This window comes from Chenopodium quinoa, unplaced genomic scaffold (assembly GCF_001683475.1).
Source record: "Chenopodium quinoa cultivar QQ74 unplaced genomic scaffold, ASM168347v1, whole genome shotgun sequence".
NCBI classification, from domain to species: Eukaryota; Viridiplantae; Streptophyta; class Magnoliopsida; order Caryophyllales; family Amaranthaceae; genus Chenopodium; species Chenopodium quinoa.
The window spans coordinates 1,272,762-1,344,850 of NW_018745080.1; the positions used below are offsets into that span (position 1 = coordinate 1,272,762).

Consider the following 72,089-nt stretch of genomic DNA (forward strand, 5'->3'; position numbering starts at 1 on the left):
TGGCCTGCGCTGTCATACTCCAGGACCATTGGACCGATGGGTTTCTTGAAACTTGTCGTCGGACCCCTCAACTTTTTCTTCGCTAGTGCCTTCACCCCCCCTCCACTTTGTTCCTGGCTTTGACTGTGGGAAACATGATTTTTACCAAACGTCTTACACATTACATTTTCGATAGGAGGCGCTTGTTCAACTGAAATTTCAAACTCATCTAGCATTCGATCCAAAACATCTTGAGCCTGATCTTCTGCCTCACCCAAATCAAGCTCCTTGTTCACATCATACAGCTCGTCCCCATCCTCAGATAAATCATCATCATCATCCTCTACATCCTTGACTCCAAAACGGTATTGATCGTCCGCCATGAGATGTAAAAACCTGTCATTACAAACATAACACGATATTAGTTGTAATATAAATTTGTAAAGTAAAGTTATAATCAAATATAAATTGCTGAATTATAATACAAATCAACATTGAAATGGGCAAGTAAGTTACTTTATTCATTTAAAAGAAAATAAGAAAAAGGGCACGTAAGGTAACAATTTCATTCATTTTCACCTAAAATGTGATTTAATAATACTTTCTACGCCTACAATTTCAAACTAACAAAAAATAGTTCCTCAATCTAATATTCCTTCGTTGTGGTCTGATCGCATGTAATTGGCTTGGTCGTCTATCTCATTTGGTACAACAGGTCTAGGAATAGTGAAAGGTGTCGAGTCATCAAACGCATCATATTCTTCCTCATCCTCGACATCTCCAACGCCAAGGATTCTTCTTTTTCCGGCTAGCACAATAGACCATTTAGAGTAGGCTGGGTCACTTACATAAAACACTTGCTTAGCTTGAGATGCAAGGATGAATGGTTCCGCACTATCATTCAGGTTGCCAAGATCTACAAGAGTAAAGTCATCATATTTGACGTTACGCCTGATATTATCAACCCACTTACACCGGAAAAGAGCAATCGTGAAGTCACAATAATCAAGCTCCCATATTTCTTGAATTTGACCGTAGTATGACAACTCTGCATCAACGGGTGATTTATCCTTAGCACTTGCAAACTCCCTTGACGATGCCACAAGCGTTACACCACTGTTTTGGTTCGAGGATGATTTCAAATCCTGACGCTCAGTCTAAAATGTGTACCCATTTATGTCATATCCCTCAAATGAGCGAACATCATCCCTAGGACCATAAGCAAGCCACCTTACTGTATCTGTGACACTCTCATCCATTCCACCCATCACTCGATCACAACTCACAAACTTCTTATTATGCAACTGCATCAATGCCCTTTCACCTTTCGATGGAAATTCATCACGCAAACTAGCCATGTGCTCGTCTAAATATGGGTGAACATCTGCAACATGATGCAACACATATGGGTGTGCTTGTAAGAACTTATATCGATCAGCTGACATCCATTTCGACCCGATTGTGCCATGACCATCAAGTCTCCCTTCATGTCGAGAAGTCGGAATACCAATAGGTTCAGCAACGGCTATATAGTCGGCCACAAAATAACCAATCTCCTCAGCCACAGTCCCTTGAATCATACTTCCTTCCGGGTGAGCCCAATTCCTTACCTTATTTTGCAATGTTCCCATGTGTCTTTCAAAAGGATAGCACCACCTCATGAACACTGGACCGCACAATTTAATCTCACGCACCAAATGAAGAATCAAATGTACCATTATGTCAAAAAATGAGGGTGGGAAGTACATCTCAAATTTGCACAAAGTCACAACCACATCCGCCTGTAAAGCATCAAGTGTACAAGGATCAAGAACTTTGCTGCTTATTGTATTGAAAAACGAACAGAGGCTTGTACTAGCTTCCCTCACGTGCTTTGGTAAAATACAACGTATTGCAATTGGTAGGAACACTTGCATCAGAACATGACAATCATGGGATTTCATACTTGTCAGCTTCAATTCTCCATTCAAGGATACAAATCTTTTCATGTTAGATCGTTGCGTACCCTGATGGAACCTTATCATGCACAAAACATCCGTTTTTCTACCCTTGACAATGTGTAGCAAGCCGGAGGTAAATAAGCCTTGTCATCCGTGGCCTTTCCCTTTCTCTTGCTCTTCCCCTTTCCTTTTTTCGAACTCATTTCATTTCCCGTGTCCTGTTCCTTTCCCTTTCTAACCTTTTTCTGAGCCCACAATTCTAGACGAACCCCCATCTTTTCCAATTCTAACTGTGCACCCTTTCCGTCCTTTGTTTTGCCTTGAATATTCATCAGCGTTCCCACGAGAGCATCACACACATTATTCTCTATATGCATCACATCAAGACAGTGCCTAACGTCATGTTCTTTCCAGTACGGAAGCTTCCAAAAGATTGATTCTTTTTTGAAGAGAGCAGTTGAGTCCGCAGCTTTTTCTGTTTTCCCAAATACGGTTTGTATACCCTTAACTCGAGCATAAACCTCCTCACCAGTCAATGGCCTAGGCGCAGTCCCCTCTTCCGTTTTCCCATCGAAAGCCTTTTTCTGCCTACGATACGGGTGATCACGCCTGAGCAACCTTCGAGTACACACGTACACCTCTTTGTGACAATTATCAAGGTGTATGCTTGGGGTGTCATCAATACAAATGGGGCATGCTTTTTTTCCTTTGTTCTTGTAACAAGACAAGTTGCCATATGCAGGAAAATCATTAACGGTCTACATAAGAGCTGCACGCAATGTGAACTTCTCATTCTTATGAGCATCAAAAACAAAAACCCCTTCGTCCCACATCTTTCTCAAATCGTCAACAAGTGGCGCAAGATAAACATATATGTCGTTTCCAGGTTGCCTTGGCCCCGTTATCAAAAGTGAAAGCATTACGTATTTACATTTCATGCACAACCAAGGAGGCAAATTGTAGATCACTAAAAGTACCGACCATGTGCTGTGTTGGGTACTAAGAGTGCCAAATGGATTCATCCCGTCCGTGCACAAACCAAGCCTTAAATTTCTGACTTCCTCACCAAAATCCCAAAGTTCATATCAATGTTCTTTCATTGCGGGGAGTCGGCTGGATGCTTCAGCATTCTGTTTTTCTTTCTTCCCTCTGCATGCCACCTCAAGTTTTTAGCGTCTTTTGGTGTTGAGAATAGACGCTTAAACCTTGGAATAATGGGAAGATACCACAACACCTTAGCAGGAGGTCCCTTCGTACCAACATTGCAACTCATGCGCTTGTAGAGCGACTTCTTGCATCGTGGACATTCCTCCAATTGTTCATATTCATTTCGATAAAGAATACAAACATTACGACATGCATGTATCTTCTTATACTCCGAACCAAATGGACACATGAGCTTCTTTGCGTAATAGTAAGACTTAGGAATTTCATTCCCGTCGGGCAACATCTCATTTAACGCGGTCAACAAAGAAGTAAAACTACTGTCCGTCCACCCATGCTTCGACTTAAGGTTAAAAATTGTTAGCACGGCTGATAGTTTGGAGTATTTTTTGCACCCAGGATACAAAGGCTTTTTAGAAGCCTCCGATAATGACTCAAACACGTCACCTTCAACACCACGCATCATCTCATCCACCCCTTCATCCTCGACCTCATCCACCTGATCATCCTCAAATCCATCCTCATCACCATTATCAATAATATGTTCATATTTCCTGTATTCCTCGTCCACACGAATGTCATTGCTTCTATCATCATGCAAATCATTACCATCAACATCCCCACTGTACTCTCCTTTTTCACCGTGCCAAATCCACACATGGTATTTAAGCCTAAACCCACGACAAACTACATGATCTCTAATGATATCAACACTACTGACCACATTCACATTATTACAATCAACACAAGGACAATAGAGCCAATCGACACCCATTCTGCACTGATAAGATGAAGCCCTCTCGTAAAACTCTTGAACCCCATCAAAGAATTCCAATGTATCACGTCTACCATACATCCAGCCACGATTTTTCTCCATTAAGTAAATTGTCTCTAAACATGGAAACATATTACGAATAATGTATAATTGCTACATCTATTATATATGTAAATCAAATTCAAACACACACCATGCATATAACATTCATATAGATACAAAAATGCATATATGCTTCCAAAGGGTTCTTATCACTCCAACCTAACACATCCTTGAACGTTCAATCTCACTAGTGAATGTATGTCGACTTTCCAATTTTAAGGAAAATCCGGCAGCATTTCCCCCAGTTCTCTAAGTACACAATGTAGGTAATAACTTACCCACATATGTACCCAGAGAACATGGTGAGGAAATGGTAAGCCAAGATGTTCCTTAAAATCGAAAAAATAGACATACATTCACCACCTAAGTGAGAGTAAACGTTCAAGAACAGTCCCAACCGGGGACTATTCAAGACTTTCTCCTAATGACAAAAGCCTTGAACGGGTATCTAGGCATATGATGATGCAAGCATTTCATATATTGTTGTATTTATTTGTCATTAAATAATACACAAGTCGTAATAGCATGAAAAAACTTTTATTAAAACAATAAAGAGAAAGAAATATATATAGTTTAGAGAAATTTATAATTCATACCAATACAATGGATGTATTCTTTCTAACGTCCCACTTGAGCTAAATATGTAGTTTTCAAGCTAAACTTGAACTTCAATTCACATATGAATCTATAAAAACACAAAAAGAAAAAACAAAACAAAAATCATAAGTTAGTAAGTATGAGAAATGGATAATAAGAAAAAATAGGGTCATATGATTAAGGAATGAGAGAGAAAATAGGGATAGATTATGCAAAAGCTAGCAATTGAAGCAACCACGCACTGGCATTTGGCAAGTTTGGTCTAGATGAACAAATTTTCACCCATTTAATAACAAGTAGCTAGGATCTTTTAATTTCGAAAGATCAATCCAACAACACCAAAGAATAACAGTTATAACTTACAAAATTAGCTAAATTGTAACCCCCAAACAACCTCAAACTGTTTAAAGGCCACCTTCTAGGACGGGTTCATAAAACAAGAAGGAGCAAAACCTAACTTGGACTCAAGTAAAAATGCACCTTCTAGGGTGGGTACTCTTTACATGGACTAGGGCAACAAACCACAACAACCACAAAAGGGAAAACACAAAAAGAACAACTATAACAAACAACATATCTAAGCAGGCTTATAGTTTCCTTGACATATCACAGCAACACAGCATCACAGTATCACAATATCACATCATCACAAAAACAATGCAGCTGGTAGCAATAGTTGCCCGCAGAACAGGCGAGCAGGTAGGAACAGGCCAATCATCTGACAACTACAACAGCTAACAAAACCACCCAGCACAGGAAATCAGCATCAAAACAGCAGCCAAGCAGCAACCCCAACTAGCAGAAAAATAACAAAAACATCACCATCAACTTCTAGACATAGTCAGTATAATTTTCTCCATACATATAACACTAAGGACTTACATTTCATAACCATATACAAGTATGGGGAGGATCGTTGTGGAGGGGGAGCCGTGCACGTTTAATTGACAAACCCTAGATTACAAGAAACTTATAATTATTAAGTTGAAAAGCAAATCCTCAAAAAAACCCAAGAATGGTAAGAAATTCAATGGAGTAAGTGAAACCTAGGTACGTTACTTACCTCGAAGCTGCTTCAATGGAGGATTGATGGATATGGAGTGAAGAGAAGGTGGTGTGTGCGGCGGCAACTACTTCAATGAAAGTGAGAAAGCTCGAACACCACTTCAATGGAGTAAGTGAAACCTATCTAGCTTAGGGGTGGAAGCAAAGAGAAGAGGGAAAAACGTGGGAATGAATTGAAAATCGAATGAAGGAGCGAAGAAGAAGAGAGACATAAACCGGGTTTTTTTTTTTTTTTATAAATGGCACCGGTTTAAACCGGTGCTAATTACAATAGTGGGCACCGGTTTAAGGCGAACCGGTGCCAACTCTATTGCATTCTTTTGTTTTTATTTATTTATTTTTTTTTAAAGTTGGCACCGGTTTGAACCGGTGCTAATTAAATGATTTGGCACCGGTTTTGGTTGGAACTGGTGCCAACTCTTTTCCAATCCCGCCCATTTCTTTTGGCACCGGTGCAAAACATCCTGGTGCAATATAATTAAATGTTTGTACTTGAACTGGTGCAATATAATTCTCGATCTATTTTTGCATCTACATTTTTCATTGACTTTTATATGATTAAATTTTAAAGGTGTGGAGTTAATCAAAAGGATTCCTTTCTTCGTTTATTGATGATAGAGTACGTATTGAAATGATATAGCTAAAGATGCATGTAAGTTTTGGCTTAACCGTTTGTGTTGTTCTATTGTTCTTCAATGCACAAATGTAAACTTAAGATAAAATTTATGAAAAAAGGAAACACAATTTACAAGCCATAAACAGTCCCATCACTTATATATTAGAGAAGTACTACGAACTACGTACTGCAGTATGTCAATGATTCTTTCTTAATTAAATTTATGTTACGTACACTTGAGTATTACACAACCACATAGACAAGAAGCAACGCTTCGCGTAAGCTTTATAAATGGTACTTATATAACTAGTACAAAACATCAAATAACATTAAATCGGATTAAAAATAACAATATACGAAGTAGATTTTATGATGCTGGTTTGTTATTATTACTTGTATTATTTTCTTCAATTGACTGGCTTGCTTTTGTTTGTTCTGACTTTGCATACGAATCCATTTGGTCTTCTAATTCTTGAATCTGCATGAGTAATTAATGAATAATTGAATATATTTATAATATGAACAAGCATTAAATAAAAAGTATATTATAGAAAAACTTTGAAATGTTAGGTTTTAAAAAAATGAAAAGAAAAGCTTTGAATGCCATACATATTGAAAATTCTATAGTAGTCATCCTTAAAATGACTATCATAATATTAATATTTTATTGAATGATTTTTATATCAAAATTAATTATAATGTTTTTTCTTATTTTTGAAATTTATTTTTATTTGTTATTCTTTTATTTTTTAATAACTAAATTGTGAATTATTTTTTAATTATAGTGATAATAAAACTATATTTTGTTTGAGATTTTTGTGTCCTACGGGAGAGTTATGTCACCAAGACTGGATTCCCTGCCGGATGTACCTGCAAAACAACGGAAGCTCTTGTTGGTAGGAGTTCCGCCTCTTACGATCAAGTTAGAACCGGTCGAAGTAGGGTAAAAAGTGCGAAAAGTAAAAGTAGATGATGATCAGGTGTTTTTATTTCTCTGATGTAAGAGAATTATTTGTGTTTTAATAATGAACGTGTCCCCAAAATGGGGTAAATCTCCCTATTTATAGGGTCATTGGTAAATGTGCCTTAGGTCATTTTGACCTAGATTGGTGGGTTGCGCCGCTTTGCGGCTTTCTCGGTAATTGGGCCTTGAAGGCCGCCTTTTTCCCTTCTAATTAGGAAGGACACGCGTCAGCTGGTGGTTGGTCCTGTTTGGACCTCTCCTAGACCGCCATGTGTCAACCTCTTATTGTCCATGTGTCAGCTTCTTATTGGGCCACGTGGCGTGGGGTTTTTACCCAAATCATGTGACACGTGTCGAGCTTTCATTGGCGAACAGTAAAAAACTATTTACCTTTTGGGGAAATTACGGGAATGCCCCTGGAATTAACCCCCCTCTATAAATAATGTTTACCCCCTCCCTTCATTTTTGACGTTCCCCACAAAAGTCTAGAGAAAGAGAGTCAAAACTTCTTAGAGAGAGAAAGTCTGATAACCGCCTGTGTATCTCCTAGACAGTTGCGTGATTTTCTGCCCGCCTGCTACAGCCGATCAGCGCTTGACACCCTTCACTCCAGAAAGACATTTTTGAGGTACCGTCTCTCCCCTTATCAGCTCTTAAATACTTTTTTACCGTTTGTGTGTATTGCATTCAATAAATGGATTCACCATCAGCACGTACGCACGACACGGCCTAGGACAGTAGTCAGCCGTTCTCCTGGTACGTCTTAGTTTAGGATTGGGGGTGCCATCTCTGGGTGTTTGGACCACCCTCGTTCTTCCCTGAATCCAATCGTCTCTGTGTATGTGTAGGACACTATGGCTCGGACAATGTGGACGACACCTGATCCGGACTATAGAGAGAAAAGCACAGGCGGTGTGCCGCCTAATGAGGTAGAAACGGCTGAGGAAGTAGAGTCTCCCCCGGGTGCTCCTAGCACTCCCAGTGATGGAATCTTGGAGGAGTCAGAATAGGGAGACGGCAAAGAGGGAGACGACAAAGAAGCCGGCTCCGTGTCTGGCTCTGAGAGAGATGAGGGAGACGACGAAGAAGTCGGCTCTATGTCTGGCTCTGAGAGAGGTAGTGGAGAGTCTGGGTTAGACTCTGAAGAGAGTAGCAGTGGCTCACTATCACCGCTTGAGGATAGTGAGGAAGAAGAGCGTAAAAAGTGGTCTGATAAGAATGACCCGTTTCAGATCCATGTGTCTTCCAGAGATAGGGCAAACATGAAGAAAGGGTTGGAGGATTTTAAAATGAAACGTCCTCTTGGTGAGGGCTATGACATTCGGGTGCCGCCTGAACTAGGCATCATTGCATGGGAGGATAATCAGCCAAATGCCAATGAATACTTTGGCTGTTATGAGGCGGCATTCTTAGCCGGTCTCCGCTTCCCCCTCCATGACGCAATTAAGGCCATCCTTAGAGGGTATGGCTTAAGCGTATGACAGTTGACCCTAAACTCCCGGGTCAACATTTGGGCTATATCACCGCCTGCGAGATGCAGAACCTCCATCCCGGCTGGGAGGCTTTTGCTAAGATGCATTACTTGAGTCGCAACCCAGGCGGCTGGCGGGGGTGGTACACATTGACCACCTACCCCGAATATCTCATGACCCTAGACAAACCGTCTAAGTGGTCCGATTGGAAGAACAAACTTTATCTTGTCTCTTCTCCCAAACGGCGAGAAAACTTCGAGTATCGTCATTATAATAAGAAACCGGATTTGCTGGGTCAGAAGTGTGCCTTGCCCCGGATCCCGGATGTGGAATATGATGCAATAATAGCATCGAATTTCTTTGGTCTAACTACCACGACCTTGTCAACCGGTGAACTAATAAGTGTACACAAGTACTGGGTACCGAAGCATGTGTGGCTGAGAGACGAGGCGTTCTTGTCCGCCTGCGGTCTAAGCACCATGTTTGATAGACGTATGTAGACATCCGACATTCTCATGCCGCCTTTATTGTTTCTATGCCTTTGCAATTTTCTTAATTTGCTTGGTAATCTAACAGACGGTTCTTTTTTCAGAAACCGGCAGAAGCATGATTCTAAAGGAAAAAACGCTTGCCCGCTCTGTAGCTCAAATCAGAAAAGATAATGCAGAGAAAAAGAAGGCCCAGCTGGTGACCAAGGCTCAGGTATGTTCCGTCTGCCATAGCCTTTCTTCACTTTGCCTCTTTTAATATAGAGACGGTTTTGACCGACTGTGCCTTTAACACGAATTTCTTTGTCCAGGATGGAGACAAGGGGCCTCCCAGATCTCTTTCAAAGCTATTCAAGTAGAAGCTTGAGGATGAGGTCAAGAGCTTAGCCAAGTCCAGAAAGGTGTCTTCCACTTAGTCGGTTCCTGATCTCCCGCTTGGAAAGGACCATTTGACCGTTGCTGGGAAGAGTATTAAAAATTATGGTCTTGGGTTTGACCTTGTAAACAAGCCGGGTGCCTCTAAGGTGCCAAAGGGTGGCGAGCCACCCAAAGCTGCAACGGTTCTGCAGCGGCTGTAGGCGATCTGAGCTTTTAGCCAACATCCCAAGGTATGGATGACCCCTTCAACACTGCTTTTGCCCTTCCTTGGCCCATACGATTCAAGTCACACTCTCAATATCAGTCAGAAGGTTCTTCAAGCAGCCGGCAATCTATTGGTGGCGCCTATGCTGCTTTCTCACCAAATCTATCTTATGCTGCAGATTTATCCCCCAGATGGCCGGATGTGCTGTATATGCTTTGATTTTGCCTAATTAGTTAATTGCATGCGACAACTAACAAACCGGATGGCCTCATGCCTCTCGGCGGCTGTGTGGTTGGTTTCAAAAGGTGGATTGATTGACTTAGGAGCTTTTGATACTTTAAAGAGTATGTTAAGTTCCTTGGTTAATCAATCACTGCTGTGATTGCCCCAAACCAAGTATCGTCAACTTTTGATACTATAAAGAGTATGTTAAGTTCAGGAAATATAAATTTGGATACCCAGACGGTTCTTGGAATTGCCTAGTCCATTGAACAAGGAAAACCTCCTTCACCGTTTGGGTCATCTGTCTAGTTGGAATAATATACTCAAGCGTCCTTTTTCCCCATTGGGAGGACTGGTAATTTGTACAATTATTGTAAAATTTGAATCTAAGCTGAAATGACGTTCGGATACCGGCTAGTGTCTATAAGGCATGCGGGTAATTACGTCATTTAGGTTTTATTTAGATTATTTAGGTCAAACGGCTATGAGCTAACCCTTATTGAGATAGTCAATTGGGCCGTTTGTGTTTAAGTTTATAGAGCAATGTACCACCCAAATGAGAGATGCTCTCTGCGACGAATTCACCCGAATGGGCGTCGTCGGATTTCGTACTCTTGTAGGAGCAGACGATTGATTTAGATTTCGCCTGCACATTGCACAGGCGGTGTTCCCATTGGGAGACAGATCTAATATAGTAAAAATAATCAAATTTGAAAATAAAAAGCAATTTTTTATTAATAGGCTTTTCATTTACACAAAAAAAAATAATAATTACAAGTCTCAGAAGTAGTACTTTTTGAAGTTGTCTACATTCTAAGTTCTGGCTAGTTTCCTAATGTCTGGAGTTTCCAAGCGGTAGGTGCCTCCTTATACTTCTTCATAGATCCGGTAGGGACCTTCCCAATTGGGTGTCAACTTGCCTTGCTCATTGGCCCTACCGATTGCCTTCATTTTTCGTAACACAAAGTCCCCAACTTTCAGGGGCCGTTTGTGTACTCTCTTGTTGTAGTCTCTTGTCATTCTCAGACGATTAATCTCATGACGTAAGACAGCGTTGCCCCTGTGTTCTAGGAGTGAGTCCAATGCTAGCCTCATGCCCTCCCAGTTTGCCTCTTCATCATACAACATGACTCGAAGAGTCGGCTCATAATGTTCGATGGTTAAGACGGCTTCAACACCGTATACCATGAGGAATGGGGTTTCGCCGGTTGCCCTTTTTGCTGTTATTTTGATGGCCCATAAGACATGAGTTAACTCTTTTTCCCATAGACCCCCATCCCTTTCAATTTTCTTTTTTATACCATAAGAGATTAGCTTGTTGAAAGCTTCAACCTGGTCGTTTGCTTGGGGCCAGCCGACTGAGGCAAATCAGTGAGATATCCCTTGGTCTCCCAGCCAGTTCTTAGGGGCAGGCGTCTCAAATTGGGGGCCATTGTCAAAGACCATAGACATAGGTACCCCGAATCGGGTGATGATGTTTTTCCAGATGAAAGAAATGACATCCTTTGTCTTGATGCTTTGACCGCCTCCGCCTCTACCAACTTGGTGAAGTAGTCAACAACAACCAGAATATACCGCCGTCCGCCTGGCGCAGGAGTATACGGTACCAGAATGTCCATGCCCCATTTGGCGAATGGTATTGGGCTATGAATGACCGTCAGATCAGTGCCCGGACGGTGGATGAGCTTGTCAAATCTTTGACACTTGCACACTTCTTCACTAGTTCCAGGGCGTCTGCCTCAAGAGTGGGCCAAAAGTAGCCTTGCCGCCTAGCCCTTTCTGCTAGAGCTCTGCCGCCTATGTGTGAGGCGCAATAGCCCGAGCGTAGATCTTCCAGAATTTCCTGCCCCTTCTCTGGGGTGATACATTTCAAGAGATGCTGCAGAAAGCCCTTCTTGAAAAGTTCTCCTTTACGGAACTCAAAGTTGGCCACACGCTTTTTCATTGCAGCCATTTCTGGATATGTATCCGGCAGAGTGCCGTCTAGCAGATAGGCCCGGATGCCGTCCATCCAGATTGAGCTTCGGTCCAAAACTCCAAGGGGATCTTCTTCAATACTTCGTTTTTCCATCCTCTACTAGAAAACAGGTGATTTTCAACGGAAATATTCCATCGGAAACCCCCTGAAATCCGTCGGAAAAGGCCGTTTCCGACGGAATTCCGTCGGAACCGGTTGTCGGAAAACCCTTTGTTGGAAAAACGGCCTTTTCCCTCGGAATTCTGTCGGAAAACACTGTTCTGACGGAATTTCCGACGGAATTGTGTCATCGGAAGAGGAATTCCGGTCACCGAAGTCCGTCGGAAATTTCCGACGAAATTCAAATCCGCCGGAAATTTCCGTCGGAATATGCAAAAAAAAAAAAAAAACCCAGCCACCCCTGCACCACCACCCACACCCACACCCACACCCAGACCCCCCTCCCCCCGCCACCCCAGACCACCACTGTTACCTAGAACCCCCCCACCACCCAGACACCCCCTCCCCCACCACCACCCCACCACCACCCCAACCCTACCCAGACTAGACCCCCCACCACCCCAAACCACCACCGTTACCCAGAACCCCCCACCACCCAGACCCCTCCCCACCACCACCCCAACCCAACCCTACACCACCCACCCCACTGACCACCCTACACCACCCATCCCCCCACACACTGATCCACGTAGATCCCCCATACCCAAACCCCCACCCACCCACACCACCCACCCCACAGACCACCACCCACCCACACCACCGACACACAGCACCGCCACCCACCCACTCCATCGTTCACCCAAAAAATAAAAAAAAAGAAAACATCACGAAATTAAGCAAAAAAAATCGAAAAATTCAACACAAACACATCCAACCAGTAGATCTACATAGTTAATTAGAATCTCATAAAAAAAAATAAAAAAATACCGACAATTATACATTAAAAATTAAAGAAAATACAATTATATAATCTAATTTATATCAAAATTACAATTACATAAACAACTAAGTTAATCTACACCGTTGTTGTTGATGTTGGTTGGCCGTAGTTTTTGATGATCGAAGATCGAAACCCTTTTTTGATGAATTTCGCCCAAAAAAAACGAGATCAAAACAATTGATTTTTTCGTGATTTTAATTTCGAATAAAATTTTGTGATATTTGTAAATTTCGTTGATGGAAAAAGAAGGGGAAAGAGAAGAGGAAAGAGAGGAGAGAGAAAGAGAAATGAGGGAGGAGAGATAGGCGCCGCACAGGAGAGAGAAAGAGAAATGAGGGAGGAGAGGAGAGATAAAGGGAAATCAGGGAGGAGAGGAGAGAAAGGGGCGCATTAGGGTTTTTTTAGGGTTTTTTTGGGTTTTTTTTCTTTTTTATTTTTTATTATTAGTGTTTGTTAGGTTTATTTTTTTTTATTATTATGTTAATATATTCCGACGGAATATTCCGTCGGAAATTTCCGACGGATTTAATTTCCGTCGGAAAATAATTGTTTCGACGTAATATTCCGTCGGAAATTTCCGACAGATTTTATTTACGTCGAAACATTACGGTTCCGACGGATGATTCCGTCGGAAATCCCATAAATTTCAACGGATTTTTATTCCGTAGAAAATCCGTCGTAAATTCCCGACGGAATAAAAATCCGTCGGAATTTTACGACGGAAAACGTGTCCGTCAGAAATGGTCCGTCGGAAATAGGCCTGTTTCTAGTAGTGCATCATTTCCCAGAAGACTGACCGAGTGACCGGAGTGTATCACAGGAGGCGGATGATGCTAGCTTAGAAAGAGCATTCGCCTGATTGTTCTCTGATCTGGGCACTAGACTTAAACGGAATTCGTCAAGTGTCCCATCTTCTGTCCTGACTGCCTGCAAGTACTTGATCATAGCCGGATGGGTGGCCTCATAGTCACCATGGTATTGGCTAACAACCAATTGAGAATCAGAGCAGGCGTCAATTTTTCTTGCCTCTGCCGCCTTACACATGCGTATTCCGGTTAGCAGGGCTTCATACTCAGCCTCATTATTCGAGGCCTGAAACTTGAACCTTAGTGCATACTCATATTTGTCCCCCTCAAGAGACTGACATATTATCCCTGCACCACAACCGTTCATAGTAGAGCTCCCGTCAACATACATCTTCCAAACCAGATCAAGATTCTCCGGTTTAACTGGCCTTGTCATTTCAACAATTAAGTCGGCAAACGCCTGACCCTTCACTGCCTTCCTTGGTTCGAAAGAGATTTCAAGAATTTGCATTTCAATAGCCCATTTGAGCATTTGGCCGGATGACTCTAAAGTTGTCATTGGCTGCTTGAGGGGTTGGCCTGTATAGACCACCACCGGATGTGCCAAGAAGTATAGTTTCAACTTCTTGACTGCCATGAACAAGGCGAGACCAAGTTTTTCAATCATAGAGTACCGAAGTTCTGCATTTCGAAGCATATGGCTAATGAAATAGACCAGGAGCTGATTGCCGTCTCTCTCAACAAGGAGAACAGCACTGAGAGAATGATTTGAGACGGCTAAGTACATGTAAAGTGTCTCCTTGGGCAGAGGGTTAACAAGCCTTAACAAAGAGTGTAAATGCTCTTTCAATTTTTGAAAGGTCGCCTCAGCATCACCCCCCCATTCAAACGTGGTCTTTTTTTTGATTGATTGGAAAAAGTAGAGGCACTTGTCACCTGACCGGCTGAGGAATCTCCACAATGCCACTAGACAACCGGTTAATTTCTGAACCTCCTTGACAGTGTGGGGAGACTTCATGTCAATGACCGCCTGTATCTTCTCTAGGTTGGCCTATATCCCCATTGATCAATAAAAAATCTAAGAAACTTCCCAGACTCAACACCAAAGACACATTTCTTGAAATTGAGCATGACCTTGTGTCGTCTGAGTGTGGTGAAGGTTTCTCGGAGGTCAGCAATGCAAGGTGATCCGTCTGTAGCTTGGATTTGACTATCATGTCATCAATGTATGCCTCTACATTTCTCCCGATTTGATTAATGAAAATCGTATTAATCATTCGTTGGAAAGTAGCAGGCGCATTTTTCAAGCCAAACGGCATCACAGTATAACAGAATAACCCATGATCAGTGACGAATGTTGTCTTCTCTTGATTTTTCTTCCCCAGGGGAATCTGATGAAAAGCTAGAATAAGCGTCCATAAAACTCATCAAAGCATGTCCAGCTGTAGAGTCGACCAGACTGTCGATCTTTGGAAGTGGATAACTATCATTCGGTCATGCCTTGTTCAGATCTGTGTAATCAACACACATGCGCCAGGTACCATTCGGCTTCTTCACAAGAACAACATTCGCAATCTAGTCTGGGAAGTGACATTGTCGAATGAACCTGGCGTTCTACAACTTCTTTTCTTTTTTGACAGTGACCAGCTGGTCGACCTTTCTTTTCTTGCCGACTGCTGGTGGGGAAAGCTTTAGTTCCTTGACATTGTCAAGGTCTATTGGCTCCTTATCCCGGCCGACTGTTGCCTTCGTGGGCTTGACGTCTAAGAGATAACACTCTCGGGCCGTCTTCTGATCTCCATTCAGGGAGCTAACAAAACCGTCATCACTTTCAAACTTCAGCAGCATGAGGGATGGGATAATGACAGCCATGGATTTGTTCAGAGTCGGACGACCCAAAATGAGATTATAGGCGGTCAACTCTTCAACGACCAAGAACCGGACGACCATGTGGCGCCCCTCACTCTTCTCTCCTAGCCGGATGGGTAAATCTATTTAGCCGACTGGGTGTACAACTATTCCCCCAAAACCAACCAGGGGGTGAGTGACCTTGTGCATGTTGCCTGTCTTATACTTCAGCTTGGACAGACACTTCCAGCTGATGATGTCAGACGAGCTAACGGTATCAATGAGGATCCGGCCAACCCTTTGGTTGGCTACCTTGCATTCGATGACAATAGGGTCATCATGCGGTCGACGGACTTCGCCCCGGTCCTTCTCAGAGATGATGACCTTAGGAAAAGTGTCGGCAGACGCTTGGTCCTCATTGACCGAGCTGACATCCAACCGACTGATATGTTCCTTGGTGCCTCTAATAGTTTGGCCCTCACCAGGAAAGCCGCCTGTTATGGTGTAGATCGGCTCTTTATCTGTGTCCGAACTACTGGTAGGCTTTGCTGGCTTTTTTGACGGCTGTCTGGGGTCCGTCTTGAGGGTCACCTTGGAGTTGAGGATGTAAGACGTTAACACCCCCTTATCAGCCAATCAGTCTAATAACCGCTTGAGGCTGTAGCAGTCATTGGTGTTATGGCCAATATCCTCATGGAAATGGCAGTACTTGTCTTTGATCCGATTTTTGACGGAACCCTTCATGGCTGCGGGCTTCTTAATAGTCACCCGGTCTTTTATCTCCATGAGAATGGAGTAGCAGTCCTTGTTAAACTCGTACCTTGGAACGTACGGTTTAAACTTTTTTTTTTCTTCTAAGACGACTGAATCGTTAACCGCCCAGATCTCTTTTCTCTTCTTGCTCTCTTCAGTTTTCTGAGCCGGCTGTTCTTGCTAGGGGTGTTAAAAAAAACCCGACCCGGTTGTCCCGTCTCGATTACCCGATGACCCGCAAAAAACCCGATGGGAAATTGACAATTTTTTTTGTTTTTTCGGGTCGGGTACCCGTCCCGCTAAAATAGCAGTTTCGTGGGTCAGGACATGGGACAGGCTTTGCTAACCTCGGGTACCCGGATACCCGTTAAAAAAAAAAGCAAATCAAGCAATTGAAGATGCAAGAAAATATGTTGAAAATGCTAGAACAGAAGCAGAATAAGCTAAATTAGAAGCTGAACAAGCCAAAAAAGAGGCGGAAGCTGTTAAGAATGACGTGGACAGAAAAATTGCAAAGAACAATGCAGTTTGGGAGAAGAAGCTTAGTCAACTTCTGGATTTTCTTGGAGCAGGAAGTACATCGGATACTGATATACCAAAGCTAACAACGACAAGTTAGCATGCTTATAGAGAACTTGCTTTACCAAAATACATAACTTGAAAATAAAATAAAAAATAAACAAATAGAAAGCACTGGACGTAACAAGCAATTAAGCTATCCTAAGTCCTAATTGATTCTCACAAATCTTAGCATTGTGGTAAATGGAAGATTTATAACTTGAAATAAGATATAAACTAGGTTTCAGGTACAAACTTATTTTAAAAAATAAATAAATAAAATTCGGGTATTCGGGTACCCGAATTATCCGGGACGGGACACGGGCCGACTTATCAACTACCCGAAATTCTGGGTACCCGGATTTTCGAGTACCCGAATATCCGGGGTAGCTGGATCTGAACACCCCTAGTTCTTGCTGACTCCCTTTTTGTTTATCAGACTTCTTTGAGTCCGACTGCTTGCTGGTGGAGCAGAGCTCGGTCGCCTGTATATAGGCTTTTGCCTCCATCAGCGCTTCTTGAAGAGTTGAGATTCTTTTCCGGACGAAGTCAAACTTGAAAGCTGACCCGTCTTTCAGACCCTTGAAGAAGTCTGTGTAAGCAACATCGTCAGACAGTCCTTGGATCTGGATTCTCACCAGATTGAACTACCTGACGTATGAACGAAGCCCCTCCCTGTCTCCCTGTTGTACCGCGCCCAAGTCAAAGGTTGTCTTTTTGGCGGGTATGTTCATGGAGAAGTTTGAGGCAAACAAGAACGCAAGCGTCATAAAATTGTTGATGCACCCAGCCGGTAAATTGCCGAACCACTGCTAGGCAATGCCCTTCAGCGTGGCTGGGAAACACCTACACCATGCGGCATCATCCAACCCCTATTATAAGTACATGAGGTGGGTGTATGCCAACAGGTGGTCTTTTGGGTTGGTGGTACCATCATAAGTACCCACCATGACATTCTTAACCTTGGCCGACTGTGCCGCCTCGGTTATCTCCTTGGAGAACGTAGAAGGTTGTTCTCCAAGTTTTAGCAGACGGAGTTGCCAGTCCAGTGGCTGGACGTTATATGCCACGTGACCCCCGAAGAGAGCAGGCTACAGGTAAGGCTGGGAAAACGGCCTGTATGGCTGTTGGGGCACATACGGGACTGGCCCTATCATATGAGGACCTGTATGGACAAACGAGCCACCTGACAGGCTCTCCTATGCAGATTAAAAATACCTCATCGAGGTATTCTTGAAGCTGTCTGGGAAAGTCGACGTTGAAGCCGAGTCAGACAGTTGCTGGTTTCTCCTTTCCTCAATAATAAGTCAAGCATCAGAGATAGTCCTCTTGCTGCCATCCGGTAGTGTATGCCGGATGGCCTTCCTCTTCCCCGGCTCGGGGAAGTTGAACTTGGTCCAATCAATCAAAGGCCGGGTCCCCTTCTTTGCTTTTGGGTGTGGAGTGGGCTCCTTATCCTTGATCGACTTAGCCTTCTCAGAGCGAGAAGGCTTCTTGGCCGACTTACCCTTGCTGGGACTAGCCGTCCTCTTGGAGATTAGGTCCTTCATCTTTCCCTTGAAACTTGTCATAAATTTCATGAACTCACTTGAGTGATGTGAGCAGACTGTCCTGCCGCCTAGGGTTGGCCGGAGGACTTACTCGGACCTGCCTGACCATCGCCCCAATCCTTGTTGTCTTTGGAATTCAAGTCAGGTTTTTTTGTTATTAGGAGGATCCGCCTGGTAATGAGGGATCCATTTGCGGCCGTATATGTTTCGACCTCTAGATCTTCATCCGTATCATGGTCTGAAAAGACCTCAGTCGTAGGCTGCTTTTCTATAGGAGGTAGTACAGTCTCTTGAGAAACCATCTTAGAGGTACCCTCCCCACAGACGGCGCCAAATGTTTCGGGGTTTTTTGTGTCCTATGGGAGAGTTACGTCACCAAGACTGGATTCCCTGCCGGCTGTACCTACAAAACAACGGAAGCTCCTGTTGGTAGGAATTCTGCCTTCGACGATCAAGTTAGAACCGGTCGAAGTAAGGTAAAATGTGCGGAAAGTAAAAGTAGATCTTCTCGGATCCCGAGATCAGGTGTTTTATCTAATGTGAGAGAATTAATTGTGTTGTAATAAATGAACATGTCCCCAAAATGGGGTAAATCTCCCTATTTATAGGGTCATTGTTAAATGTGCCCTTAGGTCATTTTGACCTAAATTGGTGGGCTGCGCCGCTATGCAATTTTCTCGGGAATTGGACCCTGAAGGCCGCCTTTTTCCCCTCTAATTAGGAAGGGCACGTGTCAGCTGGTGGTTGGTCATGTTTGGACCTCTCCTAGACTGCCACGTGTCAACCTCTTATTGGGCCACATGTCAGCTTTTTATTGGGCCACGTGGCTGGGGAGGGGGTTTACCCAAATCATATTTCATAACTTAATTAGGAAAATTATAAAAAAAATTCAAAAATTATCTCAAAATTAATAAATGAACTTTGACGTTAAAAAAAAAATCAAAATCAGCCAATAAAAATTAGTATAATGATAGTCATTTTAAGGATGATTACCATAGAAATGCAGAGCTTTTAAAATGTTGATAAGCTCTAATAATTAATACTCCATGAAGTACTTAAGTCTCATTCAGTTCACTTTTGAATTAGAAAGATCAGTTCAAATTAGAGTTAAAAATAAGTACATTTAAGTTCAATTTACAATTGAAATGTGTTCAAATAACTCCGGTTAAATCAAAATAATCTCAAAATTGAGATACACTAAGCAAGTTGATAAGTTAACACCTCTAGTGTGATGGAATTAAGTGTACCCTTAATTTAGGTGTAGTTGACATCATACTTGAAGTGGTTAGTCGACTTAGTCCACCACCACAATCAATTACTTGTATGTCATTGCTTATTAAATAATTGACTTATTATAATATTATTATGAGCTATGAAGTATATGTTACTCCATATTTTCTGTCACATTCATCACAAGTTGTGTTATTGTTATTGTTATTTAACCTTAAGTAAATATAAATGTATAACATATTACACAAGAAAAGACAAATAAATCATAGAAATAAATAAGGATGGACAGTTTAGAAATAAACACCTTGTCAATGGCTGTATCAGTTAGATGAGCAGCTAATTCCACCTTTTCAGAAGCATCCTCAATTAAAGTGGCTACCCTTTTAAGTGATGATCCTTCTGGAAGTTTCTCGCCAATGTCCTCAGCCATGTGCTCCACCTTATCTGCCAACTTTTCCAATCCCTCCGCCACATCTTCTACCGTCTGTAATTTCTGGTCAACTTCCTCTGCAATCGCGTTTTTATTTTTACATTCAGTCCTCACGTTATCAATATTATAATTAATTCCGGACATAACGAGTATTTTATATAGCAATTAACAAAATAATAGTTACTTCTTAATAAGAACAAAGGCCCCCATTTGCCCTTCAAGACTGATAGCAAAAATGCTAGGACTGCTCCTGCTATCCATCCTTTCCTGCTGTGGATTAATTGTCACGCACCCGTAAAACATGTCAAGTAAACAAGTGTAATCATATAAAAATCCCTCCGTCCCAAAAATAACTGATATGTTAAACTTTTTTTTCACTATTTATACAAGTATGTTAACTTTGATTATAGTTTTTTTTTATTAATAACGTAATAAAAATATATTTAGTCGTGAAATATATTGTTAGTTAGGTATTAATATAATAAGGTTTCACAATATAATTTATGTTAACAATTTTTTTTTTTAATACTTAACTATATAAAAATAAGGTCAAACTAGTGCATCTATATGTGTGAAAACTTAAACTGTTTCTTAATATAATTTTTTTTTTCTTTTTTTTAAACAATTTTAGCCGATAGTTTTCCTTAAGACTTGTAAGATCAAGTAATATATTATATATATACCCTAATGATTGAGTTATTGGGGATGATACATTCATCTCGACGATCCATTCTAATACGATAGAATAGATTACTCTAAGAGCACCTTATCTTTGAGACGGGGTTATCATGAAATTAAATTGAGTAAGATAAAAAGTCGTACCCAGGAAATCCAGCAGGCGTGGGACTTGAAGGGGTTGGTGGCGGAACTGGTCGATGCTGCTTCTAACAGTTAACGAACGCTGCCTTCGTGCATAAAAATCATAATCAAACACAAACCAAATAATTAGAAATATATTCTATCAATCAAGACTATAATTAAGCTCAATAATCATGAATTAACTATTAAACACATACCTTTGACTTGGTCTCAAGGAGCTAAGATTATGATGAAATCTTGATTTTGAACCCAAAGAAGATTGCCTGCTGTTTGAGTTTAAACTAATATTATGAAAATTAATGCAAGTTGATGGCTTTGTTGAAACGAATAAGCTCATATTCATGGATATTTTTGTATTTTGTGCGTGCTTTGTATTATATGATTAATTTGAAATTAGGAGTAGTTTGAGATGAGCTTTTAAATATAAATAACCTTTATTTTGAGCAGATAAAATCTAGATTAAGGAAATGCAGGTGATCAGGTTTAAGACTATTTTAGTAAGGAGTAACGTGCAAAGAATTAATGGTCAATTATTTATTCATGCAAAGACTTTGCATATTACGTACAGTAGACAGTGAAACAATACTATATTACGAAATGTATACTTCTTAAAAAAAGGGGAGATAGGTAGAACATGATGATGTAAAATTGTATATTGATCTGAAGCCTGGCCTATTATTGGAAGAATTTTAAAACGTATATGTACGATATATACACACACTTTGACAAATACGCATGCTTATTAGATACGAGTCTGGTCGCACCCGCAATAAGAGAGAGAGTCCACTTCACAAGTCCAAGGAGATTTCATCTCAAAATCATATGCTAATAAAAGGAGTAGTCCGTTAGTCTTATAAAATGTTTACACTACTAAAATCCGGGCAAATAACGACATATTTTCTACGACAGCTAGCAAAATTGTCGTAATTTTTTTTAATTTTACGACAGTTTTAGTAGCTGTCGTAATATTACGACGGTTTTTTTAAACTGTCGTTGATTTACGATGGTTTTTGGCCAATAAAACTGTCGCAATAGATAGTAAAAATAATTAAAAAAAATTAATATTTACGACAGTTATAAACTATCGTAAATTACGACCGTTTTGAAAACCATCGTAATTTGCGACAGTTTATGGCCGTCGTAGAGTTGATTTTTTTTTTTTAAAAATTACGGGTATTTAAATACCCAACAAGCCCACACCAAACCCTGATATTTCCATCGTTTCATTTCTCCTCTCTCTTTCTCGTTTCATCTCCTCTCTCAGTTTCTCTCTCCTCTCTCTTTCTTGGATTATCTCCCCTCTTCTCCTCCTCTCTTTTTCTGTCTCCTCTCTGTTTCTCATCCTCCTTTCCTCTCTTTCTCATCCTCAGTCCTTTCTGCTCTTTCTTGTGTTAAAATAATGGCGAAGGTGGCGAAGCGAAATTTGTGTATTTGAGGTTCAATTTCTTGACGTTGAGGTTTTTTTTTTTTTGTCAAATTCGACCATTAAAATTCCAGATCTGGAGTTTTTATGGTCGAATTTGACAATCAACACCCAAAGAAGTGGAAATTTTCGAAGGTATGTTAAATTTTTTGTATTTTTCGTTTTTGTTATTGTGTTTTTTGTTTACATTCTGATATTTTTGGTCTAAATTCATTATTTTTTTGCTTGTATTGCCTTTTTTTTCGTTTGTGTTTTTTTTTTTTCGTCTATTTTCGTGTTGATTTTCGTTTATTTTCGTTATATTTCGTTTATTTTCTTTTGATTTATTGTGGCCTTATTGTTCGAATTTTGTATTGTTTCGATAATCTTTGTTTTTTCTTTCATTTTTTGTTCGCTTTTTTTGTGAATTTTTTTTATTATTTGATGTATATTTGTATTTCTTGTTAAGACAGGTCCTGCATCCCCTACTTAATGCAATTGACCGACCTTGTTTGATGATTTGTTGTTTTTATTTATCTTTGTTTGTTATATGTTGGGTTTTTTTTGTTTGAGGTCTGTTTGTTAGGGTTTAATCTATAGATCTTAATGTATTTTTGTGCAAGGTGGTGGTGGGAAGGGAGAGCTGTCGGTGGTGGGTGGTGGTAGGAAGGGGTAGTTGTTGGTAGTGCGAAAGGTTGCTGTGGGGGTAGGGGGCTGGGTAAGGGCGTTTATTATTTATTTTTATTTTTCGCGACGGCTATTTGCGACTGACAGCCGTCGGTAAAACTATCTTTTATGACAGTTTTTTATTTTTTGCGACGGCTATTTGCGACTGACAGCCGTCGGTAAAACTATCTTATACGACAGTTTTTTATTTCTGTCGTAACTTACGACGGTTTAAAACTGTCGTAAAATAGTTACAGCGAAAAAATAAAAAACAGTCGTTGAAATTAGTAAAACCGTCGTAATAATTCTTTACAGCAGCCAAACTGTCGCAAAAATGAAATTTTACGACGATTCTGACTACGACAAACTTATTACAACAGTTGACTATCGCAACTATTTTTTGCGACAGTTTTTGCTATTTTTTGCGACAAATTTTGGTTGTCACGAAATAGCTTATTTCTTGTAGTGTTACTCTCTCTTCTTTTCTCAATGTGCAACACTTACATATGTTGTTTGGGAAGTTTACACTTCAACATTGGTTGTTAGAGCACAAATGTCCCAAACTCTTAATGCTAGCACCACCTTGCGCGCTTTTTAGATTAACCAAGGCTCACCCGAGCAAAGGCCCTAATTCCTTGCCAATTGCCAAAGCAACTCGCCCATGCATCACTGCCTAGACCTAGCCAAGGCAATTTCAAATATTGGATATTCAATTTGTAAGTGATTTTGTATCGGATATACAATTTGTGCTCAACCCTTGTTAAATATATATTGAATATGCGATTTGTGTATATACGGAGTATAAACAATGTACGTTAGAAATATATAGTGTACGGTAAATCAGTAATTATCGACTTATTGCTTGTTCTTATTAGTTTTAAAATATTAGGAATGCTTGTCTTTTTGTCAAGGATCTCTTTGAGATATTATTTATTTTTGGTTTGTAGTCATATACAGAATATTGAGTTTCCTCTTTAGGCAGAACTCAACTCTCATGGTTTATGGAGTATACATTATTAAATAATAAACTGTGGATATATGGTCGATTAGAAGGTATAAAGTGAGTTATTATTTTTATCATAAAAGTTATAAAGCAAAAGTAAGAAAATAAAAATAAACATATCAAAATGGAATGTAGGAAGATAAAAATAAAACGGAGGGGTATATGTTTATTAGTTAAAATCTATAAATTTACTCTTTAAAATTTGAAAAAAAGGAGATACAGGGCAAGAAAAAAATGTTTCCCAACACTTTGCATTATTTTTGTTTTCTTCAATTTTTTGCTTGCTTCATCTTCTATATCTTTAATCTGCATGAATATATAGCAAAATTATTACATCTTTTTTTTTTTTTTTTTTTTTTTTTTTGAAATAAGAATGTAATCCATATAATATAATAAGGGAAATTTTAAAATATGAAAATTGTTAAAAGGAATAGTGAACTTTTCCAAATTAATAATGGCTAACATGTAATAGTATAATATAATTAGTGATCAAGTTCATATCATTTTTTTATTTATTTTTTTGCCAAGAAGTTCATATCAATTTAATTATATAAACAAGTACAGAGTATATTTCAATGGTTTTAATTGGAACATAGTTTAAATATGTCAATGAGTGAAACTTTTTGGTTTTTTTTTTTTTTTTTTTTTTTTTTAAAAGCCGAAAATTAATCCCTAAAAGTTACAATCAATATTTTGTAACAGAATTTTAAAATATTATGTGTATAAATCATGTACTCCATAATTATTTTTTACTCTGTAGTAGATAAATATAAGTATATGCAAATTTAGTTAGTAACAAAAAAAAAAAACAAAAAAAAAACTTTCTATCATCCTTCCCATTTTAAAAATCAATATATATATTACATTCATAGTCCTAAATTCTAATTGTAAAAGCAAACAATATATGTATAGTACTTGATTTGTGTTTGAAGTAATTAGCACGTTGTCCAAATACATATGCAATTATTAATTTCGGATGAAGAGATTATACATGTATTTTTTTTTTTTTTTCAAATGATACCCCTCAACCTTTTGAGTTGAAATTTAATTTATACTTGTAGAAAGTTGATATCCTTGTATTTTTTTTCTCTTATCGAATCTAAACATCAAATTATAAAAAAAAAAAAAAAAAAAAAAAATTAAAAAAAAATTAATTCAAACAGAAATTATAGCATAATAAAAGGAACATTTTTTTTCTTTTTTTTTTGGTGAACATAATAAAAAAGGAACATGAGGAGTAAATAGTACTAAAAACTAGATCATAAATTTGGTTTCATAGTCTAGTTGTGTTTTAAATGAGGGCGCCCCCATTACTCACTGTGAGAAACGTTTTTGTTTCTCACAGTGGCAGTTTCGTAAATAAAATGTACCACTTTAGTCACGATGGTACATTTTATTTACGAAATGGATGATAAAATTGTACCACTTTAGTCACGGTGGTACATTTTATTTACGAAACTGCCACTGTGAGAAACAAAAACGTTTCTCACAGTGAGTAACAGAGATTTACTGGTTTTAAATACTACTCATTTGTAAGGCATAAAAAGATTCATAACATGCAGTTGTTTGGAAGCGTGTTACTATCTATATAAATAATAAAACTATAAATGGAAGAAATCCTTGTCAATGGCTACCTTCTCAGCTGCATTTTCTATGAAATTAGCAGCCCCTTTAAATGATCTTCCTGTAAAATTCTTGACAACATCCTCAGCCTTGTGTTCCACCTTATCTGCCATCTTTTCTAATCCCTCCGCCTCGACGACAATATCTTCAGCCATGTGTTCCACCCCATCTGTTATCGTTTTCAACCCTTTCCCCGTGACAACATCCTCGGCCATGTGTTCCACCCCGTCTACCGTCTTTTTAAATTCCTTCCCCGTGACAATGTCTTCGGCCATGTGTTCCACCCTGTCAGTCATCTTTTCTAATCCCTCGGACACATTTTCTACCATCTGTAACTCTTGATCTCTTTTAACTGCACTCACCCACATAAAATATTAACACATTAGATTCATTAATTAATACACACATATAAATAGTTGTCTATTTCAAATTCATATGTCCGTTAAAATAATTACGTACACTAATGAACATGACAATATAAATATATAATTAAAAAAAAAAAAAAAGACTTACTTTTCAGCAATATGTTTATGAGCATTGGCCCCCACTTGTTCCATACGAACCTCAATAGTGATTGCAAAAATGCTTTGGTAGCGTCTGCTATTTGGCCTTTAACTTTTCTGTTGTGGATTAATTGTTACATACCCAAAAATATGTAAGAAACAAGGTATGTACTTATGGTTTTAGTAAAAAAAAATACTAGATTCTTAGACTTATCCTTGTTTATAAGCATTAATTGCCGTTAAAAAACACACAGATCAGAATGGATGAATTTGCTCATCTTTGAAATGGAGTTATCAATTATTATTATTAGGAAACAAACGAAAGATGATGAAAAACATACTTAACAAAACCCCCAAGAGAATTTATAATTACACTTTTGAGGAGATAAATCCAGTTTACAAACTTTACTTAGGAATTGTTTGAAATAATCAAGATTTTGGGTTGAATTTATAATTACACTTTTGAGGAGATAAATCCAGTTTAAGGAAGTCTTATGCGTGAGGCTATATTATTCATAATTAAAAACGTGTAATTAAAGTATTAATGATCAATTAAATATGTATCATACATTCATTATCTGATAAGAGCTGTATAATCAAAACGGCCGTCCCCCACTGTACTCTCCAGCCAACTAGCTTTTCATCGGTTTGTTATTAAATCAGTGACTTCGATTGGTTTTTGGAACATTAAAACATTATATCATCCTAGTCTGATGTTATTTTTTTTTTTTTTTATTTTTTTTTTAAAAAAGGTAAAAAAGGTAGACGATATCAACTAATCAAACAAAGTCTAAATCGATTTTATAATTCCTTATTTTTTACTACCTACCAAAACTCTACCCAATTCTACTTAATATGCATGTCTAAACCTGATCATAAAATTATTTGTGGACAGATGAATCGGAGTACAATGAAACTTATCTTGTAAAACAAAAACTTTAGTTAGAATGTAGTGTACTTGTTTTATTCAAGTACTCCATAATAAGAACTGTCCTACTAGGTCAAAATCCCGCACGAACTTGACCGGTCCATATTAGTAGACTAGAAACTTTGAGAGTGATATATATGGAAGGGTAAGGAACCACCACCTTTATTTAAAGCACTACTACTAGAGTAACGTAATAGATATTGAAAACCCATAAACTCTTCAAGATTAAATAGTGTAATACTTACTATTGGATCAAACTTAGCTTGGTAGCTATAGTGCAAAATATTAAAACCCATTATCATAAGATGAGGCTTTTTAATGTTGCACCTTGTGAGTATCCATGTAATGACGTAATTGACTTTTGTGCCATTGATAAACAAAAATTTTCAAACATAATAAAGATTGTAGAAAGGAACCAAAATGTATGTGTACGATTATACGAATGAGTTTAGTAATGCTTAAAAGTCCCTCTTTAATTGTACTTCATGTATATATGCCACTCATCTTATATTAATGTTCAATTATTTAATTAAATATCAAATAGGTGGTTGGAGCTTAATAAAATGAATAAATAAGAATGGCTGGCACATATATTGAAACATAAAAAGTACGGAGTAGAACAAAAGATTTTTATACCTATCCATTCTCATTAAATATTGCATATTGTACATTTGCGCTAGCTTGGTGGGAAACTAAAATTTATACTTGTTCATAAATTATTTCGTTAATCATAGAGTAACTATACATAGGGTTTTGTGAAAATGGTACCCATTAGTATATAGTGAAAGCTCTAAAACCATGTAGGTAGGAGTAAATTGTGATCAAAATCTCTAAGAGAGATAGATAGGAAAATGATTTTGGCACACCAAAATTGATTTTGGCACACCTCTATGTGAGAACACAGTTTTCTATGCTCTTCTCACATAAGGGTGTGCCAAAATCAATTAAGGGTATGCCAAAATCAATTTTCAGATAGATATTCCACCTAATATACCATGATTTTACAAAAATGCCCTTTTGGCTTTTAAATCACTGTATTTGATCCTTCAATTCATCTTTTCTCCGTCACTCGATTTAAGTGATTACAATATATTTTAGAATTTAAATATAACTAGGTTAAACCTTGTGCAATGCACGATTGTTGAATACTTATAATAAAAATATAATTATATATAAAATAATGAATCGATTAACCAGGTATTAAAACGAATGGCAAAATATACTTCGTATTAAAACAATAAATACATTTGAGAGAGAAAATATTTAAATATGTATTAGTTATATAATGTACAAGTTGATATTTTAGGGAGTTTACTTTAGATTTTATATAAAATAAAAGTCATAATCTAGAAGCAAACCTTTTTTTTTTTTTTTTTTTTGAGGGATCTAGATGCAAACCTTATTTTTATGTAACAATTATTTTTTTTAGAAAGTAATTTTGACGGGAAATTTTTTAATAATAAATTGCCAAGTGTCACTTAGATTCGCTTCTAGTAATATGTCATAGATGGTTCATTTTTATTTAAGAATTTTGATGATTCTAATATCCCATATTAGTACATATGGGCATATGGCTAGTGATTCCAAACCAAATCCAACTCTAGCTTATTAAAAAAAAGAGGGAGTAAAAATTAAAATATATGTTTAAGGTCATCTTATTATCATCATCTAAACCACTATTGTGAGCTATTGTAAGCAAGTGATCTTATACCAATTTCTCATACCGACTGACCAACCTAAATTTATATAAACTTCAAAGATATTGTGACCCATTGTTACGACTTAAGAGTCTTACGAGTAAATAATTATACTTCGTATTTAATAATTTAGTAAGTAAAGAAATCATTTATGCAAAATAACCCTACCAAGATAAACCCGCCCAATATGACTCAACCCATCAATCAACCACATCATGTAAAGAATCCAAGTGAGAGTGAAAAATTGCTATGTTAGTTAGAATTTTCCTTTCAGGTTCTGCGGATTTTTAAATTAATTTTTATCACCTGTTTTTGTGCCTCTTTAAACACCAAATAAAAACCATAAAAAAATCCAAGTGATGGGTAGAAAACTTGAAATTTGTAATGATGTGCTGGACAGGAAAGATCTTCATTGGGGTTTTGTTTGCACTTTGCTGGCTCGTTTTTAGGCCATTTGTAAAGATATTCAGGTTGGGTCGTAGAATTGGGCAGGGTATTTTCGTAATAGGATGTGGGCCTATTGCATTACAGGGTAATTGTTTTCCGTGGTGTTGCAGCAAATATCTAAAATTCTAAACTACCCAAAATCCAAAAAAGATAGCCCACTTTTATCTGCCCAAACCAATCAAAAATCTATCCCCAAATCTTTATGACTACGTGATTTTATTTTTTTTTTATTTTTATTTTTTTTTGAGAAAATTATGACTATGTAATATTGACTGGCAATCCATTTTAAATAATCATTTAATAGAAGTGAATATCACCTCGATTGAATTAACTTGAAAATTTAAAAAAATAATCGAATAATTAGTCATTCGTTTTGAATAATTAGTCACTTGTTTTGAATAAATCACTGAATTGAATTGACTCAAACCACTCAAACCAAATACGATATTGAATGATTAAATTTTCACAAAAAATAAACCATAGACGGGGTAAGTAAGATGAACTCACAAAAATACATACAATTCACAATAAAGAAATATATTGTTAAAATTAATCAAGCATATTCCATTTTCATGTTCGTTCTAAGTTTTTTTTTTGAAGTATATGCTCTTTCACTATGTGATATTCTACTATGACATGTACATTCCTTTAGGTTATTATGAATTGTTTGTTCTTTTGTGATCATCATGCTTTAAAGTGTACGAATTAGATTATGACATTATTAATATGAAACACAAGTTTCTACCCAGCTAAATACTTTGGTCGATTTGGGTTACTGCTATTTTCAATTGATTTGAAATACATATTGTTGGTAGGCTTATCTTTCCTCCTTATTAGCTCATTTTGTTTTTCATATATACCACTTTAAACATGTCCATTTCTCTTTAATATGAAGTATCTAGTTTGTCATAGGCTCATAGCTAAATTTCTTTTATGGTGTATTTTATTTACCCGATTTTCACTTATCTGAACTTACCTGAACTTAACTTAACTTATTTGAACTTATTAAAATTTATTTTAGTAGTAATTTGAACTTGAGTAACCCTTATCAGGATTTATTTTACTTGAACTGAACTTATCTTAACCTATTATTCTTGAACTTAACTTATTTGTACTATATTAATTTAAGTGAATTTATTAGACCTGAAATAAGTGAAAATAAGGTGAACAGAACGGGCCCTTAGTCTCATCTTATAATATATTTTTCTCTTTTTTTTTTTGTGATCCTCAATTCCTCACACTATGTATCAGTTTACTGTTGATTATTATTTATCATTAGATCATTGAAATCCAATAATTTATTAACTTAAAAAAACACTATCTTCAAAAAAAAAAAAAAAAAAAAACACTATAATTAATAAAATAAAATATTTGAAAAAATAAATGAGATGTCATATCTAAGTTATCTTGTCTGCGCATATATATATATATATATATATATATATATATATATATATATATATATATATATGTAGATTCACCAAGAGATATGAACAATTAGGTGCTGGAATTGTGATTAAGCTACGCCAAGATTATAGGCAAGTGTGGTAATCGCTTGGTAATTACTTCTCTTAATAATGAACATGACGGGCAACCTCATTTCTACAATCTAATTAGGCACCATACTAACATATTTCTCAACAACCATAACACTTTTGGAAATTAAAAATTATCTTTTGTGAGATCAAGAATATGACAAGGACATATAACCAAATTTCATTGTTAATTTCTTACAAGCATGCAGAAATCAGAGTTCCCTTAAGATTAGTCATATATAGGCTAAGAAACAAAAAAAATCAGCTGTTAAAATAAGCATCAATCAGTATTCAGTATGTAACGTAGTAGGGTCGACTATGGTGCATTGGTGAAATGGAGGTGGGATGTTATCATTAATTTAATTGCCGAACTAATGCTCATCTTGTAAATTTGTCGATCTTAAGTTAGAATTTTGTCAGATAACTTGGTATAGATTTAGTGATAATAAAATGGTACACAGACTATTCCTTACAAATAATAATAATAATAATAATAATAATAATAATAATAATAATAATAATAATAAGTAAAAAAAAAAAACATACTATAACTTAGGTTTAGCATGGTGGTACTATTTATACGAAATATATGATATAGTGATGTTGAGATTGCTAACTAGATTACTAGAAACTATTGGCCATAGTGTCTTGTGTCAACTTGATCAGTAGTCGTTTCAAAAAAACCAAAAATTCTAGTAAGGGCACCACGCAAAATTAATTCTTCATGTGTTGTTGATTGTTTTCTTAAAACCACCCAAGCGATCTTTTGTATTTGCTCTACCTAAAATCAGATTCATTCTAAACAACCAATTAATTGAATTTGCCTCCCCTATTTCCAATCTTTGCCCACAAATTTATATAGCCAAAATTATTCTTGAATCTATGAGTGAGTAGACAAGCTATAAGATAATGTTATATAATGTATATATGTATCTATAACCTAGAAAGTCATAGGTAATGAGTTGAACTAATATTAATAAACCATAAAAAAGTGGCATATACACTTGCACGTCAAAGTTATAGTAGTGTCTTACCACACCTAATATTTGAAAATGAAATTGTTTCCAATCACATCTACCTTCTAAAACGTGTTAAACAAACCCTTCTTTTCCTCTCCCTTTCCCTTAGGAGAAGCCTTAAACTATACTCAGCCTTTTATCTATCCTTCCTATTCCTAATCTTAGTTTTTTCTTCCCTCTTTTTTCTCATCAATGGTCTCCTAATTATGGCCATTCGATTTCGAAAACTCTTACATTATCTAACTTATACTACAAATGTCACAACTACTATTCCTTGCACTGATTTATGTGATCCTACATGTGGTGATTTTGATGAATGTTACTCCTTCCCAACCGGACCCGACTCGTTCCCTCCTCTTCCACCACCACTACCCTCTACGACTACGATTGTGGCAACCCCATCGTCGAACACCCATGATGATTTCCACTTATCACCCCTTGTGATTATAATCATTATTATTTTAGCCGGTGCCTTTCTATTGGTTTCTTACTATGCTATTGTTATAAAATATTGTACCTTCTGGACTCGCTTAGTGTCCAGAAGGGGTAACAATAGACATGTACCAAATGAGTCTAATCAATTCCGTGACCCTCATCATGTACCCGAGGATCGAGCCATCGACGTCACAACCGGTCAATTTAACCCAATGGTAGATCACCCTATATGGTTAATCTCAACTGTTGGATTGCACCAATCAGTGATCAACTCGATAACCGTGATTCGGTACAAGAAAGAGGATGGCTTAATCGATGGTACAGATTGTTCAGTTTGTCTAAGTGAGTTTCAAGAAGGTGAAACTCTTAGACTTTTACCAAAATGTGAACATGCATTTCATATTGATTGTATTGATACTTGGCTTAGGTCACATACCAACTGTCCTATGTGCCGGGCAAGTATAGTAGCCAACCCCGATAGGCCGGGTTCGGCTTCAAACGAGCCTGGTTTCGGGACCTCGAGGCGTATCGAGATCCCACAAATGGCTGATACAGAATCTAGTGATGGAGAGTTAGTGATCACCCAAAATGGGAACAATGAAGTTAGTTTGGTGGTAGAAAACAGAGGAGAAACAGGGGATTTTGAAGTTGAGATTGAAATTGATCAAAGTAAAGCTGAAAGTGATATTCATCCTATAGCATTAGTTGTAAGGAGATCATACTCTATGGATTATAGACATGTGAGTACTCCATATACGCAACAAAACTCGAACTCGAACTCGAACTCGTATGCATTGGTGGGTGGTTCTTCATCAAGGCCACTTCCTTCAAGGGTTAATAGAGTAATGAAGAGATCATATTCATGGAGTGAAAGATTTTTTTGGCCAGCACGTAATCAGAATCATTGCAATTCAAATATTTCACCGTAAGAGTTTAATTTTCTTGTTAGAATGATCAATTTTTTATGGCTTAGTAAATGTTTTATTTCCCTTTTTTCCCCCGAAAAAATTTTAAAGGTGGGAAATTGGTAAATGTACATGAAATGTACATATTTGTATAGAAACCATGTTCAATTGAGAATATATACACTAATATTCGGCTTTTAATGTATTTTCATCTTTTTATTTATTTATTTTTTTCCTTTTTTCTTGTGGACCATAACATGCTGGTCTTTTTTAAAAGCTGAAATTTATTCCGTATTTTGTTATAATCCTAGGAAAATCGGTAATCAAATTTGATTATATTCCCTCGGCTTTTTAAATATTTGGTCCATTTTTACTTTTTGCACTATTTATTTATTCTAATTTGACAAATGTTTGTAATTTATACATAAGAAAAAATATAATCTTGTGGGTATTTGTTGGAATCGTCTCAATAAATAAATTATTAATTTTTGATTAATTATGATTTATACTTATTAGTAATTAAAGATATAATTGATCAAAGATTTACATCGATATATGTGCCCAGGAGAAAAAGAGCAAAGTATTTAAAAACGGAGAGAGTCAGAACATGAATCAATTTTAGCAATTATTAAATTTCATGATTTGTACGGGTGTATCTAAATCCAACATTGTAGAAATTAAGTGTTTTTGTGGAAGATTAATAATTGAAGTCGAATATAGATAATCATAAAATTTGTGTAAGACTTTTTTTCAACGAAGTGTTAAATTATCAACTAAGAAAGTTTAACAAATAACAGAAAATTTTCCAAGCTAAATTATACTAATGGAGCACAAGAAAAGAAGAGAATGAGGCTAAATGGGTTTTTTTTTTTCTTTTTTTGGTGCACACGAGGGGCTAGGCCCCGGGAAAGACAAAAAATAATTAAAAAAAAAACTAACTAAGGGGTACAAACCATGTCATCGCTACACCTACTATAGCATTATGTAAAATACGCCCTAAAGCTAAGGAGGGGACTGGAATCAACTCAAATTTGTTGTTCTATGTTGCTCATTGATTGGCTAGCCAATCTGCCGCTTGGTTCGCTTCTCGATATAAGTGCTTCACTTCCACTTCCCAATCCAGCTTCTTGATTAGATTCTTGCAGTGAAGGATATCATGCACGCATTCACCATTATAGCTATCCTCGCTGTTAAAAATGTGAGCAACAAATTTGTTATCAGGCTAAATGGTTAATTATTAGACATTTAACATTTACAAGTAATAAAATTGTACATGTAAAAAAAAAAATAGTCAAAATTAACTCGTGACCCTTCATTAGAGATTGTATTATACTCCGTACTTTATACACCCAGTGCAAGGTGCACTAACTTAATTAGATTTTTTTTTGGCTCATTTTGATAATTATTGTTAATTTAATCATCAAATTAATAAAAAGAAATAACCTTGGGTGCAAGGTGTACCAGGTGTATATAATAATTTTCACCCTTTTATAGCTAATAAGATAACACTTTTTTATTTTGCCGATAATTTAGTTATTTTAAAATTCGCTTGAATACTTAACTTATTAGGATTTTTTTCCGACAAAAAGAAAGGTTGATTTAAGTCTTGGATGTGAAGTCTCAAGAGTCAAGACTCAATCTACCCGACTATTCTAAACGTGATAAACTAAATAAGTTTACATTTCTTTAAGGATTATCATACACAAATAGTTTAGTGAGCCGAAATGCATTCACATATAGGCAGGGGCGAAGGCAGGAATTAAAACTTAAAGAGGCCAAGGCTTATATGAATTAAAATATGTAGTACACTGTATACGTATATATATATTACCAGTTTATAAAAATAAATGTCATTAAGCAACCTCGGTTCGTTTTTCGTTGCCACGTTGTTAACATCTTTTATAAAAAGTGCTGTTAATATGTTTAATTATACATTAATAAAAATTATTAAAAAAAAAACTGACATAAAGGTTATTGTAGTCAGTACTTGGCAAATCCATGACCCAATATCGCAACCTATTCAGTTCAAATGCTACCATAATGCTCAAATTTCTACTGTTAATTATCCAATAGAGAACACCATCATGTACAACAGCAGGTCGGGTATGGCAAGAAGATGGAATATTTATTGGCATTTTAACGTTGATTATTGTAGGGTTGGGCCGATTTATAACTTCGAGTCTGAGACGTCTCCATTGAAATACAGGTGATTGATGATGATGATGATTGGAAGAGAGAGTTCGAACCTCCATTGTAGATATAGAAATTATAAGGCCGATTACAACAGTGAAGTGAGCACATGCTAATGGTTCGACGACTACCGGGCAGTAAAAGCCAACCAAACTACGATTGTAATTGTTCGAAAACAGACCTGGTTGTGGTGATATTAACACGGGCAAGTGGAGTGTTTGTTGAGTGATAGGATTTGTGAGGAAGTAATAGTTAGGTTTATGGTGGCCTAAGAGATAGCCGTTGGACGAGGCGTCGATTGTTAAGGTACGGACGTCTATTGGAAGAACAGGAAGAGGATTACTAGGATTATTAACTAAGGGTAGCCAATTGCAAGTAGAAGAAGCCAAGAAAGGTTAAGGTTGGGGAAGACTTAAGCCTTAAAGAGTAGCAACTATTGGGACGTCTAGGGTTCGAGATCATATCAAACCACTGTCTAGAGACAGTGCACAACCTTATTAGGGTTTTATGGGGGAGTTTTTTCAGGATTTCTAGCATCATATCTTCACACAATAACATTATTGGTGTACTTGTATTTGTTTGAGTGGTCATCAATGAAAGAGATGGTGGCGGCCTCTTCCCCATCTGATGTTATGTAAGATTCCCCTTGTTTAATTTGTTTGCTTCTCTCCTTAATTGGCAGTAGAGCACTTTTCGTATTTTGTATGCCTAGCTACATAGAAACCGTCTTATATAACAGTTTAACATGCATATTTGGACCAACTAATTATAAATTTTTTTAAGCAAAAATTAGGAAACAAATTTGGACACATACTTTGATCGCATTCCTAAAATCAAGTATTGAGAATAATGTACAGATTTGATTGTGTAAAAATAATCCAATGTAATTATTTTTGGAATTTTTTATAAAAAAAGAAAAAAAATAAATTAGAATCTTCTTCACTTTCCTAAATCAAGCATTTATTGTGTGAACCGTTCGTATAGGTAATTATTCTTTGGCATTTACAAAATAATAAATATAATCTATAAAGTTCATTACATATAGCCATATAGGGGCTGGCTTTCATTTGCTCAAAGGAGTATGGCATATAAAGCACTATGTAAATTGTAAAGCACTTTAGTTGGTCAAAATTGTTGGGCATCGTATTTGAAATTTAATAAGGAATCATCTACCTCTATAAATAGGGTTTTGTCGATGTTGTCAAGTGAAAATAATTGTTTGTCAACGCGTAACCAAAAGACAGTGTATCTAAGATTCTAGGCCACATCTCGCCCCATGGTCTTACAATATTACTCGTAGTACTCCCTTTGTCCCTTAATTTTTGCCCCATTGCAAAAATATGGGTTAAATTTTTAAAATTTTGACCATGAATTTTTGTTAATCTATAAGTGATAATATATTCATGTGGGATCTTGCTAGAATCGTCTCATTGTATAGTTTATTAATATCAAATTTTTATAATATTTACAAGTATAGAAATGAAGATATATACATTTAAAGCTGCGTCTTGAAGACTGTGAAAAATCAAATAGGGCAAAAAATAAAGAAAATAGGGAGTAAATTACTCCATAACAATGTAACATGTTGTGCATGAAAAATTGAAATTACCTCGTACAGTCGTACGAGTATATGTTTGTGGAATTGTGGCCTGGATTTGAATGGGAAAAATAAAATGGGCTTCTAACATAATTTAGGTTCGGAAGACTTTGGAAGAGTTCGAAGAGGCTTCACGATCAGGCCTTGCATAAAAATTGGTAATGATCCACGTCTTAAGGCTTTTGTTACATTTGCTTAATTAACTTCTAAAAATTTTGTAACGGTCCACTTCTGAAAATCAGTTTAAACAGTGAAACAATAGTAGTTGGATAGAAATTAGGTTAAGGAAACAAGGCCTTGATTAGCAAAAATTAGTATCATCATATAACAAAAGACATTAGAGAACTAGTAAAAATAAATGATTTTAAGCAAATATAAGTTCCAGTTAGTGGACGTGTGTGTTAATCAATAATTATAGGCTTTATGCGCTATTAAAAATTTGGTTTAATTAGTAAAAAATCAAAAAATAATTTCACGTCAATAAAAATCAGGTGAACTGAATAATGCAATACCTCCTTTTATAAATAAAAAAAAAAATTGTACCGAGTTCTTTTTATTAGTATCGTATTGGCTTGTCACATTTTATTAAAGCTAAAGTTGATCATTAATATCTTTAAAAGCTTCAAATTTTAATTAATCCACTTATCATTATTCTTCCTATTTTTCTTTCAACAAAGTACCTTATACCGAGTGTGTATTTTTATTGGAGCAACTTACATTAGATAGAATAGATACTCTCTTGGTGATATAATTTTTTTTTTTTTTTTTTTTACCCAGTTCACCCTTTGGGTAATTCGAATTCGGGGCTTAATTCTGGGTAGGGGTGAAAGAAATTCGGTTTAAAACCAAACCGAACCGAATAAGAAATATGGTTCGGTTTTTTCGAAAGTGGTTCGGTTTGGTTTTTTAAAAAAACAATTTCGGTTTTCGATTTGGTTTCGGTTTGAGGAAATGAAAAATCGAAAAAAAACCGAAAAACCGAAACTTAGGCCCAAAGTTCCCCTAGCCCAGTAGCCAGATTTACCCTAAGTATATAAAGAAAAAGAAAAAAAAAAACGCTCTTCTATTGTGATTTGCGATTCATCCTTCTCAGTGTTCTCACTCTTCTCAGTTCTCAGATCCACATCTCACTTTCTCACCCCTACTCACAGTCTCACACTCTCACTCTCCACCGTTCACCAGCGTCACTCCACCGTCCACCCACTCCACCGTCCAAAGGTATGCATATCAATTGCGATTATGGATTTATGCATTTATGCTTGATGTTCATATTTTTTAGGGTTTTAATTATGATTAGTGTTAAATTGTTAATTACGAAAATTACTATTAAAGATGTGAGTTTGAATCATGATAAAATTACAAATTACATGTACAAATTAGTTAAACATTCAGATTTGTTCGTTCCCTTGAATTTTTTGGTATTTATTTTTCTAAATTTTCCGTGAAATTTTGAATTATATAGTCAATTGACGAATTAATGAAACAAATCACGAATTATGAGTTTGCATGTATTCTTACAGTACTGGAAATTGCTATTCAACCACGAATTATTTTAGGGTTTTAATTATGATTAGTGTGAAACTGTTAATTACGAAAATTACTATTAAAGATGAGTTTGAATCATGATAAAATTACAAATTACATGTACAAATTAGTTAAACATTCAGATCTGTTCGTTCCCTTGAATTTTCTGGTATTTTTTTTTTCTGAATTTTCCGTGAAATTTTGAATTATATAGTCAATTGACGAATTAATGGAACAAATCACGAATTATGAGTTTGCATGTATTCTTACAGTACTTGAAATTGCTATTCAACCACGAATTACTGAATGGCAACCAATGTTGGTGGTATTCTTGACCAGCCTCAATCCCAACATGAGACTGACCTAGTCTCTCAAAATCAGAAAAAAGAACAGGGAGAAAAAAGGAAGAGGATGAAAGAGCGCTCTGAAGTTTGGGAGCACTTTGTTAAAGAAGACTTACCTTCTGGAAGGCAGGCAATTTGCAAGTATTGTGGGATGAGCTACAAGTGTGGGGCAAAGAAAAACGGCACTAGTGTGTTATGGGCTCATATTTCGTGATGTCGTAAGTATCCCTTTAACACCCCTAAAGATTCAAAACAAAGTATGCTTTCATTCAAAAGTGCTAAAGTACCAAGTGGTGGTACTAGTGGGTTGACATACCACAAATTTGACGCTGGTAGTATTAGAAAAGCTTTGTCATTTATGGTGATTGTTGATGAACTTCCATTTAAGTTTGTTGAAGGTATAGGTTTTAGACACTTTTGTGGTGTAATGGAACCTAGATTTAATGTTCCTTTCGATTCTCGAATTACAGTAGCCAAAGATTGTTTTGAAACATATTTAACTGAAAAACGAAAGCTGAAAAATGTGTTAAAAAGGTGTAATTCAAGAGTTTCTTTAACCACTGATACATGGACCTCTATACAACAAATCAATTACATGTGCTTGACTGGCCACTTTATTGATAATAATTGGAAATTACACAAAAGAATTCTGAATTTTTGTCCTAATTCTAGTCATAAGGGTGATGATATTGGCAAAGAAATTGAAAAGTGTTTGCTTGATTGGGGGCTTGAAAATGTCATGTGCATAACGGTTGATAATGCTAGCTAAAATGATACTGCAATTGGGTATATGAGAAGTAAGGAAAATAAATGGGTGGAAAACTGGGGTTCTTAAGGGTCGTTTCCTTCACATGTGTTGTGTTACACACATTATCAATTTGGTTGTTTCTGATGGGTTGAAAATTGTTAATGAGTCGGTTCAACGTGTTAGGCATGCTGTTAGGTTTATCAAACAATCTCCTGCTAGGTTGCAAAGGTTTAAAAAATGTGTCTTAGATGAAAAGATCAACACAAAAAAGGGATTGTGCCTTGATGTGCCTACTAGGTGGAACTCCACCTATTTGATGTTGAATGCTGCTATTGAGCTTGAGGATGCTTTTGAGAGGTATTATGTGGAAGACCCTCACTATGTAGTTGATTTGAATGAGAGGGATGGTAAGGGTAGCCCTGATTCTGATGATTGGAATAATGTGAGAAGACTTTCTGAATTTCTACAAGCCTCTCATGATCTGACCTTGCATGTCTCTAGCTCTTTATATGTCACTTCGAATTTGTTGTTTTATGAATTGGTGAGTGTTGCTGTACTTATGAAAGATTTGGTTTCAAGTGATGATATGGATATGTGTCTTATGGCTTGTAGAATGAAAGAAAAATATGAAAAGTATTGGGGTGATCCAGAAAAAATAAACCTCCTGATTTTTATTGTCATTGTCCTTGATCCTCGTTATAAGCTTGATTATGTTGAGTGGATGATAATTGAAATTTATGATCCTATTGTTGCATCAAAGTTGGTTGATAATGTGAAGGAAGCTTTGAATGCTTTGTATGAGGAGTATCATGTTTCTTCTGCTAATGATGTGAATAGGGAGGAAGTGTCTTCAAGTAAGGATGACAAAACTCCATTGAGTCCCAAACATAAGAAGATTGAAGTCTTAAAGAGTAAGTATAAGAAACACAAGTGTGTGAGAGATGGAGATGCAAAAATAGAGTTAGACAAATATTTGGACGAGGATACGGCGGAGGATATTGATGAATTTGACATTTTGAGCTGGTGGAAGTTCAATTGTTCAAGGTTTCCTACTGTGGGGAGAATTGCCCGTGATGTTCTTGCTGTCCCTGTTTCGACAGTAGCGTCTGAGAGTGCATTCAGCACTGGGGGCAGGGTTCTAGATCAGTTTAGGAGCTCATTAACTCCCCGAGTTGTAGAAGGTCTTGTTTGTGCTCAAAATTGGTTACGTGCTTCACCATTTCCAAGTATTGAAGAATGTTTAGAGGAAGTTGAGCTTCTTGAAGAGGGTAATATATAAGAACATCTAATCAAAAGTTACTTATTTTCATTATGTATATATAAATTAACTTGGTTATTTTTGTTATGAATTATGATAGACTTGAAGAATATGGCAATTGGTGATGCTGATATTGATGAAGTGCTTGAAATAATAGACTGATGTGGCTCTTTGCTCATTGCTGACTTGCTGTTGCTAGACTTGCTACTTCCTTGTTCTATGCTGCTGCTGACCTGCTTGGGTTGCTTCTGTATTACTGCTACTGCCTTGCTCTATGCTGCTGACTTGCTTCTGCTGCTAACCTGTTGTTATGATGTTGCTGCTGGCCTGCTGCTTGTTGTTATGCTACTGGTTTCAATTGTTAAAGTTGTAATGTTGAACAATTTTTTTTTTTTTTTTTTTGGATGAAGTGTTGAATTTTTAGAACTTTGAAGTTTTAGAACTTGTTAATGTTGTTTAAATCTCATTATGCTACTGCAGTACAGCTACGTTGATGAATATGATATTTATATGATTAAAGCCCACAAAAATTGCAGATTAAAGCCCACAAAAATTGCAGATTAAAGCCCAAATAAACAAGGCCCAAAAAATTCGGTTTGGTTCGGTTTTTTCTTTTGAAACCGAAATTTATATGGTTTGGTTTCAAAAGTAAAGTGGTGCGGTTTGATTTCTAAAATCCAGAAACCGAATTAGAGTGGTTCGGTTTCGGTTTGGCCTATAAACCAAACCGAAAACCGAACTTTCACCCCTAATTCTGGGTGGTTAGGTTCCAGTCCTTTACCAATTGTTGTTATGGGGGATCGAACACGCGATTCTCCCTATCAAGTGCAGCGTCAATCACCACTACACTAATAGTTAATTGGTGATATCAAAAATTCATGATTGATAGATATTATTATAAGATAATATTTGTCGCAGAGCTAGATATATATTTTGTATATATTTTGATATAGTTTGTATTCTTATCATATTAGGATTCCTAACAAGATTAGGACTAGTATTGTAACACTATATATATTGATCAATGGTACACACTCTAACTTGAGGAGTTTTCCCGAAATCTAACATGGTATCAATGATAAATGGTCATCTGGTTAAATTAAGACAATAGTTGAGGATAAAATGACTACGTAAATAATTAACTAGACATGTTTTCCTCGCAAAATCATTATAATATAATTTTTTTTTTTTAAATAAAGGAAGCTCGGACTATCTCAAAATCAATTAATTAATAATAGATGGAGTTAAAAAGGTGCAAACTAGAACTTTTTCTCATTTTCTCTATTAGCTCTAGAATTATGAAAGGTTGAACCTAACCTAATAAACATAATATGTTAAGATTGGGATCAATTTTCAGTTTATTGTAAAAATGGGTTGACTAGATTAACCCATTTGATTAAATGAGTTATGTTATGGTTGATATTTTCATCTTGAAATCAACCTGATTTATTTTACCAATACTCATTTAATCTACATATAATATCTTAAAAATTAATATTGAAAAATGTGAAAATTAAAAGAACTGAGGGCATAGTTACGTTAAAAAAAAAAAAAAAACCAAATTATGAATAATAATTTTTGTAATTAGCTATTAAAAAATGATTACTTTTAATATAAGTTAAGTAATCATTTGTAAAAATTAGATAAATAAGTTTAGTTAGAAGGGTAAAATAATTAAGGAAAATTTGAAAAATACCACGAACAATTATACCCATTTTTTACAAAACCACCAACAATTTTATTTTATTTTATTTTATTTTTTAATTTACCATCAACAACTGTTCAAAACCTTAAAAATTACCACCTACTTTCCTAACCCCTCTATGGTGACGTCATAGTGGGCTCTACTCTTTAATTTCCCTCATTTTCCCCTTCTCTTCTCTCGATTCTCACCTTAGTTCTTCCATCTTCTTCCCTTTCTCCACTTAATTTGCGAAAAATTGCAATTAGTGCAGTAATTAGGTTTTGAATTCACCATTCTCACTCATGCCAAACAATCATGCAACATCAATTCCATGATTATGTTATTAAAAAGGTGATAATAGAGGTGAGAATCGAAAAAAAAAAGGGAAAAGGAGGGAGATTGAAGAGCGAGGGCCCACTATAACGTCATTGGGCAATCAGGTGGTAATATTTAAGGTTTTGAAAAATAGTTGGCAGTAAATTTAAAAAAATAAAAATTGTTGGTGGTTTTGTAAAAAATGGGTATAATTGTTGGTGGTATTTTTCATTTTATCTTATAATTAATGAAAAAATAGGTTGGATTAGAATGTGTTTTCAATTTATTTAATCAATAATTTTCAACTCGAACACGAACACAAATTCGACTCAACCTGATGTGTTAGCTAGCCCTATCTATGTCGTTACTGGTCTGAGTGGGCTGCACTACCAAAACAATATATACATGTGATCATCTTCGTACCATTGTACCAAATAAATGTATGAACAGTTAGTGACAAACCATGTATAACCAACCATGTGAACCATATATCTTCAGTATATATCTGGGTGAATGTTTTCTAATATGGATCATATATATGTTCTTGTACGTCCTTTTCAATTTCAAAATTATTTACAGACATTATAATTGTCGGGCGGAAGTACTTACATTAATGACACCAACAAAAATCATATATAGAATCTCCTCACCTCGGCTATTTATTGGCTTTTTGTCAATTCACCAATTGATGATATGAATCAAATCAATTTGCATGCTGGCGTGTTAAATGTTAGTATTTCAAACAGATTGCATGTTACTATATTTGGAAGTGGTCTTCCCTACTAATTTTGCTAACTTTTGTAACAAAAAATTAATTAATTAAAGAGTATTAATAGAATTTTTTTTTTTTTTTAAAGAAAGTTATTAGAAAACTTTATTGATGTCATGTTAACTTATTTAAATAAATTACGTTTAAATAAGTTTAAATAAATTACGACATACTCTAGCTATATTGTACATTGTAGTCTCGTAGGACTTTCGATATTTTTCAACTTCATTACCTACTAGTATGAACTATGTATCTCACAATTTAAATGACAAATCTACCTACCAGCTCGATACAACTTTTAAAAAAGTAAAATGCGAGATCGGATCGGAGATACCCATGTCAAAGGATGGGAGGAAATATATATTACTAATATAGTAATATTATATACCAAAAAAAAAAAAAACAAAAAAAACAAAGAACCATGGTATTCACATTTAATTTTAGATAAGATGTAAAGAATATAATGAATATAATCATTAAAATAATGATTTTAAAAATGCAATGATGTTTGGAAGAAATCTAGTGGCATTTATGTTGTTCCATCTCTGTCATACCCCCTGGCCTAGGAACAATAATGAATCTCCTTTTTCCCTATACCCATATCAACTTTTTATTCCTTTATTATGCTTTTTGCATAGTTCTCCCTACAATAATGTTACTTTAATTTGATTTAATTATTTTTAATCACAATAAAGGTTGTTTAGCCAAGTACGGAAAGTTAATGTGGGGGAAATTATGTCTTATGAAGAATATTATTAGTAACAATAGTTTTATAAAAAGCCCTTAGGAATGTTAAGATACTTGCATTTCCTAAATTATCCCATGATAAAATTGTGCATCGATCCATATAGTTATTGCTTTTTAATATCTTTAATGGTAAGTAAATTGCCAAATTAACTTGTTATTCTTAATCATCATGTACTTTGTAAGATTTCAAGCTATTCTCTTTTTAGCTAGTTTGTACTCTTATAGTGGTTAGTTGATATTTGTTGATTTAATGAGGCTGAAACCAGACGGGTGTTATTGATGTTCTATGTGTGTTTTGTTTGTTATGATTAGATATTAATAACAAAAAATCATAGAATAATAACGTGAATTGGACAAAAAAATTTATTTATTTCAATAAAAAGATATACATAAAGCTAGTCTTCTCTCAAAACTACAACCTAATATATTTGTGTTAGTGTAATTAATCAACAATCGTCAAATTAATTAATTAGTTTAAATTATTTGACGTACAATAATGAATAATTATCAAAACTTGTTATGAAATATTGGGTAACTTGTTATGAAATATTGGGTGGATGCCCATTATCCATCTTGTATCATCCAAACTATTCTAGATCCAGGGTTTATTGTTATCCAAGCAAACCCTAATTATATTGTATGTATATATACCCCCATCATATGGAATAAAGATATATACATTAATTTTCTCTCAATATCTCATGTTTCTCCCTATTTCACAACACGTTATCAGCACCACGGCTCTACCCGAACATTATATTAAAGATCATGATTGTACCTTGATAATCTTGCCAATTTGATTGGAAATTGGAAAAAAAAAGGTATGTTTTTCCACCCAATGGTTTGTTATTCACCTAATATTCTATGTTAATTTGAAATTTGCTTTTGTATTGGTATAATACCATGGCACTATTATTAATTTATTAGCAAAGTATAATCTGTCGGAATTTTTTTTTTTTGGTTGATTTGATAAACTTAAGAAGATTATTAATGGTTGAAAGATAGCTAAAAGCATAATTTTAATGTGTCGTAACTCATATTTTGAATTATTTCGCTCTTCGGAGGTTTTCGACTTTTTGAGTGCAAAGTTCAGTAAAGTAAACTGAGAATTTTTGGTACATATTTTGTATGAAATTCATTTAGCAATTATCGTAATTGATATAAAGAGTTTTAGAAAGACCTGGCCTTATTTTATGATTTACGAGTAGTAATAAATTATTTCGTGTTAATTTATAGGCCCTTTAATTATACAAACTTTATAATGATATTATTTTTATTCATCTAGTATGTTACCGTTACTATTTATTGATTACATAATGTTTTGCGTAATTGTTTATATGGCGAATGATCGATTTTGTATAGCGTTGGAGCATGTTATTGAATTTATTGCCTTTAATTTTAATCTAATGATTATTATGTTTGATTTATGATCTTCTTTCCTTAATACGATAAACCATGATATAAGTATTACTGGTCTATTGGATGATGGGTGTTTTAATCTTTAGATTACATATAAATTATATATACTTATGTTGATTAATTTTAAGTTACTTTATCATGTATATATCTATTATACTTTTTCTACTGTGTTTTATGTTCAGCCGCAACTTAATGCGTTCAACTATACTTGTTAAATCAAATTATCAAATTTATCATGACTTTCCATGATCCTATACACCTATGGGCTAATTATATGTTTAGTTTGTCTTTTATTGGTTTATTATGTTTATATTGTTATATATTGTACTTTGTACTTGCGTTGCATGTTAACACTCAAGACATAATCTTTATCTTGTTAATGTGTTTTAATCCTTATCCTTGAGAGTTAGTTAATGCTGATCTTGAAGTGTCATATAGTTGATCTTTCTCTCTAGTCTACTAGTAAGCATGCAATGTAAAGAACCAAGTGTTTTTGAAAGAAATCTTATTGACATGAGTTTCGTCTTAGAAAATCATAATGTTTGATTTTCCTAGTTGTCCTTACTTGTCTTGCGGCCCAATGTTTTACTTGATGACATTGTGTATATACTGGATCAAATACAAAGAAACAATAACAGACTATAGAAAATTATCTCTTATTAATTTGCATAACATACTTCATATTAATTTGCATCAAATACTAACATACTTCATATTACTTTTGTGAATTATATATACATGTTATATGAATATCGACTTAATTTATGCATGGTCACTAAAATAACACTATATACTTGTTTAAATTGTGATTTGTGGGTTCAACAATTACATGTTTATATTATGCTAGCTTTAATAATGCATATGCATCAACTAAATATATATGATTCTGATTCCCTTTCACAAGCTTATGATATTTGACTAAATGCCAACACTCTTTATTTTTCTAGTTGACCTCAAATTATGTTAATCACAATCTATCTTGTTTTTCCACCTGCAATGTTGAAATTCTTTTATTTTGTTAATTAGATGGGAAAGGATTTGATTGATGAACAGTAGTTTGTGATGACAATAATGACTATTACATGAAATATATAAGATATTTACGAAATGATCGATCCAGACATATAGTGTCATACTAGTAACTTGCAATCTAATCACTATAATTACATATCTCAGCTCTCTCCATTTCTGGGACTTGAAGTTTCAAATATTGTTCTTTTAGTACTTTGAGCTAACTCATGTACATGCATTGTAATTGACATTAATTTGGTATGTACTATATATGGTCATATTGTCAGTAACCTTATAAGTGCAACCTATTATAAAACATACTGCCACTTTCAACATTGAAATTATTGAGTGATGTGTGATTGATTTCAATTATACATGACATTATATGCCTACATTAAGTTGGATTATAGGAATGATGAATAAGTTGAACATGAAATACTCATACATATGAACCTGAATTTCCTTAAATTTATGAAGGTTTAAAAACCCTCAAAAAATAATATGAAGATACATATGTGACTTAGAAATTCTGTTAGTTTCACAATACTAATGTGATTTTATAAATACAGTGTCATGAGAAAGAATATACAAAAGTTTTTGAATAGTATATCGAACTCTGGGTCAAAATTAATGATTTATAAATTACTAGATTTACTCACTCCCAGAAGTGAATGAGAATTTGTATGATTGGAAAGGGGCATGTTATTAAAATTATTGAAAAGTTCAATTAGAATTGCAAACATGATTATATATCAACTATTTGACCGAGAAATAATGTTTATGAGTTTAAGAAATTAGACATAACATTGTGAGCAACTAGCTTGAAAAATATATTTATTATGCCCATATAAAGGTGGGCACGGGCCAGGCTGGCCCGCGTGCGGCACGGCACGGCCCACCACCTGGCACGGTGGTCGCCGGGCGTGCCGTGGGCTGTGCACGGACAGCGAATACAAAAATCTGGCACGAGCCCGCCCTTGGCCCGTCGTGCTGGCCCGCAGGCACGGCCCGCGTGCCAACGGCAATAAAACGGCTATAATGTCGTTGGCCAACAGCAATTAACGGCCATATTTTTCCCAAAATCTTTCCCAAATTCCCTATAAATACCCAATTCCATTCACTTCCCAAATCACAAATTCACAATCTTCCTCTCTTAATCTCTTATATTCTCTAATAAGCCTTAATCTCTTATATTCTCTAATAATTATCTTAAATTCTCTAAATATTATTTCTTAATATCGAAAAAAAATTAAAAGTTCGTAATCATAATTAGTGGAAAGCGTTGAAACACGGTTGTAAGATCTAAACTAATCTTTAATTTATTATTGCTGTTATTGTTATTATTACAATTATTGTTAGTAATTATTATTATTGTTATTATTATATTTGTTGTTATTAATTATTATTATTGTTATTATTATTGTTAAAATTCTTGTTATTAATTAATTATTATTGTTGTTATTGTTATTATTACAATTATTGTTATTAATTATTATTGTTGTTATTGTTATTGTTATAATTGTTGTTATTAATTATTATTATTGCTATTATTATTGTTAAAATTATTGTTATTAATTATTATTATTGTTATTTAGTTATAATTAAAATTATTATTGTTAATTATGGCATCAAACAACCCATCATCAACTATGGGGAAGGGGAAATCCCGACTTGTCCGTGGTAGTAGTTATAGGGAATCACCTAATCCAACGAGCCCCCAAATTCCGAGTCCGGCCATTCCAACCAATGACCCCGGTAACGTCCCCCTAGGCTTTGAACAATTTAGGCATGATGGTACTTCCGGTTTTCAACCCTACAATATACCCGGATTTCCACCACCAAACCAATTTCCACCACAAAACCAATTTCCACAATTCGGTCAATTCCCACCAAATTACTTTGACCCACAAAATTTTTATTCTAGCCAAGGTAGCCAACAAACCCTAAATGCCTCCGGTTCTACTACTAACCAACAAATCCCCGACTCTACAAACACCCAATTCCCAAACACACATGAGGAATGGTTAACCGAAAGTGAGATGGTACATATCAAAAGCCGCAAAAGTGAGGTATGACGTTATTTCCTCCTAAGTAGAGACCAAACAAGAGCAAAATGTAAAACATGTGGTCATCCATTCTCGGCAAAATCCAAATCGGGGACGGGACACTTAAGTAGACACATGAGAAGTTGTGCAAAACCAGCTAGTGATCCAACCCAGCCAAAAATTTCCCAATTCCATCCACACGGCTTTACCTATAACTATGAGAGGGATAGGGATGAACTAGGGAAAATGATAGTACACGTCGAACAACCTTTTCTTTTCTCCGAAAGTGACCCATTTAACACTTACATTAACAAAGCATTACAACCCCAACATAAAAGAATCTCTAGGAAAACCGTTCGTTCCGCAGCCATGAAAAACTTCCTAGAGTACAAAATGCGGTTACAAGACGAATTGAGTAACCTTAACTGTAGAGTGTCTTTGACTGCCGATTCTTGGGATAGTGGTTATAAATATCACTATTTATGTGTGACTTGCCATTGGGTAGATGATCAATGGTTGTTACAAAAACGAATAATCCATTTCAAAATGCTGGAATACCCCCACACCGGTATTAAAATTGCTCACCATTTAATGGAAGCAATAAATAAATACAACCTTCGAGATAAAATCATGTCTATGACATTTGACAATGCAACCGCAATGACATATACTGCTAATTATGTCAAACAAAACTTGACCGATGTAATATTAGATGGTGATGCACTTCATACTAGATGTGTTTGCCATGTTCTTAACTTGTGTGTACAGGATGGACTTAGAGCAATGGGTCCATACTATAACAAAATTAGAGAAGCTATTATGTCTATTAATAGCTCAAACATGAGATACCAAGAATGGAAGAGTTTTCTAAGACAACAAAAGATAAGGGCAATAAAAATCAAAACCGATTGCCCAATTAGGTGGAATTCCACCTATGACATGTTAACCAACGCAATTGAGTACAAGAATCCGTTGACAATTTTTTACAACCAAAAATTTCCAAACAATGCTCTATATGAGGATGATTGGGATAGATGTGAACGATATATGCAATTTTTACAGTTATTATATAACATGACGTATTGTTTTTCTTCTATTTATAATCCTTATGCTCAAAACTTTCTTTCAAATGCATGTTTACTCGCCCAACTTTTCGCTGATCATCGTAACCAAAGTGATTATGATCAGTATCTTCCAGCAATGGAAACAAAGTGGCGTAAATATTATACTGAAATTCCTTTGATTTATATTTTTGCTTCCATATTAGATCCTAGGCAAAAGTATGAAAATACATTTATGTTAGTTGACATTTATTTTCAATGCATGCTTCTTGACGATAATGTAGAAACGTATAAGAGTAATGTGAATGATCAGTTTTTTGCTTTATATAGAGTCTATGAAGCTAAATATGACACCGTTCCTCGCTCAGGGCCTTCCCAACCATCCAAAAACGTAAGTAAGAAGGCCAAACATTTATTTTCACAAGCTACTAACTTGATTTCAAGGTTTTCAAGTGATTCACCAATAAGGAGAACGCAAAGCGATGTCTCGGAGTTGCAAATGTACCTGAGTTACGACTTCAGCAAGAGCATGGACGACGATGAGATAAACAGCCTCGACCTCCTTGCATGGTGGAAACAACAAAGCACGAAGCATCCAACTTTGGCGGCAATGGCACGAGACATTCTTGGTATCCAAGTCTCCTCTGTTGCCTCCGAACGAGCTTTCAGCGCATTCGGGAGGGTTTTAGACGATAGAAGAACAAGTCTAAAATCCGAAACACTTGAAATGTGCGTGTGTTTCAAAGATTGGTTGGATGCGGAAAATCGCTCACAAGACCGTTCTTACGACGACAACGACAACGATGAAGGAACCTCCGCTTCCGACCGTTCGGGTTCGGCTAGTTCCCAATCTATGCAACTAGCCGATGACCTTGAAGCCGAAGACGAAGATGAAGACGAAGACGCTTTAGAAGAAGAAGAAGAAGAAGAAGAAGAAGAAGAAGAAGAAGAAGAAGAAGAATAGACAATTTTTGTATATTGTACGATTTTTATCATTATCAATATTATCATTTTACGATTTTTATCATTATCCAATTTTTGTTTAATACCCTTGTACGATTTTTATCATTATTATCATTGTACAATTTTTTCAAGTAATAATAATATGAAGTATGCATTATTCACATCCAAAGTCCAATTTGTCTTTTTTCCGTTAAGTTATAATATTTAAATTAATATAACAAAAATAAAATTATATTAATTAATAATTAATAATACAAAAATAAATGTAATAAATTATAAACATTATACTATAAAGTAATAGTATAAACTAAATATATAAATTTTAAATATTAAATATAAAAAATAATAAAACATAAATATTAAACTTAATTTATTTTAGAAAAAAAATAATATAATATTATAAGTTATAAATTATTAATAAATAAATAATAAAAACAAAAAAAAAAAGAAGAAGAAGAAGGAAAGGCAGCAGCCCACCAGGCCAGCTCGCCAGGTCAGCAGCGTGCCAGCCCACCAGGCCAGTACGCACGCCAGCACGACACGAGCCCGCCTGGCACGTGGGCCGTGTCGTGTCGTGGGCTGGCCTGCAACTTTGGGCGGCACGACACGGCACGCCTACTCCGGCACGGCACGGCCCGCCGGAGACCGTGGTCCGACAGGCATGGCCCGCGGCGGCACGGCACGGCACGATGCACACCTTTATGCCCATACTATAAGAGATTAATATAATTGGGCAAGAATTACGAGTAAGAGTATATAAAAATAATTTTATTATGCTTGATACATGCATTGCTAAAAGAATTTATGCTTTAAAAGGTAGAAGACATTTAAAGGTTATTGGATTCATTTCATGCCCCACATGCAAGGATTAGAGGGAGATTGTATTTATTCCATTATTTTATGTAATCCTTGCACATAAATAATAAAATATATTGATGGTCAGTTCGTTACATACATTAACTTAAATATTAACGATTTATTTCATAGAAGTGGCCACATGTTAATTAAATATTTTGAAATGATACCATCCTGAAGATGGATATAGATAAATGTCATTGATCATATACTAGTTGTAAATGCTCCAATTTAAAATTGATGTCCTAGATGGACAACATCAATTGCTGATCAACCTATAGCACGCCTGAAGCGTGATAGATTAATAGGTTCTAAAGATAATTAAGTGTCTTCGAAAAGGAAAGGAACCACTATTGACAATGACAAATTTGAGGAAGTGATAGATCCTGTTACATTTCTAGAAGAAATTACTTTTAGTACAGTTCATATGTATCATGATTACATAAAAGACTCCAGAAGAGTATGAAATATCCAACAAGATTAACATGTATCAAGATTATAGTCAAAACTCCAGCAGAGTATGATTAGGTATTGGATAAAATATTAGTTGATTGTCTTGCCAATGGTATAAATAAACACATGTTGGTCTTCAAATATCACATCATATTCATGGTCATGCATAAAGTAAGTTTAATAAAGTGATCACTAGTGTTGAAAAACTGACCAGAGGGTTCAAATTTAGAGAAGTGATTGGATGTGATAATTAAATTAGGCCATCCGGGTTTAATAATTAATAACCCGTCATGAAAACTTTAACTTTCACTTGATATGAAAGATATAATGCGCCGACGCTCTCTCATACTAGATATTATGAAATGAATTGAATGGCAAGACACAACGTTGAGATTGTGCTATAGTTAGATTATGATTTAATAGTTTGTTTTGAAGAAATTTCAAGAGATTATTATATGCTTTTGCATGTGAACAAGTAATAAGTGGCCATAAGCTCACTAAAATAACTTGTATGTGTAGAGATTTTGAGTAACTAGAAATTCATTTTTAAAGTATTTGGAGGATTAGAAGATCGGTGGCTTTTCATACAAGAGATTTAATAGTAAATTAATCTCTTGACTGGGGCTATTTTATGTCAGCACATACAAAACAGAATAAGAAAATAGACAACTGCATAAATCATGACTCCCTATTAAGATTGATCTCCAGAAGAGATAGAAATTACATTATTCTCCTAAAGAGGTGAAAATTGTTGAATATTATTATTTTCTTGCGAGATGAAATTTGTTGAATATGATTATCATGTGAGATGAAATTTATTGCACATGAAATTATATTCTAAGATGGTGAACAATTGCCCCAATATTTGAGATATTTTACCAACTTTGGGGGGAGAAGAATTGGAGGAAGTTGGCAAAATTATAAGTTTATAATTAGTTGATCCCTATAATGATACTTTGTAAAGTTACATGCCAACTTTTGTATCAAGATATGTTGCACATTTATGATTTGATTTATATACCGTTATGACCCAACCAGAGGCATAGAGAGATACATTTTGCTCATAATGATAATGATATTATGTGCATACATTAAGAAAAAATCTTGCCAAATTTTCTTTGAATCACTACACCTGAAGTGTAGATTGTAAGATCGGTTCCAATATATGTGATATATGGCAAGATAGTGCAGTTGATATTAATACCATAATGTATGAAATACCGCAGATAAAAGTGGTATATATAGATATCTGAGAATTATAATAGATGGCCTATGATATGAAAAAGGTTATAATGGTACCAATTGGAGATGTATTCAGATATCATAGTAAATTAGCATGCGAAATTGTATCTTGCTGAATCTTATAATACCGGTATACTATGGAATTGATAAATAATATGCATATGCATTATAGAATGGACTAGTGAATAAGGGATCTGAAATATATATGTCCATTTTAATGTCGACATAATGATAATAATTAAAATTTTATCATGGACCAGAAGTCCAATGAAATACGGATTTTTAAATCCACACTGTACAAAGTCTTGCATTATTTTGAGTCCTATGTAAGTTCATATGCATGTGTGAGTCATAGGTTAATGGATTATTCATTGCATATGTCAGAAGTTGTTAGATGCATTACTCATTATATATTTTGTTTAATATGTTTATATCTCATATTGCATGCATTAGTTTCTATACAATAATTGTGGTGTATATGAATGTTCATTCAAAGTATAGTAAGACATATGTACAACTTTAATGGAAAATTAGAAAGAGATATTTATATTCGGATGGACTTATAATTGTGATGAAATTATTGATGAAACCGATTTAATGACATGTTATGAATCATGTAAGAAGAGTTCCTGAAATTCTTATATACGATGTATTTAAATATCCAGCCCTACAAAGTTTATATCTTGAATATTGCAATTATTATATATCAAACTCTTGAAAAGTGTATGTGACTACATCATTGACATCTCAACCTGAAGTTTGAGCATATGAAAGTTAGTGAGATTTACTATTTGTATTTGCAAGAGAGCTATCATGTCAATTATGAAAATACTAAAGAATATCAACAGAATACTTATATGTGAACTGTTTTAATATGATCCAGAAGAACCATGATCAATGAATATAATTACGTGTTATATTATTAATTCATACGAGATTGAAGAGCAACATTAATAATATCATATGTTGCCATATAATTATTAAGGAATGTTTTATTAAATAATGATCATCGGTTTTTATTATTAACGACCTCTTGAAGAAGGCGTAACCGCATAAGTTTAACTTTTAAATCAACTATTAAACAGAGATTTGAAATTAATGATATTAGAGATAAACACATATATGATGAAATGAAGACACTTCACATGTTCACGTGAAGACCTGGAGATTTGAAGGTGCAAATTCAATTTAGGAGGATCGAAGTTCAACGAATGATATTTTACTAAATATGAGAAGATATCCAACCATATTGGATTTATTGTTGTGACACTAGAAGATCTCAAGTTATGTATTCATCAGGGGGAGAAAATACTCGCTTTACTCTTTTTTCCTTGACCATGGTTTTGTCCCACATTGGGTTTTCCTGGTAAGGTTTTTAATGAGGCAGCATCTCGAGCGTATTACGAAGAATGTTGTACTCTTTTCCTTAATTAGGTTTTTATCCCATAGGGTTTTTCCTATTAAGGTTTTAATGAGACACAATTTTCAATAATAGACATCCAAGGGGAGTGTTATGAAATATTAGGTGGATGCCTATTATCCTTTTAGCTTGTATCATCCTGAATATTCTAGATTTAGGGTTATCCAAGCAAACCCTAATTATATTGTATGTATATATACCCCCATCATATGGAATAAAGATATACACATTAGTTCTCTCTCAATATCTCATATTTCTCCGTATTTCACAACAAAACTGTGTTAGTGTTAATCAACAGTCGTCAAATTAATTAATTGTCCCACAGTAATATTCTAAACATGTCTTAGTCAAATTCTTTTTCAATTATGTTGACGTGAAATTCATGCATGTTACAAAGAGCCGCACTGTCGGGCCAAAGATGAACCCTTTTCTGTTATAGCATAAAATCTCAATGGGTCCAACCCCTAATTTTAGATTAATCTTGACAATTATTGGACTTGTTAATTCCAAACGCTATGAGAGTAGAATGATACTCAAAACTTGTAGGAAAAGCCAAGGTTTATGGCTAATATATATAAAGTCTTTTTTGTACATGCCAACTAGATTAATTAATTAAAAATTTCGATAATATTATTTAAGGGTCATCCATCTCATAATATCTGTTGCGATTCTCTTTCACTCAAAAAATCGATCTTTCCTGTTGATCTCTGAGTTATACTAGCTGAAATTGTCAAGTAAAGCTCAAGGTGTGAAAGCAACATTGTCAATTGTTTGTTCCTATAGACAAACTTATAAACACTATTAACAAGTCCAATAATTGGAAGTGACTTCGATTGCAATTTTATTTGATGGATTATATAACTGTTCAAGTACTATCTGTGACATTGTTAACATGTAAACTAAACTGTATCTTTGTAGATACTTACAAGCAGGTAAAGACATGGAGACAAATAAACCTGAATGAACTGCAGAATATTTTTGGCCCTGAAAATTGAGTTAATATTTTTGTGATTGGACAATTGACACAAAAACTCCTGAACCTTTAGAAGTTTAGCATTTTGTTTTTTCAAAAACATTGCAAGTATTTCTAGATTTTTTTTTGGTAGAAATATCAAATACACCTTCTAGTGTTTCTGAATACATGCAATAATTTGACTTTAACTACCACTATTTATGTACTCCTATTAATTTTGATCGTATATTTTTAACGAAGTACATAAAAATAAAATGTTCATTTATTTATTTATTTATTTATTTATTTATACATTATAGTATATATCTATGGTTAAACTTGTGCATTGATGCATGAGTTTGTTTACACATGTGTACTCTCATCTGTAATTTTTAATTAAAAGTTTGATATTATAAAAAAAAAATTAACACGACTCAACAAGCTAGATTTTAATAACTACATTTCTCTACCTATAGATAACGAAAAGAATTCAATATGAAAAATGTGATTTGTACATAAACTCATACAACATGGTAAAATAAACTACTATGTAAAATTAATACGAAATTACGAAGTTATAAAAATAAATAAAGAGGGAACTTCCGTCCCTTAATTTTTGCCCTATTGCAAAAATATGGGTCAAACTTTTAAAACTTTGACAATGAATACTTGTTAATGTATAAGTGATAATATATTCATATGGATTTTGTTAGAATCGTTTTATTGTATAGTTTATTCATATTAAATTTTTATAATTTTTACGCTTATAAAAATAGAGATACTCTCTCCGTGTTTTAATAAATGTTACAGTTTGACCAGCACATAGTTTTAGGCAATTTAATTGACTTAAATAAAATAAGAGGTAAGTGGGATAGTTGGAGTATTAAAAAATTATAAAAGAAAGATAGTGGGATTAATAGTTTATTGAAAAATAATGAATGTGAGATGAAAGATATATTAAAAAAAAAAGTAGTAATGAGTTTAGGTGGGGATCATAAGATGAGAGATATATAATATTTAAATGTAGGTTTTTGCCAAAAAAGGAAGTGCAACAATTATTAAAATACGACCGGATTAGTAAGTGTAACACTTATTAAAACACGAATGGAGTATATACATTTAAAGACACGTCTTGAAAATGTTAAAAAGTTAAATGGGCAATAAGGAACAGATGGAGTAACAATAATGCAAAAAAAAAAAAAAAAGCCCTTCCGAAATCAAGCTTTACCCCACTATGGAAAAGGGGTAATTTAACAGTATTACAGTAAAAAGATTGAGATACGGCGAAAAAAGTGAGCTATTGATAGAAAAAAATATTGTGGATAATATAAAGGGGCAACGATTTTAAATAATTGAAAACCCCCTTACCTAGCCTGTCATTAGCGCTACTAATACAGATTATTACAAGCTTAAATTATATGCATTATCATATTAATGTGACTGATTTGCATAAATTTTTTTTTATTAAAGTGACCGATCTACAGCTTCCTCTTTAATTTGACCAAGAATATGATTAGCAGCCGCCGCGATATCATCAACTGAATTCAATTGGCATCCTTCCTCGACCTATTTACAAAAAGGGAAATTTATTCAACTTTAATTTAAAAATGAAAATTGAGAAAATCATGAAACAAAATTATGCACAATGGAAAATATAACCTTTATAAATTGATCATGGAATTTAAGAAGACATCAACAAAGCTTAATAAGGTAATGGTTGTGTTGGGTTTGGTACTTTAGTGGCTCTAGGAAGCAGAGTTGGCTAAATATGGCTAAAAGCGATGGTGATTTTGAAGACTATAGACATTAGACAAAAGTCGTACAAGCACCAACTTTGGGCTCATTTGCCATGCAAGTTAGGCAAAATCTTCAATCAAAGGCCAAAGCCACTAATACAACCAGCTAGTCAAGTAAACCATCAAGCAGGCGAAGTAGCTAACAACGAACTAGTGATTTTCCCTAACATGCAAAGGGACACAAATGCATGACTCGTGGTGAACCTAACCACACCCATCGCAAGTACAGCTAAAAATTCCCTCGGAATCAATATGTCGTAACTTGGTAAAATCTTACTTCGTACTAAATAAAGGAAAATACACATCTCATGAAATAATAGGTACTCCTATGAGATAATTGAGCAAATAAATAACAAACATGCGACGGTCCCCTAAGTACATTGTTATTTTTTTGTCGTATAGATTTGGCTAGTGAACATGTCTTGTGTTATTTCGAATAATTTAACCATCATAACCGATAAATGCGGAATTACACTATTTTATTTTCTACCTAATTTTTATACGACCCCTAATTTAATTAGTACTCTCCAAGCTACGTAGTACTTCTATTAAGAGTACGTGTTGTTAGATGAATGAGTTGTTCAACATCTCTAAGGTCTTTTCCTTGTCTCTTTCTCTCTATATGTGTATACTCCGTATATATTTTTAATCCGAAATACATCTCATAATTCTCATTGATACATTGGCCTTGTTCTACGAGGTAATAATTTAGAATTAACATAATTTATAGAAAGAAAAAAAAAATGATATTTTTTTTGTCATGGTTCTAACCATAGCTTAATTTAAGTAAAGGCATAGGCATATTATTAAAATAGGTAGAAAAGCTCCATTGAAATAATATTACGCGGTGAGACATGATAAGGACAAAATGAAATTTTAAGTTAACAAGTACTAAATCCGATCACTTAAATACTAAACCTTACTTCCTTTATACTCTCTAATAAGTATTATGTTTAATAAAAAAGAATGCCTACCATAGTAAGATATATTACAATTCATTGTTTTTAATTCATATTTTTGTGAGAAAATCATCGTTAAAACAGAAAAAACATGTAACGTAGAGATGTAGGGGGCAACTATTTACCATTTATAATTATTAATACTCCATATTAAAGATATTACGGAGTATTGGTCAGAGTTTTGCTTAGACAAATTATGACATTTATTTTAAAACAGAGTAAAACAATTTCTTTTTCCGAATCATTTCACAAAACAATAAATACAGTCAAAACAGGAACAACAAAAAGCAACGAAGAAAGCACAACGAATCAAAAACAAGTAAGCTAAGCAAATAATAGAAGGAAAAAAGAAACAAACCTTGAGGCTTAAAGAGTAAAGGACGAAAGAGTCAATAGTAGTGACGTTAAGATGAAGAACGTTTAACCGAAGACCCTGAAATCCTGCAATTATTTTCACTAGTTGCTTTGCTTCTTTCTTTGCCAATATCTTCACGTTTGCATGGCTTTCCACCATTGTCACCTCTATGTCACCCACACCCGAGTTGCTACGACTCACTGTGTTGCTACTGCTTCCTGAACCTGAACCGGAACCGGAACCTGACCCGGACGAGCTAGGCTTTGACCTAGTTGAGTATTGTGGGAAGCTGAAGAAGTCAGCAAATGGTGTTGATTCTGTACAAGAATCCAACTCATCATGATGACTAGCAACATTTTTGTTTTTGTCGTCACCACCACCGCCATGTGGCGGTGGTGACGTTGGATTTTGGTGGTGGTCGTGGCGGCGGGGTTGTTTGTTTGATGTCTTTTGTGCCTCCATTGACTGTAATAGTTGCTCTAGCTCTTTCACATAGTTTATTGCTCCTCCTACTATTGATGCTTGATCTCCCTGAAAAAATTTAACCATTTCTTTTAGATCAAAGTGTTACTTTACATTTAATATGCCACAATATCTAATTTGCATTGCATTATTACTCTTATAACAAAACATTGTTTACATTATAAATCAAAAGAAACTTTTGCGCACACAAAAATAATCATGAATCTACATTATCCATATAAAACATACTCGCTCTGTTTCTATTTGTTCTTTTTATTTAAAAACTTTTTTATAAAAGCAATTATAGAGGCATAAGAGTAGAAAGAAATTAATTTCCATTTAACTAGTCATCGAAAATGAAATGTTAAACTCATTTCGAAACAAAGGGAGTATAATACAGAGTAATATGCATAATCAATATGCGATCAAAAAAAATTAAAAAAAAAAAAAAAAAAGATAAACTAAAATTAATAAACATACATACCCTTTGAACATAGGAAGGAGGCATCAAGGACCTAATAACAGCAAGATACTCATTCATCTGTTTTCGGCGATTTCGCTCCACAGCAATGTGAGTCATCCTTTGGTGTTCCACTTCCTCTTTGTTTTTACAACTCCGCCGCCGTCTCTTCCTCCGAACCCCACCACTTTCAGGGGTTTCGGCAGCTGTAGACGGCAGCGGGGCTTCGCCAGATAGACACAAATTATCTTCCGGCGAAGAATAGCCAGCAGTAGTAACATACTGCTGTTGATGTTGTTGTTGTTGTTGTTGTTGATGATGTTGTTGCCATTGAAGGACATTATTTTGTATGATAAAATCAGAGGTAGTAATATTTATGTTACCATTGAAGTCGTAAACATTATTATTATTATTATTATTGACGAGATCCAATAAACCAACATTTAAAGGTAGTTTAAAACTATCTTCCAAAAACTTAGAGGGGTGATGATAAAAATAATTATTGGAAAACTCAAAGTTGATACCAAAATTATTAGTATTAGTAGTAGTAGAACAAGGATTATTAATTAGTGGGTCTTGAGAGAACACCACAGCTTCTAATGCCATAATTAGTATAAACTACTAATTAGGTGATTATAATGATGATTAAGAGAGATAATAAAAAAAAGAGAAGTTGAAGGAGGCAAAAAAATGACAGGAAGAAAAAGAGAGGAGGAGAGTAGCTTTATTGAGGGTAGGCAGCTTTATTATATACGGAGTAAGCAAGAGTGTCATAAAAATAGAAAAATAAAAACACAGAAAACTAAGAAAAGGTGAAAATATATGGTTGAAGGTTCCAAGAGATACAGTACTACTGTGAGAGTAATCAGGAATACAGAGTTTGTTTAAAACTACAGGCTATGCCTTCTTGCACGTGAGGCTTTTTCAGAGTGAGAGAGCGAGGTGGGGGAAAATGAGGAGGTGCGCAATTTTACAAGGATTTGTATGAATTGATGATTGTGTAAGTGGAGTAATTATAAGTTTGAGGGAGTTTTAAAGGGGGTCTACTTTGGAGAGAATTAATCAACTTATTAGGCTATTAGCTATATGTGTCTATATGTGACTTTTGTGTGTTTATTATGTGAGTGATTTGATTTCATTCAGTGTGTCGAGTTTGTAAGGAAGTTACCCGTAGTTCGTGGAAGTTGCCTGTGTTGCGCATAAATAAAAGTTAAATATTGGTATACATCACATTATTAGGTGTAAGTATGTTAATTTGTTTCATAATAAAACATGAGGAACGATAACAAGTCTATGATTTAAGTGGAATATTTCTCCTATTACCAACTGGTTTTAGGATTATGGGTTATTTTTCCTATTTTTGTCTTTCATCTATTCGTAATAAGTGGTAATTTAAGACAACTTTTGTAATACCCATATTTTTTAAACGTATTTTCTAATTAATTATTATTTTTTAAAAAGGGTATTTTAGTAATTTATTTTACTATTTGAATTTTGGCCCCAGATGTATTTTAAAACTTAATTATTATTTTTGGATTTCGGATAAGATTTATCATCCATTTGTTTTATTCTAAAAACCGGGTTATTTATATATATTTCGGATATTTTAATTAAGCAAAATTATATTTTAATTATTTAATTAAGAGGTCTGAAAATTTCTAATGATTGGCTAATAATTTTGGATTTTTCTAGCATGGAAAATCTGATTTTTCTTAGTTAATTTATTTAATGAATAATTGGTATTCTCTTAATTAATTATTTTATACAATATATATTATTTATACAATCATTTTTAATCCCTTAAATCTAGCAAAATAATTTCCTAAATTCTACATAAGGGGTCCGGAAATTTGAGCTATGGAAGCTCAAAATTTTCGGCCATCTTGGTGGATTTTGGGGTGATTCATTTTGGTAATTTGTATTTTAATTATTTCCACTAAATCTATTATTTTTCCTTAATTCTTATATTTCATCTCCTAAATATTTGATCATCTTATTACCCAACATTATATCATCCTTGATTATTCTCCAAGCAAAGCCATTTGCCATATTATTTTTCATGACAACATACTTTCCATAAATTAATTATTTCTTAGTCACCTTAATATTAAATTTTCCATAGTTCTTTAGCTCTCTTCTCCAAGTAATTTCCTTAATTCTTTTTACCATAATTCTTCCTACATTCTCCTACCATAATTCTTGCATGAACTAGCCTATAAATACCCCTTGAATCATAGCTAAACACTAACACCAAATTATCTAATTTCTCTCTAATTCTCTTCTCTTCTCTTCTTCTTGTTTCCTTGCGCCACCACCGCCACAAATCACCACCTCCACTGCCGGCTACCACCAGCTGCCGCCCCTTGCCGTTACCTCTCTTCTCCTTTTTCCTTGGTTTTCTACCTCTTTTTCTTCTCTTAATTAATTAATTATTATGGGGGTTTTATAAAAATTATTATGAGTGTTTTTATTTAAATAAAATCAGATTTTTATCCAAGCTTATGAAAAATAATTTATAAGGTTCATGTACATATAGTTGGGGGTTTTATTTTAATTGTTGTGATTATTTGTTAGCCTTATAGTAATTAAGGTTATATATTTATTTGTAGGGTGTGTTTGATCAAAGTTCTTAAAGTTCCTTTTTGTGTTGCTAGCAAGGATCAAAGGTATGTTTAGGTGGCTAGACACCTTTGAAATTGATTGGATTGAATAAGCATGTTTTATATAATTTTTATGATGATTTAATTAAATTGAATTGAATTATGATTTATGGCCTTATATTAATTTTTATCATGTTTTGAATGATTAAATTACTTATCATGTTTTAAAAGGTTTGAGTTTGAAAGCATGTTAAATTAAATAAAAAAAGGAGGTTTTGAAGTGTTTTATTATAAAGATTGGAATTATTGATTTAAAGAGGATTTATTGAGTTATAAAAGCTTTACAAGCATGAATATTATATTAATCCCACTATGCAGATTCATTGAATATTATGAACTTTGTATGACCTAGTCTTTCCTCAAGGATAGCCTTTCAACATAAAGATACTAGCTTGGGGGGTGTGCACACTTAGAGAGGAATTGGATTTTTGAAAAGAATTGATTTTAATAATCACTATTATTGAATTATTGAGTTATTGGAATATATTTGAGTATATTGATAATTGATTTTAAATCGAGTTTGGAATTATTGAATTAATTATTGGAATTAGTTTTAAAAGCATGTTTGCTAATAAATTGAATTTACTTGTCTTACACTTATCGTACTTAGCATATTTTGCTAATTCGTATTTCCTATTTGTTTTGGTTCGCCCTGTTTGCCTTAATGGTAAGCAGTGTTGACTATTTTCAGGTGGAGTCAATAAGTGAGCATTTAGGAGTCCCTGGATGTTCTTCACCTAATTTAGGAATGTTGGTCCTTGTTTCTATTTTGAGTACTCATAACATTGGTAACTATTTTTATTAAGTATTTATAAAGAAAGAGTTCGAATTTCTGCTGCCAAGCTCTAGTTTTAATTAGAAGTTTGAGAAGCCTTGCGTAATCACGTGGCAGTAATACGCTTAAGTCTATCTCTACGGTATAATTATACGTATTATACTAGTATTTTCGTAGAGAGAGATTTAGGGATGTTACAGCTTTAACTAAGCTTTATGCAACAATTGATGGAAGTCATTTGCATTATTGGGCTTGTGGTACCAAAACTCATTCATTGTCGATCTTCTAAGGGCTTCATAATCAAAACCTAGCTTCAACCTTAGCTTATCATTAATTGGAGGTGCTCTACAGGGTTTGAATGGAGATTGATGATAGGTACAAGCGTGGGTATTTTTGTCCGGCAATATGAAAAGATGATAAGCCAATAAAAGTTCTAGTTTATAACACGTGGCTACTCGCCTACTCCTACGTAAATCACCGAGTTGTAATTAGACAAGGGGTATCACTGTATTAGGTCATACCAAAAATATTCATAGCTAACCAAAAATTGAACTAGATCAAAACTGTACTATTTTTCTTGATAAGATGAACAAAGCCTTGGTATATAATTTCTCAAAAAATTATTGACCCTAAAGTATGCATTTTGAGAAGTGAATTGAGTGGTAATTGAAACTTATTAAGGAATAAACATAATTAGGGTCAATAAACCTCATCTCAGTGTACCATTTTGTGGGGATTAAACAAACCTCCAACGGACCAACGCCAAGGTCTTACTAGGCTAAACTTAGCTTGTTGAAGTAATGCATATTGGTGTAGTTCTGATTTGATGGCCGTATTTGTTTTAATACAATCTACGAGTATTTTGCAAATAGTCCATACAAAATACTTTCCCCGTTTCGTAATAATCGCAACACTTTGATTTTTGCACTATTTATATGTTTACTTTGACTCTATTTTTTATCACTTTATAAAAACATATATTGACATGTAATATTTTTAGATTAGTCTTTATATATAATTTCATTAGATCAAGATTTTATACTTTTTAGAATATATAATTACAAATATTTATGGTCAAAGTTGTACGGTGCATCGATATGTGTGTCGGTTAAAATATTGCGATTGTTATGAAACGGATGAAGTATTGCGGAGTCATATGGTAATATGTAGTATTTCAAATGTGTTGAATCTATTAGAAAGAGGACCGGTGGTGACTGGTGAGGAACCAAGAAAAGGCAAGGACTCAATTTTATTCGTACGCAAAAAGACATCTCGATCTTTTTCTTCCCATCCATCTTTGTTACTGTCTTTATTGTGTATTCTAATCTCCAATATTGTATTTCGTCTGTTTCTTTCCCCATATACAAAGTATACAAATAAAGACTATACACTTTTTCATTAATCATAAGCTTAAAAAGCTCTTCTAGCAAAGATAAATTAAATTAGTTCTTTATAATCATATCAAAACGAATATTTGGTTATTTTAACATATCATCACTAACTTGGAATAATTAACTCTGTCAATATTATACGAAGTGGGAAAACAAGAAAAGAAAAACATACACTCTTCCAATGTCATCAGATTGGATAGGGACAAATAAAGGTTGATGCTGATATCAATGAAACCATGAATCCAAGTGAAACTTACCAAAAACCACATCTTTACAAATAATTAAATCTAATTTTAGAGTTAAATTATGAAATCTCACATTCTTTTGCATGTTACATCGTTAGGCCCTGTTTATTTGTGTTGTTGTGGTGTGCTCTGCTCTGTTATGTTCTGCTCTACTTAGTATAAATAAACTGTTCTATTCTGCCATTGACACCTGCTTTGCTGATATACACCAAAAGAACTCAAATGCATGTGAAAAAAAAATACGATTTTATGATGAACATACTATTCAATTACTGATATATGAAGTAAATTAACGATATCACATGTTCTTACATCATACTCTGTAATATCATACAAAACATACTGAGACCCTGCTCTTTTGAGCTTTTGGGCAGAGCAGAGAAGAACAACTCAAAAGAACAGGGCTTGAGTACTTTTTAACATATATTTGTGTTATTTTAGTACACGATGAGCAATATACGCGTGTCCATGAGTTAATACAGATGGAGTATGTAGTACTTCGTCTTTAAAAAGAAAGGCTTATAGCTGATAAAGCCATGAGCAATTTGGCAGGTACTCTTTGTTCAGACTTCAAAGTTCAAACAACCCAAAAGAACCATCTATCTAAACTTTTAGGCTAAATATTGCAAAAGTTCTCGTTAGTTTTTATCTCAATCAGATTACATCACTTTAGGATTAGTATGATATCAATACGTTAAGGAATTGCTTTCCTATGTATGGGAAAAGAAAAGGGTGAAGTGAAGAGGAAAAGTAAAAAGATGAATAAAATCAGATTATGAATTCAAGGCTAAGATATGAGAAAGATGCATGTTGTAAGAAGAAATATAATAAGTCCAGGTTGGTTTAACAGTACTTTTTTTGTATCAGTGTTGTATTGACATGAGCAGTGGCAGGAGAATCCATGTGACCAAATTCTGTAATCATCTATTACTATTAAGACTTTGTGTTTCACTTTTCTTAACCAATTTGCCCTAACCCAGGCCACTAGTATCCTTCAGCTTCTTGAGAATTTTATGATGATTTCACCCAGGAAGATATTATTGGTTATTATGTTAAAGGTTATAAGAATCAAACACTCAATCTCATGCTCATAGTTGAAAGATAAGAGCTTTACCGTTGAAGTTTCACTTGATTTTAATACATGGAAGATTATCATTGATACAAACGAATTATTCTGTATGGGGTACATCTAGCATACATACTCCATCTGTTTCAAAATAAATGTTCAATTACACATTAATCTACATATTTGTCAACGTAAAAATTTAACTAATAATTTAATTACTGATAAGTTTAAATTATATAAAGATGATATTTGAAAAGTATACAATGTGACAATTCTAACAAGTATCCACATCATTATATAAAATCTTATGTATAAAATAATGATGAACGTCAAAGTGGTGTTTGTGAATAATAGATGCAAAAGTCAAATTGAGGCATTTATTTTAAAACGGAGAGAATAAATTGGAAACAAGATTTTTAAGGAAAGAAATACGAAGTATATGCTAGCCCCTAAGAACAGAGAGTGATAGCCTATCTTTCAAAACCATTGGTTGATGTAGATCGGATTGAAAAGCAAAGATCCTTTTTAGAACCAACAATAATACTCGTATCATTGATAAGGATTATAATGTCATAAAGTTTGTAGTATTATGACACACTTAAAGTCTTAAAGGTAAATACAACTAACTTTTTTTTTTTTTTTTTTTTTTTGACAAGAGTAGTAGTATAACTTTGATCAGCTTAACCTTTGTTGTTTATTAAGGCTTTGTTCGATTCTTTGCCCCTCATTTTTTTTACTTATTATTTGATTTTGTTATAATCAGACCTTAAAAGTGTAAGAAAACAATTTAGACAAATCTAGAAAAAATTTCAGACCAAACCGAATAATCTAAATACATAGTGTATTTTAGTATGCTAATTAAATTAACGGTAGTTAAGGTACGCAAATCGTAGATAATTAACTAGCATATTTCACTGTAAATTATTCTTGTGCAGAACATTGTACATTAATTACTAATAAGTTTCATTAATCTCAATAACACATTCTCTTTAGTGTTCTTTCTTGGACTCCATCCTACCTTCTTCGATTATGGAGCATGATATATAGTTTATTAACTATAATAATATAATCCAACTCTCAAGTAATATAATTAATTATTAAGTGAGTTTCAATCAAAAGAAAAAGGTATAATGTTACCAAAATAGTCATATGTTTTTTCTTGCAACACGAGAAATTCCAATTTGGCAAACTAGCATCTTCTTGATTATAACATAATAAATTTTGATTCCGGTGTTTAAGATATTCGACGAGCGATTTAGTCTTGTAATTCGTGTAACTTGCCTAGTGTTTAGATCTTTAATCAAGATGTTTCCTCTTAAAACCAACAAAGATTAATTGTTTAATTTGGATTAATTGACATCTAATCATTCTTCATTCAATATAGCCTTTTTGTCATCGCTATCCGCCAATTTGATTCTTGAGCTAGCTACCCTACTATTGCCTCTGTTTGCTCGTCATGCAAAATTACGTACAATGCATTTGATTTTGTTTGTTTCCTTTCTGAGTACGTACTTGTCTAATTGTTCAAACACAATTATGCAACAATTTACACGATTCGTTTCCTAAAGGGCAATGCTATATAGCTAAGCTCAGATAGCTTGGGTTAAATATTACAGATTTACTCAGTTATCAGTATTGTTATGTGTCACCTTCTCTCAATATATGTCATGCATGACCTCTCTTCTCTCAATGTAATGTCATGTTGTCATTCGTGTCTTGCATATATATAATTATTGACACTTACTTATATTTCCTTTCAAATGCAAAAAAGTTATCTTACCTCTCTAAAGTGATCTTCTAATACATAATATAGTCACATTCTTATTATCAAGCTAAGACCTAAAAGTAATTGTGTATTGACCACTATTAGAATACATAAAGTACAAATATTACAAAACTCGTGGAAAGAAAGTTGTTGTAAACAATATTATTTCAGCAGCTCAGTATTTTATAATGTACTCCATGACACTTTTTTGTTATTGTATATCGTCAAGAATATTATTTTGTGCTTTGTACAAAATTTAAAACTAGAAAATTCTGAAATGTTTCTTTTTCACAAATTACAACTACTTTTGTATTCGCATAAATTTAATGGAGCCTTTTTAACATTTCCAACCACATCTCTTCAAACTCAATGCTCACAATATAAACTACTAATTTCAATAATAAGTAATTAAGATTATATCACATCCATGCATTTAGCATGAGTACATTCTCATGTAGTAAATCTAGCGTGTTGAATTAATTACTACCCAATATTGTTCATTATTACTAATTCTTATGAAATATCGTACACAAATTCTGATGTATAACCAATTGTATGATGCAACGGATCGATTGTGTCGTCGATGCTTTGCTCTCTAGCAAGTAGCACATGAATTTAATTTTATTACCAGCTATTAATCCCTACACCGAATGGGTTGTAGACCTCCAATAGTCTTATTGATTCACCAAGAAAAGACCTAATCCAAATCTAAACCAAATCAAGAAGAAGAGAAATGAATGACACACGAACGACTCAGCAATGAAGAAAAACATGAGAATTATTATAGACTACCAAGCTAGGATTTAATTAATTAATTAATTAATAATCAACCAATTCGTAATAAACAAATAATTAATAATGGAATAAATTGGTAAACCAACGCGTAATTATAATTATCATGTGGCAGAACCGCAAACTACGCCCACTCCACGAGCCTACTATAGCTCGAAGTGCTGGACATGGTACGGTGGTTCAAACTTATGAGCTAAGCTAGTTTATAATTTGCATTTCATGCGTATAATATATACGTTAGTCTTATTTTTTGTTTTGTTTTATTCTTAAACATTACTTTTGGGGTTCTATTGACTTTGACTCTTTTTTTCTTTTTGGTTCAATTACCTTAAGATCTAGGCATTATATGATTACTTGTTACATTGGATTTATACTCAACGGTCCAATAATTTTTAATGCTGCACCATAACTAGAGTTGAAATTTCGAAGCTAGCAAAAGTAGCATGCCGATCTTCTAATTAGACATTTTCCTTTTGGACGATAGGGTGTATTACATTACACAATGAATTTAAACCATGTTATTTAAGAAAATAGGTTTCATCCTAAATCCATATGACAATAGGACGAGTAGCCCCTTAGGCTTATAAAGTGTTTAACTCTCTAATCTTTTATCAATGTGGGACTCTTACATGTGTTATTTAGTGGGATATATTTCAACACTCCCCCTCACATGTAAGGTCCCTTTGTCCACTTCACAAGACTAAAGGAGGTTCCATCCCAAAACCATATGGCAATAGGAGGAATAACCCCTTAGCCTTATAAAGTGTTTAACTGTCTCTTCTTTTATCTATGTGAGACTCTTACATGTGTTATTTGGTGGGATATACTTTAACAAATTCTAATGTAATATTTGGTGGACGTTTAAAATTTTCTTTAATTAGAGTCACCGATCACAAATAAACACTTAAAAAGTAAAATTTTATATAAAGTAAATAACATATATAAGAAATGGATAAAGATAACTATTGCATAAGTCAAGTGAGGTTCTACCATAAAATCATGTGGCTATAGAAAGACTAGCCCTCAAACTTTTTAAATTAATCACCTATCTATTACTTTTCCGATGTAAAACAATTGTTATCCATTCCAACATAAAACCACGTAAAATTGTAAATTACTTGCGACCGTATCAAATTGAGATTATAAATCCTCTAAGACATAAATAGGACTATACGAGTATATATATTATACTCCCTATACCATCAATTGTCTTAAGTAATGTGAATAACCTTAAACCAAGGATAGACTCTACTTGTTGTATAACTTATAGGTTGATAAATCAAATCCTAGCATTGGTCTTGTCGTTGGAATAAATTCATTATATAAAGTACCTATTTTTTTAATTTGGATTTTTAGCTCGATTATTTGAGCCCATGCATGTACGGAAACTTGACGACAATATGCAAATAGAGATGATACATTAATACTACAAGTAGTGAACTGTTTAATTAGACCCCAAAAAACACTTTTTTTTTTTGACAACTCTTTAATTTTATGGACTGCCTACCCTGCACGTAAGGAATTGATAACAATTAACAGAACATAAGATTCCGACAATAATTCCATGCATTAAATACCTCCTCCTTTTTTTTTTTTTTTTTCTTCTTCTTCTTCTTTTTAGGTAATTTAAATTCCCCTCTATTTTTCACTTTTTTCCCCTTAAGGAAACTTCTAAACGAATACTCTAGCCATACTCCTTTATTATTTTTTCCCCTTAACAATACGGAATCTAAATAGTTTGACATTTCTACATGTATAAGCTTTGTCTGTGTATATTGACGTATTAGTAGAAATAATTAAAAGTTACATGACTCAGTTCTAATAAATGTGTGCGAAGTATATAACAACATCGTATTACTAATAATTGATCTAGAAAATTTATTTTTGGATTTCAAAGAAATAAGTGAGCAAAACATTATATATGAACATTGAGCTTAATTAATAGGTCACATCTATGTACCAGTAATATTTAATACCCTCTATAAAATTTGCACAAAATTGTAAATATCTAGCTAGTTAAAATTAGCATGGTTTACTATTTTGCTAGTTTCTTTTAGCTTGAAAAAAAAAATCCAAATATGAAGTAACATATACACCATTGTGTAACAGAATTATTGGCATAATTGACAGTCAGTAATGAACAATTTAAGAAGCTGATTTGATGTATTAATTTTAAAATTTTATGAAATTTATACTCACTTTCATGATCTTTATAGAATCTATCTACACAACTTTTAAGAATGCGGCAAACAAAAGGTTCTTGCCTTTTTGTCTGTTTAGTGGACGGCTACCAAAGAAATTAAATTAAACAAATAGTCTGATGTATTTGGCAAATAAAATATCAAAATAATAAAAAAAAAATGAAAATGGCAAACTTCTTCCCAAATTATTATTGATAGGATATGTCTTGATTCAATTCGCCCTCTTCAAATAATTAACATGGCTGCTATATTGTAATCTGTATTTTTGCTCATTAGGAATACAAATTCTTCATTTTCTTGTCGGTCGGTAAACATTGTTAACTTATAACATATTTAACAATAAATTATATTTAACAAATTTTTTTATGATAAAATTTACTTTAATAGGTTATTACCAAAAATTATATACGAAGTAGTTAAGATTAATTAGTATATAAATATTATAGTATCTCAGGAGTATTATTTGTAAGATACAAAAATTTCTTTAATACAACTAAAAATTAACGAAAATGAGAGAGTGAGGGATAGCTCAAGTGATTAGAGCTTCCTTCTCGATTGCAGGAGATCCTGAGATCGATTCCTACCCCCTGTCCTTGTGACTGCTGTAAACACCCAAAAAAAAAAATTAACGGAAATAACAGTAAAAAAAAATAAATAAATAAGTGTCAATCATGATGAGACGGAGGATTAGTGAATGAACTAAAAGTAAAACGTTTGGAAAAAATTAGAATGGGGAAAGGTCCTTTGTCTAATTGGCGTAGGAAGACAAGACTCGGAACAGGCGCACACGTGAACCAATGAAAGGGCCGACAAGTAGAAGCCATTGGTCTGATTGATGAAGTCGGATAATTTGTTTGGGTGCGGCGAAAAACAGCGGCGAAACCTGGATCCTGGTTCAGTGGTTTGGTCAAAACTCAAAACCGTCTTTCTGGTATACACTTCACCTGACCTAACCCAATATCAGGGTACGTCATCAGACGTTTTTAACTCCTCTTTTGGTCTTCACTTTTTTTTATACAATTTGGGCTGGTTTTGGTTACTTGAACCGTTTTTGGGCTTTTTAAGTTTCTAACAACAGCTTAGCTTTTCATCTTTTGTAATGGGCCAGATAATGAATAACTTGGTATTTGCTCTCTTTTTGTTTCTATATACATACTCTATCCATTTCTTTTTATTTTTTTACATTTAATACCACGCATATAAAATCAAACAAAATGTTGCCCTTATTATTTCAACTTGACGTGAAGAATGTTGTTGCACAATTCTAAATGCTATTCTATTTACTCCGTATAAATTTATACTCTGTACATATTTAATTGACTATGTATATCCCTACTTTTTTAAAATTTAACCAAATACTTATGAATAGTGTTATGTCAATTATATCCCTACTATATATATATATACCCTCATTTATGCATGCAAATCACATGTGTGGCATTTTTTTTTACCAGCGTAGCTTTTTGGTTTTTTTTTTCTCTACCTTTTAAAAAGTTTGAAATAATCTCTATCTTCTTTTTATA

The 72,089-nt window shown here is 34.4% G+C and overlaps 5 protein-coding genes across 8 annotated transcripts; 2 read left to right on the top strand and 3 right to left on the bottom strand.

Moving 5' to 3' along the window:
• Positions 1 to 4,627: 4,627 nt before the first annotated feature.
• On the bottom strand, positions 4,628 to 22,173 carry LOC110709692. 3 transcript variants are annotated; one of them, XR_002509009.1, is made up of 5 exons: positions 21,077 to 22,173; positions 20,883 to 20,965; positions 20,245 to 20,327; positions 19,935 to 20,137; positions 4,628 to 6,716 (listed from the first exon to the last, which is right to left on the bottom strand). XR_002509009.1 is itself a non-coding variant. In XM_021887914.1 (4 exons), exons 1-4 carry the CDS (start codon positions 21,220 to 21,222, stop codon positions 6,606 to 6,608), a joined length of 543 nt encoding a protein of 180 aa, XP_021743606.1. In that variant the 5' UTR covers positions 21,223 to 22,173; the 3' UTR covers positions 4,628 to 6,605. The 3 variants fall into 3 exon arrangements, 1 of the variants encoding a protein (XP_021743606.1); XR_002509008.1 differs by having other exon boundaries at positions 20,245 to 20,330; XM_021887914.1 differs by lacking the exon at positions 20,245 to 20,327.
• Positions 22,174 to 22,998: 825 nt separating this feature from the next.
• On the bottom strand, positions 22,999 to 26,541 carry LOC110709693. 2 transcript variants are annotated; one of them, XM_021887916.1, is made up of 3 exons: positions 26,087 to 26,535; positions 25,585 to 25,925; positions 22,999 to 23,626 (listed from the first exon to the last, which is right to left on the bottom strand). In XM_021887916.1, exons 1-3 carry the CDS (start codon positions 26,109 to 26,111, stop codon positions 23,621 to 23,623), a joined length of 372 nt encoding a protein of 123 aa, XP_021743608.1. In that variant the 5' UTR covers positions 26,112 to 26,535; the 3' UTR covers positions 22,999 to 23,620. The 2 variants fall into 2 exon arrangements, with proteins under 2 accessions (XP_021743608.1, XP_021743607.1); XM_021887915.1 differs by lacking the exon at positions 22,999 to 23,626 and adding an exon at positions 24,093 to 24,256 and having other exon boundaries at positions 26,087 to 26,541.
• Positions 26,542 to 31,226: 4,685 nt separating this feature from the next.
• LOC110709698 (RING-H2 finger protein ATL54-like) lies at positions 31,227 to 33,243 on the top strand. Its single transcript, XM_021887921.1, has one exon. It carries the CDS (start codon positions 31,909 to 31,911, stop codon positions 33,064 to 33,066), a length of 1,158 nt encoding a protein of 385 aa, XP_021743613.1. The 5' UTR covers positions 31,227 to 31,908; the 3' UTR covers positions 33,067 to 33,243.
• Positions 33,244 to 40,007: 6,764 nt separating this feature from the next.
• On the top strand, positions 40,008 to 41,337 carry LOC110709617 (zinc finger BED domain-containing protein RICESLEEPER 2-like). The gene is made up of 2 exons (XM_021887826.1): positions 40,008 to 40,713; positions 40,804 to 41,337. The coding sequence occupies exons 1-2, from the start codon at positions 40,032 to 40,034 to the stop codon at positions 40,863 to 40,865; spliced, it is 744 nt and encodes a 247-aa protein (XP_021743518.1). The 5' UTR covers positions 40,008 to 40,031; the 3' UTR covers positions 40,866 to 41,337.
• Positions 41,338 to 56,771: 15,434 nt separating this feature from the next.
• Positions 56,772 to 60,839, bottom strand: LOC110709694 (transcription factor bHLH96-like). The gene is made up of 3 exons (XM_021887917.1): positions 59,696 to 60,839; positions 58,753 to 59,280; positions 56,772 to 57,205 (listed from the first exon to the last, which is right to left on the bottom strand). Exons 1-3 carry the CDS (start codon positions 60,275 to 60,277, stop codon positions 57,104 to 57,106), a joined length of 1,212 nt encoding a protein of 403 aa, XP_021743609.1. The 5' UTR covers positions 60,278 to 60,839; the 3' UTR covers positions 56,772 to 57,103.
• Positions 60,840 to 72,089: the final 11,250 nt, after the last annotated feature.

Excerpts from the sequence above, each read along its gene's own strand:
- LOC110709694 (XM_021887917.1), bottom strand. The coding sequence starts at position 60,277 with ATGGCATTAGAAGCTGTGGTGTTCTCTCAAGACCCACTAATTAATAAT. Across the intron at positions 59,281-59,695 it reads CTCCTTCCTATGTTCAAAGG|GGAGATCAAGCATCAATAGT; the intron begins GTATGTATGTTT and ends AAATTTTTTCAG. Across the intron at positions 57,206-58,752 it reads TTTACTCTTTAAGCCTCAAG|GTCGAGGAAGGATGCCAATT; the intron begins GTTTGTTTCTTT and ends TTTTGTAAATAG.
- LOC110709617 (XM_021887826.1), top strand. The coding sequence starts at position 40,032 with ATGGATATGTGTCTTATGGCTTGTAGAATGAAAGAAAAATATGAAAAG. Across the intron at positions 40,714-40,803 it reads AGTTGAGCTTCTTGAAGAGG|ACTTGAAGAATATGGCAATT; the intron begins GTAATATATAAG and ends GAATTATGATAG.
- LOC110709693 (XM_021887915.1), bottom strand. The coding sequence starts at position 26,111 with ATGCTCATAAACATATTGCTGAAAA. Across the intron at positions 25,926-26,086 it reads CATAAACATATTGCTGAAAA|TTAAAAGAGATCAAGAGTTA; the intron begins GTAAGTCTTTTT and ends GGGTGAGTGCAG. Across the intron at positions 24,257-25,584 it reads TAGAAAATGCAGCTGAGAAG|ATTAAAGATATAGAAGATGA; the intron begins GTAGCCATTGAC and ends ATATTCATGCAG.
- LOC110709692 (XM_021887914.1), bottom strand. The coding sequence starts at position 21,222 with ATGAATATGAGCTTATTCGTTTCAACAAAGCCATCAACTTGCATTAAT. Across the intron at positions 20,966-21,076 it reads TCCTTGAGACCAAGTCAAAG|GCAGCGTTCGTTAACTGTTA; the intron begins GTATGTGTTTAA and ends TTATGCACGAAG. Across the intron at positions 6,717-19,934 it reads CTGATACAGCCATTGACAAG|ATTCAAGAATTAGAAGACCA; the intron begins GTGTTTATTTCT and ends TTACTCATGCAG.
- LOC110709698 (XM_021887921.1), top strand. The coding sequence starts at position 31,909 with ATGGCCATTCGATTTCGAAAACTCTTACATTATCTAACTTATACTACA.